This window comes from Pollicipes pollicipes, unplaced genomic scaffold, assembly GCF_011947565.3.
Source record: "Pollicipes pollicipes isolate AB1234 unplaced genomic scaffold, Ppol_2.1 Scaffold_3447;HRSCAF=4054_pilon_pilon_pilon, whole genome shotgun sequence".
NCBI lineage: Eukaryota > Metazoa > Arthropoda > Thecostraca > Pollicipedomorpha > Pollicipedidae > Pollicipes > Pollicipes pollicipes.
Genome location: NW_023596297.1, coordinates 8,497,539 through 8,554,410, shown reverse-complemented (window position 1 = coordinate 8,554,410; position 56,872 = coordinate 8,497,539). Strand labels below are relative to the sequence as shown.

General features: G+C 50.6%; 4 protein-coding genes across 4 annotated transcripts; 3 read left to right on the top strand and 1 right to left on the bottom strand.

Annotated features, from left to right (window-relative positions):
• Positions 1-16,837: 16,837 nt before the first annotated feature.
• Positions 16,838-22,887, bottom strand: LOC119091761 (transmembrane protein 272). Its single transcript, XM_037214632.1, has 6 exons — positions 22,848-22,887; positions 20,892-21,190; positions 20,363-20,479; positions 19,900-20,028; positions 19,496-19,627; positions 16,838-19,098 (listed from the first exon to the last, which is right to left on the bottom strand). The coding sequence occupies exons 2-6, from the start codon at positions 21,154-21,156 to the stop codon at positions 18,908-18,910; spliced, it is 834 nt and encodes a 277-aa protein (XP_037070527.1). The 5' UTR covers positions 21,157-21,190; positions 22,848-22,887; the 3' UTR covers positions 16,838-18,907.
• A 9,790-nt stretch (positions 22,888-32,677) lies between these two features.
• LOC119091574 (nuclear pore complex protein Nup50) lies at positions 32,678-38,664 on the top strand. Its single transcript, XM_037214383.1, has 7 exons — positions 32,678-32,900; positions 35,231-35,404; positions 35,811-36,185; positions 36,246-36,673; positions 37,106-37,222; positions 37,706-37,858; positions 38,429-38,664. Exons 2-7 carry the CDS (start codon positions 35,243-35,245, stop codon positions 38,598-38,600), a joined length of 1,407 nt encoding a protein of 468 aa, XP_037070278.1. The 5' UTR covers positions 32,678-32,900; positions 35,231-35,242; the 3' UTR covers positions 38,601-38,664.
• Positions 38,665-39,901: 1,237 nt separating this feature from the next.
• On the top strand, positions 39,902-45,688 carry LOC119092034 (protein lin-7 homolog C). Its single transcript, XM_037214990.1, has 6 exons — positions 39,902-39,950; positions 41,265-41,330; positions 41,613-41,654; positions 42,164-42,312; positions 43,481-43,849; positions 44,345-45,688. Exons 2-5 carry the CDS (start codon positions 41,294-41,296, stop codon positions 43,844-43,846), a joined length of 594 nt encoding a protein of 197 aa, XP_037070885.1. The 5' UTR covers positions 39,902-39,950; positions 41,265-41,293; the 3' UTR covers positions 43,847-43,849; positions 44,345-45,688.
• Positions 45,689-49,533: 3,845 nt separating this feature from the next.
• On the top strand, positions 49,534-49,933 carry LOC119091573 (cyclin-dependent kinase inhibitor 1B-like). The gene is made up of 2 exons (XM_037214382.1): positions 49,534-49,835; positions 49,873-49,933. The coding sequence occupies exons 1-2, from the start codon at positions 49,534-49,536 to the stop codon at positions 49,931-49,933; spliced, it is 363 nt and encodes a 120-aa protein (XP_037070277.1).
• The last annotated feature ends 6,939 nt before the right edge of the window (positions 49,934-56,872 follow it).

The window sequence follows — 56,872 nt, the reverse complement described above, 5'->3', positions numbered from 1 at the left end:
TGCTATGACTGCATGTCACATGTCATGTATCCTGCAACCCCGAAAGATGTGCGTTATTTAAACTTCCCTAACCCCTGCATGGTCCCATCGGAAGGTAAGGTCTTGCTGCAGCTCAACCACAGCATAGCATGTATATCGCGTCAAAGCACATAGACGCCCGCTTCATGTTTCGCAAACCAGAATCGGCCGGAACTCTTAGTAAGTTATTATGCAACGTCCATTACTTAGGTATTACTTATTATTATGTAACGGTGAAGGAATGTAAAAACAGCACCGCTTTATTTTGAGTTGGTTGATACTGAGCCCAAAATTCACAGTTGTTTTGTCGCTGCCAAGTTCATCGCTGCACCTAATGATGTTCTGACAAACATTTTCACTCTCTTTTCGGTTTTCCATTAGGATTTTGTTTGAGGCTGACGAGCCTTCCCCAAAATATAATGTTTGAACGGAACACCGGGTAGTTAAAAACAGCCAAGCTTGATTCTATGGCTGAGAGAATGAGGCTTTACACAGCAATCCATCTCTCAAACGCAGCTTTCAGGTGACATCGGCGGGGTGGCGCGAGTAATTTCATAACGGGGTGATATATTTTTCTGAAACGTCCCCGTAGCAGTGCTCTGCATGCAAACAATCGATGCTGCATCGTTTGATTGGAGCTTTTTATACGCGTGTTTTTGTCAACCGATGTTTGTGTTACCAGCACTGGCGTGACTAAGATTGTTTGAAATAAGTGTTGTACTTAATTTCATGCATGCAGACTCTTTTTCAAGAAGCTTCTGCCTCCCCTTCAGCCTTTTGCCGCCACAAATGTTTTGCAGACCTTCTTTAACTATGCAAACATTTCCTTGCAAGGTCTGGTAATAACTTTTGCTCGAGTTCTTTTACCATACGAACTTCATTCACATCACGCGTGTTACGCACATTTGTCGGCTGAGAATTGTGTATGAATCTGCTTAATGCGCAGCCCTTTTCCAAGCGAATTTTTGTCCCAAAATCTTTGTCTTGGTGGTGCTTGGTCAAAGGTTTCGGGGGTTGCCTACAACAGCAGCACACGACCGGCAATCAATGCCTGCTAGTTCATACTATTATGGCTTAATTCGAAAGTACTGTAAACAAGCTGTGATTTCAACCTGGAGCTGAGTGGCAATGCCCTATGTGTACATACTATTGAGCGTGAGTATTTCCTCATAAACAAAGGAAGTTCTTTGCGCCGAACCACAGGAGCGGCGGACGGTGCCGATCGCTGACAACACACCGGCGACGCCGGCGACGCCGGCAGTCCCCTGTCCAAACCCGGCCTCCCTTCCATTGCGCCCCGCTGCGCCTGACTCCGCCGGGACCTTGGGCCTTGGTTCTGCCGGCGCTGACCCACCCCGTGCCCTTCTTACTCGCATAAGTAAGGGAAGTTGCCAAGAATTGGAGGGAGGGGATCGTGGGCATTTTAGGCGTTTCTTTTCCATGTGCCGCCGCAAGCTCAGCTGTTGGGAGGATGACTTGCTCCCCAAAAGCCCTCCCCAAATAACGCGATCGTCCCCTCGCCCATGCTTGGTCACATGGTTCCGCCCCGTCGTCTGTGTGTTATGCTGGCGGTTGCCGCCCGGGGGCTTTAGGCCGTTCCGGTGCGCGGCTCTGGAAGGATGGCTGCATACCCCAGACGGGTTTGGCGTTTGTAGGGAGGACGGCTCCTGGAAGAGTTCAAGTTGGCGTGCTGGGTACGTCGATGAGTGTGCGTTGTGTGATATGTTTTCCGTTTCGTGCGTCGTGCTTTCGTGCGGCAGTATTCCTTTTAATTAATTTGGTGTTTGATGCGACCAGTGCACGCGCAGGGTCGTGCCATGCCCAATACATAACCGGGAGTTCTTCCAGTAACAAGCTCCGCTTAGCTGGATGGACTCCCTGGACATCCAGCTCAAAACCCAGCACGAAAATGACCAGGTAATTGCCCGTCCGACTTGTGTGACTGTACAACCCTTACTAACACTGTGAGTGAGTGGTTGTAGCTTATTGAGCGGTTATAGCGGGCTGTCATTAGCTGACTTTGGCTAATGACTACTTTAAGCCTTCTCATGTATGATTTGTGCTTGCCTATTACATAACACAGTTCCTGCCGGGTCTGCACCATCTCTTCGCCTGCTTCTTTACGTTTGTTTCCTCTTCCTAGCTGGGAGTGCCGCGACTTGATTTTAGGTTTTCTGGCGTTAACGTAAGATCTATTGCGTCGCTGGGATTGAGGAAGGGGCATCCCCGGTTACCTGTTCTTGGGTAACGGCATAGAAAAAAGTACAGCGTGCCGTGTACCCGTGTTAAAGAGGGCAGAAACCCCTCCAGTGTTGCGCATCCCTCCTCACCCAGTGACGTGGAAACCCCCTTCCCTAGTCAAATGAACCTCAATTAAATGAAGTCGGTTCCCGTCATTACGTAGAGCATCATATGAGGCTAACTACGTATGGGTAAGAAATATCTCCCCCCTCCCTTACTGAAAAGGTCTTAGACAAGACCCTGGACCTCCATGACTTTTTACACCTGCGACAATCTATTTGTGGCATGTCATCACCTGCTTATCATGATGGGCTTGCTTGCAATGCGTGAGCGATGCGCTATTGGCCTTTTCAGTTTACTCCCTTTTTTGGCAGCTTTTCCGCAGGATGAGGTTCGCTGCTGTGGATTTCGATGAGGGAAGGATGGACATCGATTCCAGCCCTTGGTTAGCTGGAGAAATGTTCTGCTGTTGAACTGCTGAGGCGCTGATGAGAACTGCGGCTGCTCTGCTTTAGAGGACTGCTTGGCCACCCGGAAGCGTTATGGTGCTGATGAGAACTGAGGCTGCTCCGCTTTGGAGAACTGCTTGGTCGCCCGGAAGCGTTATGGTGCTGATGGGAACTGCGGCTGCTCTGCTGTGGAGGACTGATTGGTCACCCAGAGGCGTTATGGTGCTGATGAGAACTGCGGATGCTCTGCTTTGGAGGACTGCTTGGCCGCTCGGAAGCGTTATGTCTGCCAGCAAGCTGGCACAACAATTGGAGGCTTTCGTCGAACACAACTGGTGCTGCTCTAGAATCACCATGCTCGGGAAAGCAGGCACTGCACTTCATGGGGTTCGTACTATTCAGCTCGTATTTCACGTACAATTCTTCCAAAACTTACAGCGAGGATTTTTTAAACTGGGTCTGGCAGTGCTTGCCCAGAGTTTGTTGCTTTATTCTATATTTCAGACATTTTCAATAAGTGCACCTATTAATCACTGCCAACTGCTTTTGTTGCCATCAGCCGCAGGCCATTCATTGCACGGGCAAAGTGCAGGTGTCTAAACCGACCCAAACTTACCCTTTAATGGGTAAGTGGATCGAAAAGCAGCCGCTAAAAAAAATTATGGAAACAATATCGCATTCCCGTGTAGGCACTTTGCAGCTACCATGCCCAAGTCCTTCTAATAATGACAGTGATACGCTTGCCAGCATCGTCGTCGCAAAATAAAATGCAGCACTCCACTTCATTCTAATAAAATATAAACGTTTCGCTTGATTACTCTCATAAAAGACACCACTGATAGTTTGATGTCGTTGTTATTGTGACCGCAGGAAGACATAACTCGAGTCGCCTTTTATGCGAGTGCTCCATGTAAGTGGCCTCACATAAAGTTTTTTCATGCAAGTGTTCCGATAGAGTGCTGGTATAGTGCATTTCTGCACTGCTATTCGTCGTAGCTGCGCTTGTTATTATCAACCTCAGTAAACGACCCAGCATGAAATTATCTCTTTCAGTAGCAAGATATGTCTACATGAATAAGCATCCACACTCAGGTCGTCGGGCAGTATTCTGAGGTACTGAATATCGCCATTTTCAGGCGCCATCCTGTGCAACACGCCGCGCTACGGTGTCTCCCACAACGAGGTGGAATAGGTACCAGGAAGATGGTTTTGGCGGGAGAGACTGCGACGACGGCGGGAAATGCCGCGCTAACAACGGCAGCAACAACGCATGGCATCCGTTGAATGGTGTAACGATTATCGCACGGGGTACATGATAATATACATCGCATATCGCATATCGCTTATCGCATGCCTGAGAACAGAACAGGGTGTGTTTTGTGCTGCGATGCTGTTACCGAGGTAATTTCGGACAAATAAATGGTGAATAAACATTGACCCGGCTTATTATTGATGATTTAAAGCAGTCTGCCTGGAAATGCGGTGGCCCATCAATTACATGGAATTCGAAATGGCAGATCGGTGAAGTCTAACTGAGGCCCAACATAATTGGTTAAAAACGTCCCATCTGGGCTAGTTATATCGGTTAATCTGGGCTGGTTCTATGGGTCCCAGCTGGACATACCCATGTGGGCCTCAGCTGAAGATGGCCACGTGGGGCCCAACTGGGTAGCCCAGGTGGGCCCCCTGTGGGTCGCAGTAAGGCCCCACGTGGGCCCCGCGTGGGTTTTCCATGTGGGACCCAGTTGGCCATGCCTACATGGGCCCTGAATGGGCAGTCGAGGTGGGACCCATGTGAGTTCCAGTTTGGCTCCATATGGGCCTTAGGTGGGATGCCCATGTGGGACCTAGTTGGTTGCCTATGACATGCTGACATGGGACCGACGTGGACAGCTCTGATGAGCCCATATGACTGACCATCTCGGACACACATGGGTTCCAGTTAGATATACTGGCTGGGATGCTTGCTTGATTGAGTTGTGTGCTATTATGAGGGCAAATTTCGTCACGATGCGCACAATTACACCTGAATTACCAAAATGTATTGGTGGAATGCATGCTTACTTTCAAGTGATAAAACAGGCTGCAAAGTTGCATGTTACGTTGCAGAAATTTGCGGCACCTGTTGGTTTCTTTGCCATTTTTCCAATTCTTCGCACTTGTCGTTACAATAAGGCTGCAAACTTTCCTTCCCACATGAACTAGTGGGTCAGCTCATCCTGCACGGTGCACCACCATAATATTCGCAGTCCATCGAAGCCAAAGCCCTGCAAGCACGTTGCGAATGAGGGAGCAAACGGCTCGCAAAAAGAAAGATACCGCAAGAATCAGGCGTTGCCGCGGCTTTTAATCTGCGGCAAATGCCATTTAAACATCGTTTCTTCTCCGGCAAGCCCTTATCTTAGAAAATTGCACCTCGCTGGACTGTGAATCATGATGAAGGCGGATATCTCATAAAACTTAACTCTTGGTGGCGGCAGTATAAAGTTTGGCTGAGGCACGATCAGACGCTCCGACGGGGGCGTAATTTAGGGCGCTCGTAAAGCAGCTTTCTGGCCGCGAGGCAAAGTTGAATCACAGCCGATTTTGCTTTGGAATAGACTCAGGCAATGGTACGGCCATGTGGGATCGTATGATTTACGATATCTTGTAGTCATGTGGTATACGATAGTTAATCACAGATGGGAACATCGCGGCAGAGCAGACGTGTTTTTAAATATGCCGGATGCACACTTTTAGAGGACATGTGGATCTTTTACATGTAGGTCTTTCACGTAGATTTAGGTCTAGATTTCGATCTGGGGAGGTTGCCCAAATCCAAGGATTTCACAACAGCGAAGAGCTCACACTGGCGTGGATAGCAAGTGTGAGAGAAAGGGAAGCGCACGCACCGCCATGCGCAGGTATTAGCCACAAAGTTATCATTTAACTCCATTCTACACCACCTGAGTCTACATCACCTCAAAACGGTCCAGCGTCTTATCTCCAGAGGATGCAAAGCGATAAGTGGTTCAAACATCCTGCGCCGTCTTCAGCTCCTCCTGGCCGTCTCGCCCCACCCGTCCGGAGCGTCAGGTCCCACCCAATATCGAGCTGCAGCTGGCCGAAGGCTCAGCCAGCGGCGCGCGCTGACCGATGGGCCGTCCTCTGGGTGTCAGGAAGTCCGCTCTCACAGAGACGAATCCATCAGAGGGCCTGCCGATTCCTCAGCTGGCATTGGGGCGACCTCCCCCCCCCCCCCCCCCCCCCCCATCCCCTCGGCAACTGCCCTTGGCATCTATCTCGCCCAATCACGGGCAATGTGACATGCGGGCGTCGGTGGCACGTTGGCCTGCACGACTGCGTGCATGTCCAATGAATGGTCAGTTGGATCTGACTTGGGGCATTTACTGGCCGTCGTCCGTAAATGTGAAAATGTGTGCCAAAGCGGTCCGGTTAATACGATGTCTGCTCAGTGACGTCACTAAGATTGCCAGCTGTCACAAATGTCTCCCATCGGTTCTTCCATTGCGCTTGCTACGGAAATCGTCGGGCGACCCCGACCGTTCTCCGCCCGCCACGTCTTCTGCGGTGCGTGCCGCCTGGCACCGTGCCAGGACCGGCAGCGGCGCGGAACTCGGCCCGTGGAGATCATCGATGGCCAGTCAATGGTGAGTCACGCTAATGCGACGGCGAGCCACGCGAGACTACGCCATCCACATGGCCTACCTATGTGTGACGTCCGTTTAGCACACAGTGCCGTGACACGCGCGGCTCACGGCGCCTGCTCGCTCGAGCGGGACGCTGAGCGCCTGGCAGGCGGTGTCTAGGTTGATGTGGTTACCTGGGGGTCGTAGTTTAACGTTGTAGCGCATTTGAGCGGCAGCGCTGGATCTTGGCGTGTAAAAAAGCGAACCAAGCCGACTCTCTGTGTGGGATGGCATTACGCTTGTGCTGAAACGCTGGGTAGAAATATGGCTGTGTGGCTGTCTTTTATCGTACGCCAGTGCCTAGCCTAGCGGCAAACGAGGGTGTTGGTGCCTGCGCTATCCGGAAACACGCGGTTGGTTCGTTTGCCCTCACGAATCTGAACATTAAATTCCGGTGCAATAAATTCTACTTTTTCAGGGGGCGGAGTGTTTAAGGCTTCTTGTCCAGCGGTATACCCTAGCCAAGCTGCATGCTTGCTCTGTTCTCCACTTCTATTTCCCATTTAGGGGCGTCAATTAAACTTCCGGCGTGTCGAACATAGCGTCGTCCTGTGTTGCCCGTCGTATTGTCGGCCATAGCGTCGTCCTGTATTGCCCGTCGTATTGTTTTTATAGTCTTGGTGTCGTCCAGCGACATTAATCAGTGCAGCTTTCTGGCTGATTGGATGGCTATGTTAGCCGGAGAACTGAAAACCCGGAAGTATGCGAGCTGCTGAAGGAATCTGCAAACTACCTGACAAGCCAGGTAGTTTTCGAAGTCCCTAGGGAGTTGTGGGAGTCCCTAGGGAGTCCCCATCTGACCCTACAATAATCATTATTCATCCTTGAAAGTATTGACTTAGGTCAACACTAACACAGACTGAAAGGTCACGACGAGAGATCGACTCAATGCATCGATGCTGGCGTAGTACGCACTCCTTTGTCATTTGGAGGCTTGCGTGAAGATCAAGCGCAGTCCAGCTGGTTATGACGTGTTGAACAGATGCAGAAAAACATAAGTATTGCGCTTGGACCCCCCCTTATGCCGTGTGAGAACGATCAAAGCAGTTATAAACCCTGGAGGAACTGTAATATTTTGTGGAAAGTCTCTTCTTCCAGATGTGAGTTGCAGTGGAACGCAGTTTAAGTCTCGTACCAGGCTTGTACGTGCAATGGCCGTTGAGGAGCAGCGGTCATTGAAAACTCCGATGCAGGAACCTGGGTTTCTGTGGCTTATTTCGTTTGGGAGTCATGTTAGGGGCCGTACATCTGTTTCCAACCGGTTTGTAGGACATTTGGCTGACCAGTCCCGTCGCCGCAGAGCTGAGGAATGTTATCGGGCTCCTCACCGTAGAACAGTCTTGTTCTGTCTGTCGTAGTGAACGAAAACATCATTAACGCTATTATTCTGTTGTCTGAAGGGAGGCCAGAATAAAGTTAAGTGTTTGCGATTAAGCCAATTATTTTTCACATCTGCTATTCACAGATTCATTGCAATACATCCTCACCGAACACACCGTATGGCTGTTATGCCAGACCAAAGCCGGAGCACAGGATCCCAATGCTGATCCAAGCATTGCATGGGTCGTTTTTCGACGAGAACTGAGGTGGCAAGTGAAAACGCCGGTGATGAGCAGTCTACAGCGATTTGTGGTCCGGTGAACCAGCTGTCATGTCCTGGTGATTGGCTGATATTAGCGGAACGTCTCGTCTCCTCGTGGTTAGCGGAGAGTTCGTCGCCAGGTTCCGTAAGCTATCGAATACAATGTGGGTGTTTGGCTTTCTGGTAAAAGGAGGAATAATGTTCGGTTTCTCTCTGACGCGAATTATGAGGAAGTCGTAGTTTCTCTCAAAGACGCATGCAACTGGAGTGTGGGTCACTGTGCCTGGGCATTACCGTTGGTTGACAACTCTGGCGTTGGTTGATTATGGCATCACCTAAAAGGTAAGTAGACAGAACACGAGGGCTGGAAATCCAGCAGGAGTCAAATATTTTCGGCGTTGCTAATAAGTGCCATATAGATATGGTACTTCCTTACCGGTACAAGCCGATGGCTGAGCTACGTAAGAAAGCTTTTAATGTATGTCAGCATTATCGAGATTCCTCTCTCAACGCACCAGACATGTGATGAGAACAGAAATCGTCCGAGAAAAGGGCTTTCAATGAGGCTCCTTCTTTCCGAAGGCCTAAATGCGAGGGCTCAAGTTAATCTAATCCGGAATCAGCCACAACAGGCCGCGTCAGCGGTTGAATCTAAGCCACTGGACGCCATCACCGACATGTTCGTGGGTCCTTGTAAGACAGGTGATGCGGCGCCCGCACAACTCTTTATCTCATGACGTACGCCACGGCTCTGTCGGGCTCCGAACCAGGCAGTCGGTAGCGCTGCAGGTGAGTGTCCACGGCCCTGCAGGGCTCCGAACCAGGCAGGCGGTACCGCTGCAAGTGAGCGTCCACGGCTCTGTGGGGCTCCGAACCAGGCAGGCGGTAGCGCTGCAGGTGAGCGTCCACGGCTCTGTCGAGCTCCGAACTAGGCAGGCGGTAGCGCTGTAGGTGAGAGCTTAGTTTTGCTTTATGAAGCCGAGCACTGATGAGGACCAGCCCTTTAACGACAGTTGCTGATTTCGCAACGGAGAGACAGATGTCTATAAAGGTTTTCGACAGTTGGTATCGACGCTCTGAAACAAAGACTTCAAACATGAAGTAGGTACGCGATGAGGCCATGCCCGGATCCAATTATTTATAGCTTGATTGACGATATATGCTTAATAGAATCATGTGACCAGCGCTTTCACAGACAAATTATGAATTCGCGACGAGTACCCAACTAAATTGTACCATACCATCTCTCTATACCATCTCTACCATCTCTTATACAATTTGGCGGGACTTATGAGATTTGCGCTAGAGGACTTAATTAATTCACGTGCTTCCACAGACATCCAGCCATGGCTAGTGTCCTTAAATGTTCCGCTCCAGCTGAAACATAATGCCCGTGCTCATAGTGGAGGCGCTGCGTGCCAGGGCCGGGATGTTCGCTCAATAAACATTCCACAGTGAGCCCTAATTCTCATTTTAACTGCTGTTTCCGCAGTCGCATTACTTAGAATAGAGATATGTAGAAGACTGCAGATCATCCCTGCTAATTCTTTCCCTTGTCCTCATTTGGCGGCTCACTGCGCATGGTCGTAAAAGCCCGTCCTACATAGAGCTGCAGTTTTGGAAAACAGATTGGGGAGGGAGCTGAGCAGGCAAAGGGACGAACACCCACCTCAAAAAACATCAGGACGTGTTTTCTCTGGATTTGGTCCACTTTCCTGTCAATCCTTCCTTCCTGTGTGTAGGGGGGGGGGGGGGGGTGATCAACTCACCAGCTCAATAGCAAACTTTGCCTTTGTCTTGCTTACTACCCATGTGCATCAGGGTTGGAACTACAAGCCCCGTCTGAGAAACACACAAGACCCTGGTACTCTCCCGTTAATTCTACGGCTAATGTTGAGCTAGTTTAAGCAAAAATAGTTCTAGCACGCCAGCCAAAAACCGTGCGGTCTGGTGACACGCTGATAAGAACGGCTGTTTGTGCCGGCTGTCCAGATCTGAAGGCGTCATCCATTCAAGTGCCAAATAGAACGCACTGGTTTAATACTTTGAAATAGTGAGCTCTTTATTTGTGGCGATGCTATTTGCCCGCTTTTCATCTCGGCTGAGCCTTGATCCGCTTTGCCAGATGCAATTGCAGAATTCTACGAGCCAAACGTCACATGTCGGACTTCAACGCCGAGAGGCCATGTCGGCGAATGCGAACAGGTGTGTGTATGTACGCCCAAACTTGGCACAGCTGGTGATCTTATGTATATATATATATATATATATATATATATATATATAACATCATCCGTGATACTTTGCCACTGCGCAGATAACATCCCCGTTGGTGAAATCAGCTCAGCTTGAAGCAGAAGACACCGGCTCGATCTCTTGCATGAGTTTGCTTGCGAACTGTTGACATAAGACAATTTTCTGCCAAAAAAATCGTTATAACTCAGAACAATTGGTAGATTACGTTCAGGCCTGTTGGTGGATCGACCCTATCTTACCACAGTGATTGATAGGAAAGTCGTGTCTAAAATTCATATGGCCATATACCAATTATTTCCAAACATCACGGGACATCACGTACCGGTACCGCCAGGATCGATGACCACACTGATGACTGACACAGGTTTCCAAGGCCGGTGTAGGACGTACTCAGTAAATATTTAATTTTGCTCGCAGGACTGAGACGTGCATTGCCAGAAGGGGCGTATGATGGCCAGCTATCCTATGCAACGATGCCAAACCCGACACGGCCCCCTACCCTCGCCCTGATTCGAGATTTTTCATCTCAGCTCCTCAAAAACCACCGCTGCTCCGAAACTAGACAGCTAGAAAGCGTTTTGAAGTCGAAATATGTGTAATGGATGCCCCATTGGCTGCTAAAAATTTGGGCGCGATTGCACAACATGTCGGAGAGGCATCTTCAAAAAAAAGAACTTAAGGGTCGCATCGAGGCCCCTCACCCTCAGGGCGAGGGTTAACGCGCGTTTTCATCGCAGAGGCTTGTCCGAAAATTTCATTGCAATGAAGGGGACCAGCAATCGTTGGTAGTATTATCAAAATGCGATATTGAATGAGAATAATGAGATATTGACACATAACTGCTTGCATTACCCACTCAATGAAGCTTGGTCACAGCTGTGGTTACTCTAACACCAATCGACAATAGTAGCTATAACGGTTCGAAAGTATTCGCCATTAGCTGCCGTTTTCATTGTCTGCAAAATTTAAAGCGTCTCAAAGGCTTTTATCTTAGGCTGCACGCATTTGCGTACCCTGTCAAATGTTTTCGCAACAGACATGGCCGGCCCGGTAGTCTCTCTCACAAGAAAAGCCGGAATTCCAAGCGCGGAAATATAGTGACTCGCAACGTGCACCTTCATAAGGGCGTTAATCTCCAATACACAAGGACTCACACAACACACAAGTCACTCGTCAGTGGCTGCGACGGTGTAGGGTGCCACAAAGATGGTTCAGAGCAGCTTGTTTGACGCAGTTAAGCTATTACAGACTATCATGTTGTTCATGAATATGGCGGCCTTGAAACCAAGCTGATAAAGGATAGCAATTTAGTGGAACGTGATTCAAACCCGTGTGGCTTAACTAAACATTTCCCATACGATGATCATAAGTGGAATCCGCTTATGTAGGAAAAATGTTAAGACGAACGCTCTGGCGTATCTAAATTTTGACCCGTACTTGCAGCTGGTAGTGCTATACCACCGCTATCGAATCCACTGTCGCACCCTTTGCTCGCAATTGTATTTTTGCGGGTCACCGTATTCTGGCCATCATGCAACCGACGCACTGACAGCATTTACCAATGCGTCTTAAAGGGCTGATTCGAACAAAGACGGTCCTGTCGTCCGAAAGCCCATTACATTTCCAGCCGATAGTGCTCCCGACATGACATCGCTCGTACATGGTCGCACCCACTGCGCATGACAAAAATAGTTCAAATTCGACGCTGTAGCATGTTGAATTGCAGCTGCTGCCATACTGCCAGAATTGAGTGAGACACTGACTTTCAGCACTCAGAGCTCAGACTTTCACGCCACGGCGTGCCGGCCTCAGTAAGGAATGCACAGTCAAGGGGTAATTCTATCAAAAAGCGCATGTCCGCGAAGGAGCGATTTACATCGTTGGTCATGTACATTGTCAGGTCGACTTGCAGTGCTCCGATGATCACATTTTGTGCGCATGGTCGCGCCCGCCATGCATGAATGGAAACATTTTTTTAAAGTAAAAGCTGTAACTTGGCAAATGGCCGGTCCGACTGATCGCTGGCATTTAGCAAGACGCTGCCGGAAGGACGACCGAATAAAACGGAAACCAGAATCATGCAAGTGTGCTGTACTGGCAGCTGGCAGCCCTTTACCAGCGCTATTGAATGCACAACATCGCACTCCTTGCGTGCGGTTATGAGTATTTTTACCGTGCCTCCGTATTCTGGCCCATTATTTGTTATTTACGTTCCGGGCAGGCTGGCCGCAGTCAGCTGCGCGCCTTAAGGGGTGAGTCAAACAAAGCAGGATATGTTGTCTGAAGAAGTGCAATTTGCATTGCCGGCCGATGGTGCTCCCACAATGGTATTGTTTGCTCATGGTCGCACCAGCTGCGCACGACTAAAACTACCTTAAATTGGACATGGTCTTTTTGGAAATTGCTTTTTCGGGCTGCTGTCCAGCACACTGTGAGACACTGTCGGGGTGTTGAGCAGATAAAACGATCTCCTGATCGGACGAGTGTGCTGTACTGGCAGCTTATACCCCTGCCCAAGGCTTTCAAATGCAAGGAGTCGCACTCTTCGCGGGCAGTTACAAGTACTAGGCATGGACCACCACAGTCCGGCCATACGTCATGGGCAGGCCGAGCGAAATAAAGAATGTGCATTCGAAGGACGATTTGAGCAAAAAAGATCATGCCGGTCGATGAGCGATTTACACTCCCAGTCAATGTTGTCCCCGCGATGACATCGTATGCGCGCGGTCGCGCCCGCAGCGCGCGACTGAAAGCACTTAAGTTGGACGCCGTAATTTTGCCAATCACAACTGCAGCTAACCCGGCAACTGTCAGTGTGACACCTTCCCGTGGCCGACCGAACAAAACGGATATCTTAATCCGGCATGTGTACTGTGCTTACGGATGAGAGCCTTACTACAGTGCTGTTGAACGTACATAGCAACACACTTCGATGGAGATTAAGTGTTTTTCGGGCCTCCGCATGCGGGTCATCAGGCTTTTGGAAGACCGGTGGCAGTGATCAATGCGACGTCAATGGCTGATTCTGAAAAGGTTATGCAGGCCTACGAACTTTAAACATTGCCAGCGGATGGCGTCCCCACAATGGCATGGTGTGCACATGGTGGCATCCACCGCGCATGAATAGAAGTATCGTGAATGGGCTGTTGTAACTTTGGAAACCGCATCTGCGGCTGGGTCTCTAGCATTAAGTGAGGCACTGTCGGGCGGCCCACCATATAAAATGAATGACGTAATCGCACGGGTGTGTTGTCACAGCTCGCCGCCCTGTACTAGCGCTGTTGAATGCGCAGTCACGCCTCTCGCGCGCGATCTTAAGTATTTTTCTTACCGCCGCATTACGACTATCACGTTATTGGCAGGTCAGTGGCACTCGACAATGCAAATGGTGATTTGAACAAAAAAGGCCGTGTCGTCCGGGGAACGATTTACATAGCCAGCCGACACTGTTGCCATAATGACATCGTTGCATGTGCACGCCGCGCACGACTAAAAATATGCTTAATTGGGCACCGTAACTTGACAAATTGCCGCTATGGCCGTCCTTTCAGCATGGAGCGAAGACATTGCTGGGGAGCCGACCAAATGAAATGGAGGCTGTAATCGGGTAGGTGTCTTGTACTCAGAGCTGAAAGCCTTATAGCAGCGGTTTCAAATGCACGCAGTCGCACTCTTCGCGAATGATTGCTATTTTCCCCGGGCCGCCGTATTCTGGCTATTACGGTACGGGTAGGGCGCGTGCAAGTCTCGCAGTGTCGGGGTGATTTGAATAAGAATGGTCATTTCGACCAATAAACTATTTACAATGTAGTAGTTCTGCTACGTGGACATTGTGAGCACAAGGTAGCAGCTGCGCATCAATAAAATAATTTAAATTGGGCGGAATTTGACACCGCCTCTTTGCAAATCGCCACTTTGGCCAGCCGTGCCACAAGAATTAAGTGAGACACTGTCGGGGGTCGACGTCGACGGAATAAAATAGATTCCCTAATAGGAGAAGTGTGCTGCACTGGAAATCGATCGCTCTTTACCACCGCTATGCAATGCAACAGTCGAACTCTTGGGGTGCGATTACAAATTATTTGTAATTTGCTGCCGTAACTTTGCAAATTCCCGCTGCAGTGAGACACTGAGACCCCTGAGTGAGACACTCAGGGGTCGATCAAATAAAACAAATTCCCTAACCGCAATCGCGATGGCAGCTGACAGCCATCCAGCGCTATACCAACGCTATCGAATGCACAGTCGCACTCTCCTGTCAATGAAGTCAGCGCACAGTCGCACTCTCCTGTCAATGTAGTCAGCGCACAGTCGCACTCTCCTGTCAATGAAGTCAGCGCACAGTCGCATCAGGCGCGATTGTAAGGATTTTCCCGGGCTGCCGCATTCTGGTCACCACACTGATCATGCTGCGGGGAGGCCGTCTGCAGATAGCGATGCACAATCACGGGGTGATTTAAACACAGAAAGGTCGTGATGGCCGATGAGTAATCGTAGTAATCGATGAGTAATAAAATAAAATAAAGAAATCAAAGTAAAAAAGTAAAAAGTAATGGCACGATTGCACTCACCGCGCACACTAGGCGTCTTAAATATCATATTGCAATCACGCAAAGCGCCGCTATGGCAGTCCCGACAGCATTGAGACACTGCCGGGGAGGGGAAGACCGGATAAAATGAATTCCGCAATCGGACAAGTGTGTTGTACTGGCAGCTGATAGTCCTATACCAGTGTTATGAAATGCACACAGTCGCACTCATCGAGTATTATTACACCGTCGTATTCTAAGTACGTATTCCTGCCATTACGCAGCGGCAGGCCGGCTGCAGCTAGCAGTTCGACGTGAAGGAGTGATTTGAACAAAGAGCGTCATGTCGGCCGATGAGCGATTTACATTGCTGGCGAACAGTCTTTCTGCAATGGCATTGTGTGCGCTCGGTCCTAGCCGCGGCGGACGACTAGAAACATTTCAAATTAGACGCCGTATCTTTGGAAATTGCCGAGCTAGCTAGCCTCCGGGCATTGAGCGCAACCTCGTCCGGGAGGCGACCAAATGCATTATATATCTTAATCCAGATCAAGGCATCCTTCTTATTTGCATGGCCCTTTATATAAGATAGCACTATCTCAGCCGAGCGCAAAAGGTAAGGCCTGGGTCGTCTCTGGCCGCGTGGTTGCGATCACATTTCAACAACCTTGGAGTCGGTCGTCTGGCGCGGCATGAGTGACCCTGTCACGCGCCGTGACCACACTGGCGTTCGCAGGGCTTTAAGTGACCCTTGCTTCCCGTTGGCGGTCCGGTCGCTGCCCCATCTTTAGCACCGCTGTTAGCGCGTCACGAGGTCGTTGGTGGCAGCCGCTTTGGTGTTGCCTGCTTCCCGGCTCAGACAACCGGATGTGAGAGGCCATTAGATTGTCGTGCAAGACGTTGTACCGTATAGCCTCGTCCTGGAAGCGCCTGTCACCGGCCGTTCTCACCTCCCGGAGTTGCTGTGTTCATGTCACCACAGCACGCGTGCAGATTTTGTGACCAAGTCTGTTTTGCTTTGGGCAGTAGCATCTGGTACTCGCCATCCGTCCCGTTCCAGAGATGGTGGCGCTATTCTCTCTCCGGTCGATCACTGGCAAATCTCAGGAGCAAATTTGGGATTCATTAGCGAAGAGGAGCCGATACATTCCCCAACGCCACGCAGGTTCACATTTCCGTCTGCTCTGGTTGCTGAGATCCGTCATCAGCTCTTAAAAATGACTCAAAACAGGTGGATCCATGGATTGAACACGCGAGGCTGTTGGCCGCCAGCACACAACTTATCCTTTTTTGCGATCGTCCCCTTTCTCTTCCGTCAGTATATGGTAAGGTCGTCTCGCTACGACGCCGGGTTGCTAAGATCTGGTCTCGGCTTTCCCCAGTACTATATCAAACTAATAAGAAAATTCTTCTTTTTTGCTTTCAAATAAGACATTTGCATGCTTCCTTTTCAGTCAATCGCGAATCTTTGGGAGGCTTTTTGGGGCGAGCTCCACAAAATTTGGACTGTGTTTACTTAATGGAGACTCGTTGAAGTGTGAGATATGTCGGAACAGTGGCGTAGCTAGGTTCCCGCCCAAGGGGCACTAAGCCGGGCCCTGAAGAGCCCTTTCAGCCAAGGGAGCTCTCTTCGTTGCCATAGGGGTCCTGTTTTTTATCAGGATACTTGCCATGATCGGGACTTTGTTTAGATGCCTGTGAGGTCTGTTTTGGACCGTTGTAAGCGTCTTTGACTGCCAAAAGATGACTGGGCCGTCGGCCCCGGAGACCCCCTGCCGCGTCCAGGGGGTGAGAATACCCCGACTCCACTACAGCACCGTACCGTAAGCGATGCGTAGTTCATACAGCTCAACAGCGTCTATAATTTGCCTTCGTTGCTCTTGGCCGCAGGCACTCTTGTTTTGGTTTTTGCCTCGCACTTATTCTGGCTATTATGTATTATGCATTATATCCGACCAGACCATGTAGTTTTATATCATCATGGGATTGTACAACATCTGTGGCATTTGCAGTCGCCGGGTAGACAAATAAGCCAAACACAACTTTGATTCACAGATCCTAATAAAATAGTCATGCTGTTTAACAAATTATATTTCAATACCGAATGGCCGGCATACCTTGTGGAAAAACGTTTATGGACAGATATATTTGTACGCTCTCGGCTGGTTTTCACACATGCACGTCAGGCGTCCGACACTGTTTCACGGCAGAACCCACTGCATTTGAGCGAACCTGGCGATTTTGTTGAGCAGGCTTTTGGGTACAAGTCAGTTCGCCAGTTCGAACTCGAATGGTGCAAAGTACGAGAGCACTTATAGATACTTGACACAACAGTAATGTGTTACTGTTAACCACATGCATTGGTGCAATGTTTGGAAGCACAATAACCCTGAAAATTGAGATCTTGCGCGCTCTAGTTTCACTGCGATGATTTACAATGTAGACTTTGGAACCCGCAGAATGATTCGCACCAAAATCGGGAAAGGCATACAGATAGCAGCATTAAGCACAAACAGACCTTACAGTACGACACAAACCTTACACTACCACTCCACGCCCACTACGGTACGCCGTCGAGCGCCTTACCCTAATACCCGTTTCACAACTACCGTCTAAACGCGGCGGCGGAGCGGCGCGCCGGCCGCACAGCTCCGTATCGAGCGGTGGCTGGCGTTCTGGCCTCCGGGCGGACTCTCCGCCGAGCCGAGCCGAGCGGGGCCGGGCCGAGCGGGGCCGCCGCCGCCGGTCCCCGGGCCGCCCGCGGCTCCCCTGATCATCGGCGGTCTGCCGCGCGGCGGCCGGCCCCCGGACGGCGCCAGCACCCGCATGGCTTCCGCACGAGAGGTGCTGGTGTGCGTGCGGCGCGCGAGGCTTGACGCGCCGAGTTTGTCACTTATACATACGCTTAGTACTAACCCTGAGATATCTTAGCACGGCAAAACACGAGGTACAAAATCTGGCTGCTTTCTATGCGCGAACACTAGTGGTGGACTGCTTTGAACTCTCTTGGTACTTGTAAAAATCCAAAAACTGTAGTGCAGGACACCACACTATTGATACAATCACACCAATCAAAATTCTGGAAGTATTCTTGCTTTGAACTTTGTCGATACTTCCAAGAATGCAAAAAAGCTTGAGCGAAAGACATTACGTTACTGACAGACCACATAAACCAGTCTACAAATTATTCTCACGGACAGAAAGATCCGCGTTCTTGTTCGCAATGGCATGTAATTGTACTTGGAAGTTCAATGCTCCACGAACATCTCAGAGGACGTTCAGCACTGTAGTTCTTATTTTTCATCACATCCTTTTAGTCGAAATTCCTGAGTAATTGACAGTTGGCAGAAAGTCCAGCAAAAAAGTAACTGGAATTACAACGATATACAGGATTACAAAGAAAAAAGACAAGCACGCTAAACACAGCTGGTTACAGTAACTTGTCGCATGCCTATGTACATCTTCCGTGGCTGTGTGGTGCATGCCACAAATGTTGAATTCAGAGGTGGTGATTTCCTGTCACCTCCCAGAGCACGCGTTAATGACCTGAAGACTGAGATCCTGGGCCTGAGCTGATGAAATATGTATGAAATGTGTCACCACAGCACACAAAAAAATGTTACATTAATAGCGATACCGAAATGGCAAAAATAAACGTGATGCTCTGAAGTGTGAATCACTTTGTCTGAACAATTGCATACAATGCAAATCACGTTCAAAATTTTGCCAAAAATTCACTGCAGAAGAATAAGATGTGATCGGGGTGAGAGCTCCATCACGAGCTCCCAACAAGGCTCCTTTTCCTCCAAACATTGGCCCCTTTGTTCAACCTCGAATGGAAAGCGTAATATGAACAGGACATTGCTGCTTGTGGAATGGCATTGTACCCAGCAATAGACGTACTGCCATAGATGAAAGTAATCAGGAACAGTTCACAGCTACATTTGTGATGATGGCATAGCGGCATGTCCACCAACTTATGCTTCACCCCATTTTGGTATAAAAGTACAAAAAGGAAGGAAAATAAAGGCAAAAGTAGAAATGTTGGTCCAATAGGCACAGTCTGCCGGCCGTTTGCTGGCGCGCGCTGACCGGCCTAAAGGCGGTTCTGCATGGGCAGGAGTCTCCTCAGCGCCGGCGGGGCTACAGCCCCTCCAGGGTGTAGCCGCAGATGCCGTACACGCCGAACAACACGACGAACGTCACCCCGGCGATCAGGTAGACCAGGTGCAGGGCGACGAGGGAGGTCATGTACAGCGTGTAGTCGCAGTAGCTGCTCTGGTCGCCGTCCAGCGAGAACTCGGGAAGGTATATCTGGTACAGCCAGATGGTGCCTGTGGACGCGTCAGTGGTGACACCGCATGTACACGCGCGGCAGGCGAATCTGTCCCGGTCCGCTGGAGGCCAGGGAGAGGGCGGCACACTGACCAAATGGCGCGGTAATGCCACCTGGCACCAGCTGTCCTGGGGTCACGACGCAGAGCAGTCCCGGGTCACGACGCAGATCAGTCCTGGGGTCACGACGCAAAGCAGTCCCGGGGTCACGACGCGGACCAGGACACATCACTGAGCCCGCGCGCAGCTCCCGGCCTCGCGCAGGGCGAACTGGCGTCACGGAGTCGCCCGGCGACCTGTTCAGCGCAACTCGCGCACGGCGACTTACACCGGTATCTAGCACACGCTGCCCTCGGCCACACCGGGCGCCCGCGGGCGGGGCGGCTGACAACTCACCGAGCACGAGCCAGGCCACGTGGGCGACGATGGCGGCGCAGTTGGCGTACGCGGCGTTCTCGTCCTCGTCGTCCATGGTGCTGCGCGCGCGAAACAGGGTCCCCTGCACGCTGCGCACGAGAGACAGCGCCCCTGGCGACAGGCAGACGGCGGTGAGTCGGCGCCCGGCGGGCGGGCACCGCGCCACAGCCGGCCCTCGAGGAAAGGGGGGAGGGGGTTGACTGGCTGCTCCCACCGGCTCACGGGCACCGCAGCCGGACACGTCCCGGTCTGAGCACGCCCCCCCCCCCCGCAGGGCTGACGTGACACTAGACGAAACAGGCGAGAGCACAAACGTGGTCTGTACAGCGGCACCTTCAGCACTGACCACGCATACGCTCCGGAGCGGCCGCGGAGGTCATTACCTCCGAAGCAGAGCCAGATGGCGAGGCGGGGCTGGGCCGGGCACGTCTCCTCGCCCCAGCTGGTGGCGGCGACGGCCACCATGGTCACCGGCAAGGCGAACCAGATGCTCAGCCCCATCACGACCACCACTGCCGACAGGGCTGGCGTCAGGTGCAGCAGGGACGAGATACAGGCACACACTGTTGTGTCATTGTGTTCTAATGCTCTGGGTACAGGGATGCTGCCAGCATGGTAAGGGGGGGGGGGGGGGTTCAAAGAAGACAGATTAGATTGCAAGCACTCTCTGTTTTTGTGTCAGAATAACACCTCCTCCCCCACCCCCACCCCCACCACCAAGAATGTCATTCAGTCACAATCAACTCCCTGTCAAGAAGCAGTGGTGCATGTCCATGTACATTTCCTCAATCATGTCACAGCTTAGATCTCCTTTGGTGAAGCATGTGCTACAAACAATCTTCATACCTGCTGCCCCAATGCCATTCAGCAATGGTGAATTCTTCAGAGATTCCCAGACTCTTGGAGAATCCTGTTTGCCCTTGCACATACCACCAAACAGGGTCTCATATAAAGGTGGTGGTGCTGGGGGAAATATGAGGCATTTCAGTCACAGCCAGGCAACAAGAGCATAGCACCAGAACATGTGAGATGGTTTGTACAAGGAGAATACTTATGGCACATGTAAAAGTGTTGGTACAATAGGTGCAGTTGACCAGCCATTTATTAGTATGTGCTGACTGGCCTGAGGGCAGTCCTGCAGGGGAAAGCATCCTCTCAGTTCTCACAAGAGAGGGATGGCTCCTTCAGGCTGTTTAATTCCTTACATCAATATTTATCCAATCTCTAAAGCAATACAGCAATGTTTTGAGAATGTTCATACAGTCAGGCCCATGCAGACAATCAACTCCTGTCACAAACATAGCTTGTCGAGCATTATTAGCCTAGAACCATGATAAAAATTGCTGCAGTTATCAGGCACCACAGCTTTCCTTACCTTCAGTACTTGTGACTTGAGCATAAGTTGGAGGTGGCATACTGGCAACTGTCCTGCCTTCAGTGACAAGAGGTAAGCCAACCATCTTGGGCCCTTCATCAGAGAACATTGGAGACTCCTCTGGCATTGGGACAGAAAGATGAGCTGGCATGCTTGATGTTGAGCTCTGGCTGACCAGCAATGGCACATGACCTTGGCTACCTGCATTTGCAGTGTCAAGTGTGACAGATGCTGACATAGCCTCCATATTGTTCTCAGTTGTCATATCTCCTGCCTTGATGGTGTGTTGGAATAGATCGCTGCAAAAAAGTGCAAACCACACTCAATACAGTGCTGGAAAGTGACTCCTTAAAAGAACTCTTGTGCTGTACCCAGGCTGCAAATACAACCTTAGCAAAGTTGAACCTTTATATGAAGCATATACTTTTTGTGAGATTGTTGAGGATGATGGACTCTAAAACTACTCAGAACTTTTTTGGGTGACATGCTTTTCCTCTACAAAGCAGAAACACCATTTCCGCGGTCCTTCGCCTTCAGGTCGCATCTTAAGCTATTGGCATCCATACCCACTGGAACTTCTGAACCAGGCACAGAGAATCACACAACCATAAGCTGAAAACATAGTAGGATACACATGGGCGAGACGGGCAACAGTCAGAAATGGGAGTGAAAATACCTACGGGTAACATTAGGATTCATCTTTTTATGAGAATAAGGTGCTTTACCTACTTTGATTGCTATTTATGTTGAAAGACCAATGTACAGCTTTCCAGTTTTTTTTTATAAAATGGAGCATCACACATGATTTATTACCTCTGCTGATTCTACCAATTCCAATGCTGGTATCAATGCCATGTCATGTCATTAGGGCTGTAAGATGCTGTTACAGTTAGATGGTATTGCCTGCCTCTCACTGTGGCAGGAGCAACTGCTGGAAATTAAAGAAAAACATCTTCCCCTTGTTGTTATTTAGGGTTTTTGGAATCACCTTCTGCAGAGGCAACCTACCACAACAAAAGCATCTATTTTGACTGCTATTCAAGTTGAGAATCCAAAGTACAGGTTATAATTTTTTCACAAAATGTGGCATCATACATGATGCAATTATCTTTGCTGATTCTACCATTTCCAATGTTGGCACTTTGTGTCATGTGATACCACAAGGGCTGTAAGATACTGTTGACATTAACTTATATTGCCTGCCTCTCATGGTAGCAGGAAGAACTCCTAGAAATTTAAGAAATAATCTTTTCACCTATAATTGTTAATCAGATTTTTGGGAATCACATACTGCAGAGGCCATATTGTACCCAGAATCCCTTTCCTCTGGTTTCCCAAATGTGCAGCTTCACCATTGCACCAATGATGGCATCCCTTCCACAGAATTTCACATCAGGAACAACACAGCGCATACTGCATGATCAACAGTGCCACTCAGCACCATTATTCAACTTGGTGTTGCCACTTCATGCAAAGCAAACTAATGGCATAGAAAAATGCTTAAATCTACTCAAAGCCAACCTTAACTTGATGGGAAACAATCCCCATCATAAATAAATGAATTTTAGGGACTACAGGAAAGGGAATTCCCTTCTGCAAGCCACAAATATTGCTGCTCCCTTCACGGCCCCCAGCTTTCCTTCGGTCAATGGTTACTTTCCTCGCATTGACAACAGACAGTGCAAGCTTCTCTGTGTGCTAGAAAACATAGAAATTTATCAATGGTATTCTAAACCCTACAATGTTATTCTGAACATATATTTTGGTGCGCGTGAACGCGCGCTGGCACCCATCAAAGAACATCATGTGTGTTGTTGCAAGTCACCCACACTATCAACAAACATGTATCTTTCTAGCCCAAACGGTCAAAGGTAAAACTGGACCGCCGGCATGCAAGAGATGGGGATTGAACACAAACACACTTAGTAATTACTACATTAGCAATAACAATCTCACCCGCCAAAACTTGACAATCACGGATACCCAGAGTCGCTTAAAAACAAAAGGTTGTCCGGCAACTTTCCCTTCATTTTCGTGCAACGTTATCATGACGTCATTGGTATTACGAATACGATGCGCGGTTTGCCGCTGGAGGTCAGCCGCGATGCTGATGGGCAACTAATATACTGAAATCCTCGTTAAGACAATGAAAGCAGAATGTGGGTGGAAGGCCGCGTATGACCAGCGAGCTGACTGCACAAAACATAGTGGTAAACATGATGTGCTCTGCAAGCCCATTTGGTAAACCATTAAGATGCAGCGGCATGAAAAGTGAAAACGCAAACACAAGACTTATTCGCAATTGGACGGCAAGGGCATTGGGCTGTTTTCGTACCCATAACCAACAAACTGTTACTGATAGGCGCATGTGGCCAGCGAACCGATCGCGCATAATTTCACGACTAGCATGATAACGCACCTGGACAGCGATTGCAATGCATTTCGACCTTACACGGCCTCGCACCGCCTGGTCGAACCGCCGCTGGTGTTGTTAGTGAATGGCGAGCGTGGCGAGTCTGTTTCTCCTGCAGTGGACTTTTTGCGCTGAATGCGCCAGATGCGCGCGAGATGCACCATGCTCAGTCCGTGCCTATCTACACTCCGCCGTTCTCGGTATGTACCTGTCTGGAGATAGTGCTCGGTCCCTTCCTGCCCGCATGGTCACGGAGGGTGACGAGCCACGTATGTTGCGCTCTCGGGACGTCGGGACGTTCATGTGCGTTTCAATGTTCGGTCCGTACCTGCTCCCATGGTCACCGAGGATGACGAGTCACGTATGTTGCACTCTCGGGACGTCGGGACGTTTAGGTGCGTTTCTATTCTTAACGCCAAAGCTGCGTGCGAATATGATTACAGATAGCCAAACCAGGGTGCAGGGCACTACATGTATCTGCGATAAGGTCAGGCGTGGATACACAGAGCAGGCCCTGTGAGCACGTGTCGCCCACCTCATCCCCAACCCCAGTCAAAAAGGATATGTGTGGCGCGCGGCCTGTCTATCCTTCGCGGGCCACATGGTGTTTCTAGTGCAAGTAGGTTATTTTTGAGGCGTGTTTTATTTTTGTAATCCCGGACGCGGCATTGAAAATGCTAGCTTCAGATGTAGCGCGGGGCGTATGTATCCGCCGTTGGCCACATGCTGTTTTTTAATGTGCGAGTACGGTTTTGTTTGTTATGTTTGGCCCGGGTGTTCGTTCCGGACATGCGCGCTAGGACCATTAATAGGCGGCGTCCCTTTAAAAGCGCCGACCTTGTCGGAGTATAAACAAGTTCAAACGGTACGTGGGTACGTTCAGACAGTACCGTAACGGGGTCGGCTGTCGGAAGCACGTTGACACGGACGGGGTGATGGGAAACCATATGGGCCTGGTGCGCCGACGGCCGGGCGCTAGGGGTCTACACCTCGGCAAAATGTAATCCCGGTGGAACAATCGCCGAAGAATCGGCGATTCTCTGAGACCCCCGGTCCTTTTTCCTCTTTTGAGACAACTAAGAATGCACGATCTAGAGGTCGTTTTGAGATAACGCGCTCGCACATCAATTCTGATCTGTTATAAGTCATGCACCCTTTTCGTGCTTACATCGTATCGCAGTAATAAGCATATCTAATATGCAAATAGGTCGCTAACGTTTGCTGTTAAATTGCGTGCCAACCGTGCCTGGTATTTATATATGCGTTTCAATGAACAGTCTGTGGGAAGACAGCAAGTCAATTAATACGGTGCGGCTTGAACTTTGTATCATAAGACAGGACGTGTCGTGGTCAGGTTCATGCCTTTGACGTTAATATCTGTATCTTGCATAGCTCACATACTTCGTACAGCTTACGGCGGCTGTGAATTTTCCACGAGGGCAATGAAGGGATTTTTGTTACTGCGGTCAAGTGCGTCACACATGCCTTGCGTTACGACTAGTCGCGAAGAGCGATGGAGAAAGTCTTACGCGGAACGTAGGCAATTGTCTAACCGTGAGTTGAAAGGTCCCACTCCTTACAAGAAATTAGGGAGTTTGCTATTGGTTGATCTCTCCGCGACTCACAAATAAGGTGAGACACATTTTTGCACGTCGCTGGCCGCTAGTGAAGTGGCAGTAGCACGCGAAAGACGCCGTTGATGGATTCGCGGCTCGCAGAACGTAAGATTTGCTTTTTAGCGGCCTTCTTGCGACTCCCAGAAAACAGAAGTCAAAAAAGGGCGTTGGGTTGTCGAAAAAGTTTTTTGATTTTTCCCCATGGTGGATTGGCTTGTGGCCACAGAAGGGGTTTCTTAAGATGACCCTAAGTAATTGACACTTAGCACCGGCAGTGAATTCGGCCACTGAGGGTACTTTTGCTAGAATTGTTCCAGCGACTCCAGAAGGCGATTTTCGCACATGAGAGCCGATGGAGGATTCTGGCGTGCCTATGTGTGATTCCGGCGATAAAGCGTCATGAGCCGATGTGGGATTCCGGCAATCCGGCAACAAAGTATTACGAGCCTATGTGGTATTCCAGAATCCGGAAGCAAAGTATTATGAACCGATGTGGGATTCCATCCTGCCGATGAGGGATTGCGGCATTATTCAGTAACGATAGAAGTTGGGGGCTACGTGGTTATGCCGCGGTTACCCTTGTATGGATATGTGGTTCCACTCATAATTGAGGGGGTCTGGTCGCTGCACATAACCTGCAGACTATGTGCAGCGAGCAAACTATTGACCTTTAATGTGACTGGCGACAAGCATGCACGAGACGGTGTGAACGTATGGGTGCTTGCTGCGGAATCCCAGCAAAGTGGCGCTTGCTGTCCATGTTAGGACAAAAACATCTTTTTCGTAAAAACCCATGTAATGTCGGTGAGCAGTGCTTTCGCCACTATTTGCAGTCGCCCCTGTTAGTCGGTTTATGACAGAGACTTGCCTCGACGGAAATTACCTGCAGATCGATACGGTGAGCCAACTAGCCAACAGCCGCACTTAACAATGGCATGTAAAATTAATCGAAGCAAAATATGGTTATTGCTGGTATACGTATTACTCCCAAGTAGCTTTTTTCGCGAGGTTGATTATTAGAACAGTACAGTACAGTAAGTACAGTACAGTACAGTACGGTACAGTGCAGTACAGTAAGTACAGTCACTTTCCCTAGGAAGGTTAACATTATGTATTACACCACATCATGTGCGAGTACGTAGCTTCAAAAACAATACAGAAACTTTATCTAATGAGCCAGTCACGGCGCTTGCTGCATTTATGCAAGTTTGGCTTTGGGAATCTCGTGATTGCTGTTTGGTGTCGGTGAGAAATCTGTCGGGTGAGCATGGCAATATTGTGAGAAAAGAATGAGGTGCCTGTGCCTCGAGTTACGCGGATGGCAAAGCCAAGTTGGAGGGAACAACGATATAACATGAAAATCGCGCGTAACATGGTCGTGGCCGGCATGGGGGATGCCGCCTAGGAGAGAAGCGAGAAAAATAAATACGTGGGAGGATGAAACTTCCGTCTGTATGCTGCCTGCCCTTCACCACCGTCGCGTACCACGCCCATGCAACGGTTCGCTCCCACGTGTCGCGCTCAGTCCGGCGTTCCGGTAGTTGGGTGGTAGAGATTCCGCCCCACTGCCGCGCTATCATGTGTCCTGGGTCTAAAATGGCACCTTCGCAATACAGCGGGCCATCTCTCCGTGTAATCTTTGCACGTCAAAATTAAAAAATAGTGGCAATATCTTTTTAGAACTTCACCCACCACCTCTACCACATAGGTATTTACGCCCCAGAAACTGGTGGCGCCCCCTGTCACGGGAAGGCATTACATATTAATGAATGAGACCCTGACGTCATGCAACTAAACTGAAATGCCACAGTGCTAGTCCGTCTCAAACCCGTCTCATGAAAGGCGATCGTGAGGAACGGGGGCTGGGATGACCGCCCGGCAGCGCAAGGCGAGTGGTCGTTATGGCTGTCAGCCCTTATTACGTGATAAGCTAGCGAATAAAAGCGTATTGGGTGGCTCCTGCGCGCTGGCGCTCGTCGTCAGGCGACAGTCGCCGGGGGTGGTGGTACACGACACGACAAAGAGGCGCTAAGCAGATCACCACTTCACAAGTAGGATTCAGAGCACGGCGGGTAATTCGATTTCAAGTCAAGATTCTTTAACTTAGTGGGACATGCCTGTACACCACAGGTATCTTTGTTTAAATATTAAGTTGCCTAGGGTTGTCTGTTCATTGGTGTAGCAGCCCGTAAAAATCCAGCCGCAGATGTCATGGTACTTTGTATTAAAGCTACTGAACTTCTCCGGTGCTGGCGAACATTTTCCTGGCACCAGCTTGCTACTCAAAACGAGATACTTGGCCGCGCCGTCACCTGCATCACAGATTACATCAGACGAACAGCGAGAGATAGCTTCTCCAATGTACTGGTGGGTGAGACGACGGACCGAGCTGTACGCGCACAGATGGCAATTGTTCTTCCGAACGCGTCCTAACAGGATGAAGTGAGGGATAGTCACAAGGATCCTGTTCGCATCGTGGATCTACTGGAAGAGATTGGCACTGGGTATTCCAAACACGATACCCACGCCAAGGGGGAGGAGGAAGAGGAAGAGAACGACGACACGTACGAGGTAAAGATAAGTGGAGTCAACATAGCCAGTGTCATTCTGAAGAAAAAAATTGAGACCTCCAACTAGTGGACAGCGCGGAGAAGATAGTTGTCTGCGGGTTAGACGAAGCTCCAGCAATGGCCAGTGCGAATGTGTGGGCAGCAGCCAGAATCAAAACGTTTGATTGGGTTGGACGTTCGGGAGACTGCAGAACACATCGACATCTGCATCAGGCTCCTGCAGGGATAAGGGGAGAATTCAGAGAAGTCTTGGTTCGCGATGGACAAGGCGGGTGAGGCAGCTCGGGTGCTTTGGATGGATATCGCTCCTCCCCGTTGTGAGCCAAATCGGTGCGCTGGTCCAACGCAGGCGATTACCAGGATGCTGGGGAGTACCTAAGGGTGAACTGCTTCATTGACCTGCTAGACAGTGTCCTCATCCAGCTTGACGCCCGCTTCTGACAGCCGCAGCAGCAGTTACTCAAACTGTGACTTGCTTTCGGCAACTATCAGGAGCTGGACAGTGATGAAGCCGACCGTGACGCGGTATGCACGGCCTCTGGATCCCGTATCAGCCGTTGAGGCTGAGCACGACACTTAGCTGGAGATGTGGAAAGGAAAGAAGAAGTTGCCAAAATATGTGATACAGACACTAGACAAGTACCCGGACCTTCTGCTTCCCAACATTCACAAGCTCATTCGGGGGGGGGGGGGGGTTCGCCGCACTGCCGGTGTCAACGGCCAAGCCGGAGCGGCCCCCCAGGCTCTGAAACCTCCTGGCGATGTCGATCAGGTACACGGTGACCACAGAGCGTCTGGAGGTTTTCTGCCCTCTGCAAGCCTACCGGCAGCCACTCGGTAACAATATGACTGCCATTCTCCAGGAGTTCTGCTCACGGCCTCGAAAACGGGATCTTGGTCTTTCACAAGGGACCGCAAAGCATTTGCTCATGATGACTGCGTTGTACGTATGATTTTTGTGTTGTTTTTCCAAAACACCAAAGCAAAGCAAATCAGCACACTAGCTGACAGAAGGAGATGTTCGTCTTTGAATGTTAGAGATGGCTCACACTGCCAGTGGATTGTTCTGAGAGCATCTCAAGCTATAGAATGCAATAATTCTAGTTCCACAAGCTCATTATCCGAGCATGCATTTCTTCAAGTTAATGCTAGCAACCGGCTAAAAGCAAAACAAAAACTGGTTTCATTTTTAACCCAACAGTTTTCTCTGCAAGCTCAATGACATAAAATATGAGTTCCTGTTTCATATACTGTACACGTGATCTGTACATCCAAGACACCAAAGTAAAACCAATAAGATTACTTTGTGTTGCAATGTCATCACAGCCTTGCAGGGCCGACCGTGCGAGTCAACACTGCTAAATTAGCATTCTTTTGGTGTAGAGTTGGTGCCCTCTTGATTACAATTGGCGCCCCTGGAGAGGGTGCCCCTCCGATCGAAATTACAGGATCCGCCCCCTGAATACCGTTCTTTTTAGTCCAAATAACGCTAACTGTACACCTCAGCAGTCTCCGTTTGCTTGACGACAACCACCCCAAAGCCGGGATGATGTGGACCCACAGACTGCCATGCATACAAAGCTCATGGACAGCATGTGCAGCCGCGTGGATTTGGTTCATGGCTGGCCTTATTTTGGCCTCTGGCATTACTTGTTCAGTATTTGTGGCAATATCTGTGTACAGTAACAGTAGGTGAACTTTACTTACTTGCTCTAGCTCCCCGTAACACTGCGTTACCCAACCTCGCCAAAAGCAAGATTACACGAGGGTCGGTAGAAAATTTTGATTATTTTTCAGTCAGCTCCCATGGAAACTGCTAAATTTCGAAAAATGGGTGCTCCCTCCCCTTCTTAAGCGACCGCGCTACTACGTAGTTGCATTCTCTTCCCACGCCGATTGAACATTAAGGACGGGAAATGTTGACTTACCATTAAATGCCTCAGATACCTCCACCTCCGGAAGCCGGTATGTTTTCTTTTTCCGGGACCACTTACAGCCTGTTAAATATCTTAGCGACTTGGCGGAGGCGACCGCCGGACAGAAGAAATATAGACATTTCAGAACATATTTATAGAACATAGTAAACAGATGAAGCATCGAATATAATAAGACAAATGAGTATTTCACCAAAAAAGGTCGCAGTTATGCAAAGACAAAAAGCAAAGCGAATAATGCCAGATGGAATTGCCACACGACCAACAAGAAATAGCACGACCGTGACGCGGAACCAGTGGCAACCAAGTGGCAACCAAGGCGAGGGTTCGGCGCAGGAGCCGCCCGGTCCGGCAGTGCGACAGAGCCGGCTCCTCACATGGTGCGTGCTTAGCGAATAGGTCCCTCCGTTCATCCCCCCCCCTTTAACTCAGGCTGCAGTTTATATAGTCCTGTGCAGGGTCACCGTGGGACGTCAGGGTTGAACAGGCGCGCCATTTGTATAGAATGTTCTATGTAATTCTACACGTGGTGTCTATAAATGCTATTCTTATGTCGTCTCTAAAACGCTCAGGTACAAAAACACCCGCAAACAATCATGCATAGGACAATTTCACTTGCATCGCACAATCGTATCTAAGATCACTGACAGCGGAGAGTCTTAAAGTCTCCGTAAGAGGGCCGTCCCTCCCCATAGTCTCCTGAAGTGACAAACTGGTCTCAGATGAGACCATGTAGCACAAGATATCATCGTGGAGACCGTGCAGCATCCTTCCAAGAGTACTCGCGGTGTGAGTTCTTAAAAGCGGTTTTTAGTGCAGAATGGCAGCCGGAAGACATTCCGTGGTAGAATGGAATGGTCATTCGGCTCCTGAACGGAGACAAAAATGAGCCCCTAGTGTTCCACTCAATGGACCTCACAGCCTGGAAAAAGGGGTCTTATTAGTGTTGAAAAGAGTGTGTCGGAACTACTTTAGAAACGAACGAGACCATCCCATGTTTGTCCCAAAATGTTCATTCTTTTGCAGAATCGGTCAGTGAAACAAATAACATCAAGACGTTTGAACCAGCGCGCCCGCAATTTCGGGAACAGGGACAGCGATGCTCTGCGTTACAGTTTCCGTAAAACCAAACAGCGTTCGTCACTGAAAGTAACACCACGTACTCAGCACAGCAGCAGCACGAAAATGGAGATTACACTTTAACCCTTCCAGTTCTACCACCAGATTCTAGCCAGCACCATTTCGCGGTGCTGTAAATGCCAATTTTTTCCTTTCAACCTACAAATCGCATCAGTGAGACATACGCTCCAACTACCTTTTAAATATATGATTCGATGTCCTAAAGCGTTCAAAAGGTACTTCTTTCAAATGCGTCATCATTTTTGTCCACCCGTTGGCCATGACTTAGTGTAGCTACAGGACCGACGCTGAACTGCTTGCGGAGACTGTAACGCCTGACGTCGAGGTTTTTATTACTAAACGTTGCGAGCGCGTACGCTCTTAACTACGAACATTACTTGCATCGCTAATGGACTCTGACCTAATGTTCGAGCATTTCCAGACAAACCTAGCTTGGCTCAATTAATACAAAGTCCTGACCCGTTTTATCTACAGCCTACATTTGCGGGGTCCCAGCTAACATTTCTGTAGAACCCAGATAGAAATTATAACAAAGCTTCTGAGTTCTATCGGTGCAGAAAGGGTCCACTGGACTATTGTAAAATGGAGGGCGGCAGTGATATATTTCATGCAATCGTTTAGCGCATGATTTTGTCGGATAATTGACAGTTCGGTCGGAATTTATGTAGAGACCTCGCGTTGATGGCCAGCGCTTCGCGGCAGCCCTCACCTTGAAATACCACATGACACTTAGTGGCTACATCCATGCATAGTGGTTCAGTTTTACGCACACTTGCTCCGCCTGCCACACGGTATGGGTGTGCGGACCGGAAGTGTTCGTTTAGCGTTCACCGCGGGGCATTTCCGGTACAGCGCACCAGGAAGGGAAAAACATGTTCTCTGCACATTTATATTATATCAATAGCCGTAATCAAAGTCCAAAGCTTCTCGAACTTAATCCGTAACTCCCCAGACCCAGACACAGTCTTTCGCTTTGGCAGTAGCCTGCACAATGAATAAAGATCGATCGCACATTTTATACAAGTCATGTTTCTGCGTGCAGTCATTTACCAGCACATCAAGGAACCCCCGTAAAGGTCGCAGAGTCTCGCCCTCTTTGGCCCGTCCCCAGGAACCTATTCCACCTATTCCAGAGTGGCCGCGGTACAGAGCGCTTCGATTGGCCGAGGTCCACGACTTGCATAGGGTGAGCACCGGACTGATACAAGCCTTTCCATCGCGCATGCGCACCACCCCGCTTTGGCACCTGTAACACCTGATTCGGAGCTCTTTCCATCGCTCGGCGACCTGTCTCGGCTTTCCGAGCCACCGCGGCCGCCACCTGCCATTTAGCGCGAGTTCTCCGAATCACCTGAACCTTGATACCGTTTACAGCCGAGACTCGCGCCATGCACAAAGGACGGTGCCCGTCTACCGTTCGAAGCGCCCGCACGCGACGACCGCGGAACGGCACGCGAGCGTCGCGCCGCCGCGGGTGCAAATGTTTACATTTATCTTGCGGTAGCTTCTGGCTTCTAATCCAATGATGGAAGAGAGAAATACAAAAATAAGCATGCCCTCACTAACAGATGAGTAATATCTGTCGATGTAGGGACCTTTTACTATCAGGGAGCCCTTCGTTAATCATGTACGCCACGCCCCCCCCCCCCCCCCGCCCTGCCAAGGCTATGGCTGCGCGGCTGGATGGAAAAGTTGAGCGCACGCGCCACGTATAATGTTTTTTGCAAATGATTGCACGCACCTGGGGTCACGTGGTTGACGGCACATATCCATCGACCACAAAATCACGCGTCCTCTAATGGGACCCATGCTGCAACTCAGCTTGTGGCCATTCGAACACTCCGTTTGATCTGCCTTAAATGTGAATCATTCAGAGGTCCATTTGGTGGCCACGTGACAGATATCTCCCACAGCGCATCAGCTCTATGATGGTGTGTAATTGATGAATTTTATTTTTTTGCTAGATTGTGTTTCAAATCGCTAGGCTGGCCTTTAGTGTAGCAAATGTGGAAAATATTTTCTAAGCAGAGTTTTAGACATTCTTGTCCATCACTACACAATCAGCTAAAGAATACTGCTACCCTTGGTTGTTGAGCATGTGGGCGGACACAGCAGTCAAAGCTGGAAAAATACCGTTGGGTTTGCGCCTGGGATCGCGTGGTATCCTCCACGTTATATTACGTGAGCATCGTGCATTTTGGTCTGAAGAAAACTTTTAAGGTTTTTGGCAGTGTTTCTTATTGAGTGAGCTGCTGGAATCCAGCAAGCAAGTGTGCAATATAAGATAATATTAAAGGCTTTCTTAGCCGGGTGATAAAAAGTGACATCATTTTACGGTAAGCTCGAGATTGTTGGATTATGCTATCAAAACTTCATGTGGCTTAAAAGACTAGATTAGGATATGTGCTCAAAAGAAGGTGGGATTTGAAAATATGTTTGCCGGGCTCAATTGATGTGTTACACTGAACAGGACTGGCGAGGTGGTGGAACTGCGCCCATCATTTCAGCACATGAATAACCAATATTCCAAAGAATTAGGGTGCTTTGCTGATTTGAGTTCAAAGTACTCCTAGAAAATCCCAAGAAATTATTAATTTAATACAGAGATCATATCTGGCCTAGCTTCAGGGACACATTAAAAATTTTTAACATAGTTTTGTCAGGATGAATCCTTTTATTCCCCTTTGATCTGATAGGAAAGTGTATCATCAAAATGTAGTCAGGTGCATCCCCCCCCCCCCACATAAAGCTATCCTCATTAAAATTGTCAATCCCAGCCTGGTTGTGCAGTGTGTACAGCTTAGGAATATCATATCATAAAATTTGTGGTTACATAAGTAGCATAATCCACCTAAAATCCTCATTCACCATGAGGCATAGGTTTTGTTTCAAGGAAATGTTCCACAATTGAAGATATCAGAGCAGGCATCAGATGACATGAAATAAGCTAGCTTGTAATGCTAAGCATACTTTTGAGTGCTGCTGTTTAATGTCAAGAACATGTAGTTTGAACATGTAGTTAGAACATTATCATAATGGTCAAGGAGAGGGTTTTTGTGTTATTATGGTGTCATGGTTATTGATAAGGAGCAAGCAGAATGAAAGACAAAACAATTCTCTATCTAGCAATATAAAATTTAAATAACTGGAAATAACTGGTCTTCACCACTGAGGATGTCTTTTGACATGGAAAGAAAGTATTGAAACCAAACAGTAGTGAAAGATTAAAAAGGTTATCTGGGCAAACACATGTTTTGTCAATTGTACAAAGAGGCCCAGCAAGGTTTTGTATCTGGGCCAAAACAAGTATTTGTGCAGTTACTCATTTTTTCATGCAGTTGCTAAGCATTTCAAAGGTGATCCAACAGGTTTATGAAACCAGGAAGGGATGTCATCATGCCTCTTTCATAACCAATTCAGGGCCAGGGAATGTCTCTGCAAAAGTTAACCACCTGCTGGATGTACTGTCAGACATGGTGTCAGGCATACCTGTTGTGCAAAGCTGGATGAGAGTAGGTTCTTAGTGGTAAGTAGCCATGGTTAAGACCCATGGTATAAACACATCCAAGCTGTAATCCTTCAATGGTTGAAAAGACTGCAATGCACTTGTATGACCTAACACTTCTGCTCTGAAAATGTGTATTTGCATGAATTTGGGAACAGATTAAAGAAAAAAAAACATTTTCCAATGTTTGAAACATGAAGCTGTTCAGTTTACCATAGTTCCCAATGAGGAAAACATGTAACTTCACCCACTGGCACTTTTGACACAGTACTTACACTGATGGCAGGCCACAAAATGGTGTAGGTAAGGCTATGAATGTTTTGACCCTGGAAACAGAATGCCTGGGAACAGGTGAGGCTCACATTTTACTGATGTGTGTCAGTTACTTGTTTCTGTCATTGGAAAAGCTTACAGGCACTCCCTATATGTGAATTGCAATAATATACAACATCTACCAACTTGAATTCCTTAAAATTATTTTTTTTTAAATCATGAGCATGCACTTTTTACTTGGTCAAAATATGCTGGTTATCAAGATGAATCTAATGATACCAATAGCTTAATTTAAGGAAACTATTAGTCAGGTGTTTCTGACTTTGGATGACAGAGTGGAATCAGCATAATTTCTTTGTTAAGAACTGGTGATGTTAGGTATAAACCAGAGTGCATTTTTCATGGCCTGACAACTGCATAGCCAACAGCAGAATTTTAATGTTTTTGTGTTATGGATGTCTGGGTGACCTTGCAATAGTCCTGAGATATTCTGTACATCTTTGCAGTGTATAGCTTGGAAACTAAATGGTTTTAGGTCTTCAAAGGGGCAGGACTGTGAACTGCACTTAATGATTTTCATGATGGCCATTTCACTTGAAAAACCCTTGTGAATGTAGAACACCCCCTTCCTATATGTTTTCTTCCTTCCATAATGTGTTGGTTAAGCAACACTTGCCTTTTTGATACACATCAGGATTTAATATTTGAAAACCTATATATAGATCAGGGCAGTTTTGTGCTAACATTTGGGCCCCAGAGCTTCAACTTTTTGTTGCCACACTTATATCTTCATTTTTGAAGTGCACTGTGGCATTACTGCCCTAGAATCTGTATAAACTTTATAGTACATGTTGTGTTGATTCCGGTTAATAGTGTTTTGTTTGACAGTGTTGAAGTGAGATGTCCAAGAGAGGTGCTGACAAGCAGCTGACGCATGACAACTGGGACGAGGAGGACAGCGAGACCGACGGCCAGGGCCAGTTCCAGTCGGCCTCAGAGGAAGTACTCAAGAAACGTGTGATCAAGAGGGCCCGTCGCAGGGTCAACCACTCCGACAGCTCGGTATGGGTGATTGCAGATGAATCAGTTTGGTCATTGGTTCAGCCAATTGATTGTGTTCAACAGGCATGAGCAGCTAGGTCATTACAGGGTATAGGGAGCTTTCGCATGTGGGAAGAAGGGCTTCTAAAAAGCAATTTGTCTTGAAATGGACATCAGCTCGGTCCTAATGTTCAAGAATCTACAGTTGAATCTGGACATTTTCCAATACAAATACAATGCAAAATTGCATGTGTACTTAATATTAGGCACTACAACTGGGTGCTAGGTGATTGGACGGGACGATACGTAAGCAGACTGTAGCATCAAGTGCATATACAATAGATGCTTGCATCATTAATTGCTGACTGATGCCTGTCTGTTTCGCATTTCGTCTTGTGCACTGACCTCCTCCCGTTTATCGTGGCAGGGAGCGACAGCCAGTCCGTTCGCCGCTTTCTCCGGGTTCGGCACCGCCTCAAAAACGGCCGACTCAAGCAACCCGTTCGGCTTCTTGGCAGCAGCCAAGGAGCCGCCGTCGTCGCCGGTGGCGTCGGCGGGACTGTGTCGGCCGCCGCTGCGCTCGGCCGGAAGCAGCCCGGCGTCGGAGCCGTCCCGGCCGTCCGAGTACCACCGCCAGCTGCAGGCGCTCAACCGCAGCCTGCTCAGCTGGCTGCAGACGCACGTCGAGAAGAACCCGCTGTGCATCCTGACGCCCGTCTTCCGCGACTACGAGACGCACCTGCAGTCGATCGAGCGTCGGTTCGGGCCGAGTCATGCCGGCGGCGCCTCACCGGCCGCCTCGCCGGCCGCCGCTCCGGTGCCGCGCGCCTCGGCCGCCGCGACTCCGGTGAGCGCTGTCAAGCCGGCCGCCGGCTCTGGCTTCAGCTTCGGCCTGGGCGCCGGGAAGGCGGAGGGTGCGACGACTTCGCCGTCGGCCAGCTCCGGCTTTGGCCTAGAGAAGGCTGGCGACGCTAAGGCGATTTCATCGCCGGCGAGCTCTGGCTTTAGCTTTGGGAAAGCGCCAGATGCCGGCGCCAAGCCGACGGCCGGCTCTGGCTTCAGTTTCGGCCTGAACGCCGGGAAGGCGGCGAATGCGGCGACGAGTTCGCCTTCGACCGGCTCTGGTTTCAGCTTTGGTCTGCCGACGGGCAAGGCGGCGCTCACCACTTCCAGTTCGCCTCCCGCCAGCTCTGGCTTCAGCTTCGGCCTGAACGCCGGAAAGACAACCGGTGCGGCCTCTGACTCGGTTCCGGCTGCCGCAGGCACTGGAGGCTTCTCCTTTGGATTCCAGTGAGTGTGATGGACAAGCGTCGTGTCAGGCGATATTCTGAGCAGCAGGGAGCCGTATGACATTGGGTAGCGATCTAGAACACTCCGCGCCGTGCGCGGTCTGTTCCAGCCTCATTGTCAGGCGTCGTCAGGTGCTAGTCTGTAATGACTCACGTCTCTCGATAGTTAAGTGCGGGTGCCCCGCCTCGGATCCGAGGCTCCAGCGACCAACCGCCGGCGCTGAGACTGGCGCTAAGTTCACTGCATCGGTGGCACGCATGTGGCTCCCGAGAGAAATCGTTGCGTGAGTCGTCTCTGCCGCGAGCCTCCACTGCGCATGTGTGCGCACACTGCGCGGTCGTGTGGTCCGGTTGCCAGCGCTGTCGTGCCGTGCCGTGCCGTGTCGTGCTGGTGCGGGCGGGTGCTCTGACCCGCCGCGTCGGCCGTCCCCAGATCGGGCGGCCAGGGCGGCGCTGCGGCCCCGAGCGCTGAAGCCGAGGAGGAGACGGAAGAGCCGCCCGTGCCCGTCGTCTCCACAGTCAAGGAGGACGACGCCGTTTACTCAAAGCGGTACGCGTCCGGCGGCCAGCGACGGCCCGCTCCTCGTTCACCCGTCACTAAGCTATGTGCTCAGTCAGACAGGCATCCTTTCCTACGTAGGCACAACACGACGTTCAGTTCGGTGTACGTGCTGGTCCCTATTTGGTCAGGTGATGGGTATGTAACGTCAGGCAATGTTGAGGCTGCCGCCATCTTGCTTTCATAAGATTTCTGACGCCTTATGGTTGCTTCATTGTCTTATATTGGTTCCTGTGGGTGTGTAAACATATGCGCATTTCGGGCATTTTTTGTGTTGCCTTTGTTTGCTTGTCCGAAACAAGGTTTCTCGCGGGCGCAATAAGACCATCTCAGTCGCCGCGCCCAAGAACCCCAGTCGCCATCGAAGTAGGCTTTTATAGGCGACTGATGCACTCGGAGAAGGTGTGTCACCCGCATTTAAACGCGTTGATTTTGAACTAAGCCGTGTTCTGTACATACTTCGTGCGTTGTCAGGTGCAAGCTGTTTTACAAAAAGGACGGGTCTTTCGTGGAGAAGGGAGTCGGCATGCTGTACCTGAAGCCATGCTCCGATGGGAAGACGTTCCAGTGTTTGATCCGTGCCGACACCAACCTGGGAAACATTCTTCTCAACATTAAACTTAACAAGTGCGTGAGAACGACTGTAATGCGGCTTCGGTATTTTTGAGATGCTCGGTTGGTTCCAACCCGGTTTGGCCGCTCGCGCTTTCGAGTGGTGTTTTCACTGTAGGTGGTTAATGAGCTGTGTTCAAAGAAACGAGAGTAGGGTAACATTTTCAGCCCAGTTATGTCGACAAGTATTGTCATCAAAGCAATATTCGTTTCCCTGCCCTTACGGTTGCGAAGATGCTTGCCCGCTCCATTTCAAATGCAAGTCTGCTATGCCATCACTGGGCGTTTGTTTATTTTTTTCCACCACATTCTTCAAGTTAGCTCTTTGTCATGGGCCTCATGAGTCATAGAAGTAAGGGATCCTCCGCATTGTTGGGATATATTGAAACAAGGGTGTGGCACAGCCGATGTGTGGTCTCCAGATGGCATTTGGGGGGGGGGGGGGGAGCGTGGAGTGCGCCGATGTAGGACGGGTCCGTGACCTGACATGATCCGACCGGAACTGACCTGATCCGACCGGAACTGACCTGATCCGACCGGAACTGACCTGATCCGACCGGAACTGACCTGACCCGACCCTGCCAGGTCGATCCCGACGCAGCGCATGGGCAAGAACAACGTGATGATGGCGTGCGTGCCGAACCCGCCGCTGGACCCGAAGGTGACCAGCTCGGCGCCGGTGCCGATGCTGGTCCGGGTCAAGACCGCCGACGACGCCGACGAGCTGCTCGCCCAGCTGGAGCAGCACAAAGCATAGCTGCGCGTCGCCACCCGCTCGCTCGCTTGGTCGACCGTTTTATCAATACATTTCACCACATTGCCCCGCTGTCTCTCCGCGGACCGTGGTTGGCGCGACCTCGGTTGGTTGAGCTGGAAGTCGGCAGAACACGTGCCATTGTCGGGGTTGGCAAGGTGTCGCTGCCACGTCATTTGACTTTATTTTTATCGTAGCGCTTCAATAAAGTTAATGACACGCGAAAGTGAGAATCGGTGACTACGGCAACGAAATACAGTGCAATCGCATGTATGATTGGGGCGCGCGTGATGAACGTGTGTTTGGTTTCCCTTCCTGTCTTCGGTTTGCTGCTGTGTTGTGATTGCAAAACATTCTACTCTTCCTCTTTAGTGGGGATCTGGTTGGGGCCGAGCTCTATTCCGTTTGCGAGAAAATTTAGTGTACGACTGAGGGCTCGTTTATGGACGCATAGCTAGCACACTTGGTCTTTCCAAAATCGTTGAAGTTCATATATATATATATATATATATATATATATATATATATATATATATATATATATATACATATATATATATATATATATATATATATATATATATATACATTTGTACAGACTGCCCTAGTGCTCCAAGTAAGACACTCAAAAAAGCATGATCAAGCTGGCACCTAATGTAAATTTGCAAAAGGGCGTGCCTACAATAGGCCATATTCTGCTGGTTGGGGGGGGGGGGGGGTCAGAGCCCCTTAGAGCAAGAATAGGCCCTGCGATGAGTACCGTCACAGGTTCGCCTGCGTTGGGTTCATATAGCAAACTAGCAGTTTAATTTCTCCTCGATAAATTGTTTATTGTCATATGCCGCCGTAACGGCATAATATGGCGCCTTGTTTACGGCATCATGAAATTAGTTTGCTAATAACTGCATCGAGTATAAGGTAACAAGTTGGCTTCTCCCACATCTCTCGTCTGCGGGCAGCACTCATTTCCAAGCTCTTGCTATGCCAAATACGCAAATGTTTTTGTTATCTTTCACGCTTGCCTTCAAAAGCATTGTTGTTTCGGCGCGCTATAAGTGCACATCAAATCATTTGATGATCTCGCGCATTGGTTTCTCTGAGTTATCAGCTTCTTCTTCGCCTCGCCCAATATCTCGAAGGAATGTGTGCGTGTTCATAAAGCTGTGATAGCATCATTTCCAATTATTGTTTGAGTTGTTTTCCCACTCACGAAGGATATGGTAGCCGCTTCTGGTAGCACTATGCTGCGTTCGTGGTGTTTTCGTCGGTTGAAGCGCATCATGTTTTGTGTGCGGTACTACTGCATGAAACTGACCGTACTCGGTGGGAGGGGAGGGGCGGAAGGATAACGAGGTAATATACTTCTATGTTTAGCGCTATCATGCGGCAAAGAATCCAGGTATCTGATAATTGAATGCTTAACCACATTATTTAGCGGTATGGGACAGACATTCATTTTTATGGCTTCTGGGAATGTTTCAGCAGTCTTCTCCATCTGCTTAGTCATATTCGTGACAAAGTATGACATCACTGATGTACCTAAAACCATTTAGGCCATCGTGAAATTATGAGACTCAAAATATTGAGCATGCTGATTTTGCACGAAGACATGTTATGTGGCATGCAGTATGGGCATCTGACATAGTTAATATGACATTGGAGTGTTCTACATTTATATGGGGTTTTGAACTGAAATAGTTCTATCTTGAGGATCAGTTTGTGCAGTTCACAGGCTTGCTCTTCTTGTCTAGCCCACCTAATTAAGTTTTTTAGTAGATCTAAACCAATCTAGTTTTGGAGCTATTTGTCTGTGAAGATGCACAGGCTGTTTTGGGAAGACTTAAGGCCACCCAGCCCCCTATGTCATAATAACATTGTTCAGATCCTGTTATGCCATTGGCCATGCTGCAGTCAATGCCAAGAAAATATAATAATTAAGTTGTTTATGTCTGGCATTCATGAGCACCATATGCCCATGTAAAACACAACTTAATTGGCTGTTAATCAGTATTGTGTGTGGCATGATGGCATCATCAGACAATGACATATTGAGGAGCATATTTACTAGGCAGATAAGATGTGTTGTCTAGAGCAGTCTCTTGCACTTAAAAGTGTATCAAAAGGTATAAGTGAGCTTATTTCATCATATCTGATGCTTGCTGCAAACCTTTAATTATGGAACACTCCCTTTAACCATGTCAGATGTTAAGTGTGGTTGTGTCCCCAGTGGTACCAACATGACACCTCACTGGTGCTGACATCACACATCAGTGGTGCCAACATCACACATCAGTGGTGCCAACATCACACAGCCCTGACTTGAAGTGCTTCCAGGATCCAGGGCTGTGTTGAAGGTTATTGTGCCTGCCCACAAGGATGCAATGATATGTCCATGTGCATCAACCAGTATGTTCCCTTTGAGGCCAGCAATGGTGTACTTTTACTTGTAGCTGTTGTTCAGCCTGCATGCAAATAAAAGACAGGCAGTTTAGATGATGATTATAGTGTCATGTGCCATGGTTTTTAGAAACTTTGCTGGAACAGTTTATTTTTCTTTAGCAATTGTGTACTTTTGGTGTAGCTTTTTAGTATTTATACATGATGCAGCCACCCTGGAATTGAATGGCAGTGGCAGGGTTTACCATGGCTCAAAACCTTCCTTTTCAGAAACATTAAATCTTGAAAATATATTTGGGATGGCTGCTGTCACAGAGCCACTTACATTACAAAGGGGTAAGTCATCTGGACATACTAAAAGTGGTTATGGATGGTGGAGCAGGTGCTTCTGATGACTGATTCTAGTCATTTTGGATGCATTTAATTGTGATAATCAGTTTTTGGAATTCCATGCTGTTAATGATACAAAAACATTATTTCTGTGAAATGCTGTTGACAGTCATTTTCTACAGCTCAAGATATGGCTATGCAATTTTCATGTACACATGTAATTTGGCATTTTATCTATGCATTCTAATGAGTTATTGTTGATAACAGTGATGTATTGGTCCATTTCAGATGTCAAGAGGGCGGTAGAATTGCTGGATAAACTTCAGAAAAGTAAGCAGTGCAGGGAAAAGTGCCATTTTTCTGGTATTTATCATTTTCCATGGTACCACACAGCTCTTTACTACAAACGCAAAAAATGTACATCTTTAACTACACACAGTTTTTACCTCACTGAAAGTTGCTGTGCACCATTGCTGTTCTGCAGCTTTTTCCATGTCGAGCCCTACACATTGTAAGGTGAATTTGAGCCCTGTTTTAAGATGCTGCTCAGGTTAAAGCATATTCAGATATGCTCAGGCACTATTTCATCATTCATACAACAATTATCTACTCTAAGCTGAAGGTGTGCTCAGAAACAAAATGAAAAGGTGATGTTTCTGCCCAAATCCCCTCAAAGATTCTCTTTAAAACATTATCTTTATTGAAATTCAGTACCAGGACCCAAAATTTGCTTCAATGGCATTTCATGTTGTGGTTCATTTTTTTCTTTTTATCATGTGGCTGCAGTGCTCTTCTGCAGTTTTTGAGTGCATGTTCACATAAACTCTGTGTTCTTACAGCGGGTGAGGTGCCCACGGCCAAGCTGGCGGCACTGCAGAAAGTGCTGCAGTCAGACTTTTTCAATGCTGTCAGGGATGTGTATGAGCACGTGTATGAGACAGTGGACTTGGCCGGATCGCCTGATGTCCGCGCCTCTGCCACGGCCAAGGTAACTTGGGATGCTGGAAGCTCCCCAACATCTCCCTCATCAAATGTTTTAATGTCAACTGGTTCTTATCCTGTGACAGGAGACCTATACTGTGTGGAGCTCTGCTATTGGTACCTCATTGATGTGGCATTGCATAGGTTTTTGCGTTGAACGTGACCGCATTTTACGGAGATTAAGTTTAGCCATCCTTCTGCTGTTTTAGGATTTAGTCGTCATATTGAAGAAACTTAAGTGACTTCAAGCTAGGCCGAAAATTCGTTAAATGACTGGACACTCTCCCTTAAAAGATAGATGCACCAAATGTCTCTTGACTGATGACATTACAGGTTTCATGTAATGCCTAAACAGGCCGGAAAGTCGGCAAAGAACTTTGGCACTGTGCAATATGTATGCCCATAGTTTCTTGAACAACTGAACAGCATGTTTGGGCATGGCATCTATAAGATGGCCCGGCATGGCACATCATGATGTGATGACAATTTGAACCAGACTAGTGCATTACGTCAAAGCAATCCAGAGAAATAAAGACTCTTCAATGTTGTCTGTAGAACGGTAGCCATTTCCCCAAGCATTAACAAGGGAGAAGAATAGAACTCAGCCGGTGATCTCTGACCATCGAAATATTTGAAACCAAAGTGTATTGCGGTGGGGGCTGCTTTTGACCGCTTTAGTATCCGTGGGTAAAAGGCGCGTTTAACCGGAGTCGGAGTCACGATAGTGTGGATCTCAGAGGCCCATTAATTATACAAATCGGGCGACCTCTCGCGAGTGGGGAGTCAGGTGACGTGCTCCGGGCTTGCTTCGTCTGCGAGTGTGACCATGATGGCAAGTTGAAGTTTCATCGCTGACGTTACCGTTGTCAACCTAGAAGTGATCCTGACAGTCGATGAAACGTAAAGCCCAATCAGTGTTATTATTAGACATTGCCAGCCCTTCGATTTGTCGTCGGCACCTTCATAAATCAGCAGCACGGCAAACTGCGGTACAAAATATGAAACATTCTTTAGACCTCGTGTCCCATTGTAACATGTGTCAGGTTCTATCGTAGTGTCGGCGACGAGTCGAAGAGAAAAACAGCAGTCAGTGCCATTTCCTGAACACATAGCATGTCGTCGTCTTTCCCGGCTGAGTTGTGTGGACTTGGTATGCCAACCGGCGCGTGCCGCAGGCGACGGTGGCCGCGTTCGCTGCCTCCGAGGGCCACGCGCACCCGCGCGTCATCCAGCTGCCCAAGACGGACGAGGGTCTCGGCTTCAACGTGATGGGCGGCAAGGAGCAGAACTCGCCGATCTACATCAGCCGCATCATCCCGGGCGGCGTGGCTGACCGGCACGGCGGCCTCAAGCGCGGCGACCAGCTGCTCTCCGTCAACGGCGTGTCGGTGGAGGGCGAGCACCACGAGAAGGCCGTCGAGCTGCTCAAAGCCGCCCAGCACGCCGTCAAGCTGGTGGTGCGCTACACGCCGCGTGTGCTCGAGGAGATGGAGATGCGCTTCGACAAGCAGCGCTCTGCCCGCAGGCGGCAGCAGTATTGAACGGTTAGTCGGGCAAGAGGGGGGGGGGGGGGGGGGGGGCAGACGCAGGTGTGCCGCGCCGCAGGTCCGGGCCTAAACGAGCTAGTCGGCCGAAGGTGGTGACATGCATCACGCAGAGTTACACTCGTGCCGGCATGGTGGCGCTGGCTTTTTCAACATGGCTAAGTGTGGCATGTGATCGTGGAGACTGATACAGTCGGTAACAAATATGTGGTGATGTAGTAAAAATCTTGCAAGCAGTTGGGGGAGGTGCCGAAGCCCCGCTTAACCTTGTATGTGGTCGCCCTAGGGGTGTTGATTCAAGCATACCAAATCCCTGCCTCAAGCCAATCATGAAGCTGTGCTTTGTCTCGTTCGCCCGCCCGCCTCTCTCAACGAATTCGGAAAAGTGGACACATAGCTAACCCCTGATGTACACAACTTTGGTGACGCGGTCGGCTTTCAGCCATATGTGAGCTGCCGTCGCCGCCGCTCACGGTCGGTCCGTGCCTGCCGCAGGTGGTGCAAGGAAGACCCATCGTCGGCACAGCGAGTGCGACGGCTGCCCATGGTCACGACAGTCAGCGGTAGAGGAGAGCTCCGCCGTCGGTAGCGGGGTCACGCGCCCGGCCTCACAAGATTGTCCCCGATAGCCGTCTGCGCCACTCCAGCGGCGGCGATCCTGGCGGTGGCGGCGTGACGGTTATTCCACGTGGTAGAGCGGCGTGTTGCGGTGTGTGGTGTCCGTGTTGGTTTTCGGCCGGCTTGGCGCGAGTTCTGGGTTCAGTGCAGGAGGTGGTCGTGGTACGGGTTTTGTTGCGGAGCACCTGGCGGCAACTAGTCGCACATTCGTAATGTTTCGGCCGCTACCAGTGTCGGCCGTTCTGTTCATTCTCCCGCCGCACGCACGTGAGGTCGTGTGTGTTGAGACTAGAGGCGCCATTTAGAAGTTCCCTGTATCCAGCAGGTTAGAGGTGTAGTTCAGATCCAATTCACGTTGTCTGATCACAGGACTGTGTATAATAGGCACCACTCGGTGCACACTGTTGTGCAATCACTGTCGGCCCTGTGGTGTAGGTGGGCCGCCGCCAGCGGAGCGGTCACGTGACGGCCGGCGAGCCGTACGGCAGTCAGCCCTCCCCCCAACCTCCGCCTTGGGGTACAGCAGGTCCACATCTTCCCCCGGGGTGACGCTGGTGTGTCGGTGATCGCTACCAGACGCCGCCGCCGCCCGTCAGCAGTGCCGCAGACGGTCCGTGTGATGGCGGCGACGCAGCTCGTCCTGCTTCACTTCTCAGCACGTCAGATGCTGCATTCAGTTCCGATCATTTTCTAATTTTGTACTGCACTGCTGCGTGTTTAGCGTTGGGTTGCCCCTCGTTCGGGAGTACACACTTCCCTACCGCCGTCCGGTCACCAGGGGTCTGCGCGAGCCAGTGTTCAGTTCTGCTGTGATGCGGGTGTCGGTGTTCAGTTGACATTCGCAAAGGTCTTTTCATTGTTTATGGGCAAACGGATCCTGTTCAGAATCCCGTTCACACGGTTTCTCTGAGCATTCAGTTGTGTGGTCACAAAGTCCCGTCAGCTTTCAGTTACGCATTCACAAAGATCGAGCCTGTGCTCCGTTCCCGTGCACGCGGATCATGTCGGTGATTCTATGTCGTACGAGTTCCATAAGTGTTCATTAGCTCGGAGTCATGGCTCCTCTCAGTGCTGTCGGGTGCAGCTCAGCCGAACCCGGTCGGGGTGTGCTGGCCGGGTCACCGTCATCGGGGCATTGCGACAACATCATGGCTTGCAGCAGGTCCAGTGGTAGTTGACCCTCTTCCGGTGGCCGAATACAATTTGCTGTTCCATCGGCGAGCTCGGTGTTCTCTCGTTGGTACGGTGCTGATAGTTGACGGTGAATTGCTGGGGTGGCGGCGATACTTCTGTCAATGTGCCCACATGGGGCCCACATGTGAAGCATGCGGGACGGATGGGCATGTGTGTGCATGGGGCTGCAAGTGGGCTCCGGCGTATGGTCCCATATGAGCCACCCATATTCGTATATTTTCGCATGTGCTCGAAACGGTGTACTGTGTTGCATCGTTGAGGCTCGTCACATTAAGTGCCGTGATCTGCGAGGGAATGGTTAATACGCTGGGATCCATATGAGACAAATCGTTTCTACGAGCCCGGGCAAGATTACGAATAATTGCGACGGATATGTCTTTCATCAAGTTGTGACAAGTTATGTCTTGTCAAGTTATGGTCATTGAATGCTGCTAGCCTAAACTCCGGCAGCCGCCGCTAGGTTTTTACTCGCATTTCTGCACTTGTATCTGACAAAGCTGCTCTCACGACGTTATGTTTCTGTTCGAACTCGGATTTCTGCCTTGATAATCGGCATAACTGCTTTTGTTACGCAGGTGTGTTTTTTAACTCGCCTTTCTGCACTAGAAGCCGGCGTAGTTGCTCTCATGATCATACGCGATACAGGACTGAAAACTAGATCAGTTTTCCTATTACTGAAAATTGTTCAAGAATTCTCACCTACACCCGGAACGTGTAGTATCGATCCGGCGCGGTGAATATCACTTCGCGGGTCATCCAGCGCAACACATCTAGCCGCAGTGTCTTCCGCAACGGGGTGGAGAGGGTGTTAGCTGCTGGGAAAATGGCTTCGGCGGTAGGGGCTGCGAAAGCGCAGGGAGCACCACAATGGCAACGGCAGCAACGGCAATACAAAGAGTGGGCGTTCAATCCTTTGGTGATCGTCGCATCGGACATGAAAACAAAATTGTACATTTTGTACATTGGTGCTGTTAACTAGGTAATTTCGCACAAATACTTTGTGAATAAATCTTGATCTGGCTTTTACTTGATCATACGAAGCAGTCTCTGGAATTTGGGTGTTCCATCAATCAGATGGGCTGTACAAGGGAGAGCGGTGGTGTCTAACTGGAGCTATCTGAGTTGTTGGTATGGGTCTCATCTGGGATCTTGTATGGGTGCCATCTGGGTTGATTATTTGGGTCCCAGCTAGATATGCCCATGTGGGTTCCAATTGAAAGCCCAGAAAGGGTGCGTGTGGGTCCCAGTTAGGCCTCACGTGGGCCCCAGGCGGGCTGCCCATGTGGAACCCAGTTGGTTGCCCATGGCATGCCTACATGGAACCGAAATGGGCAGCCCAGGTGGTCCCATGTGGCTGCCCATCTCAGACCCTCATCGCTTCCAGTGGGACATGTCGGCTGGGTGGTAAGAGGTAACTCTCATGATTTATAATTTGTGGATCATTTTAAAGCTGTCATATGGTGTATATTCCGTGTTATTGCATGATGCCTCCGCTTACGGATATCAAACACCATATAAGGACCTACGTCTGGTTCTTGAGTACGGGCTATGACCATTCGCTTCAATGCTTGCTGGACAGCCAACTCAGCCCAGCAGGTCACACGTCACTTGTTCCGCGCGATACTAGCGCCACCTATGCTGACGAGGCTGGGCGACCGGGCGCCAATCGGCAGTCGTGCTAAATTTTGCTGAAGGGAGGGGTGGGGATGAAGTCGATGGACGACCCCTTCACAAGTTTTACGACGCAAATGCGTGAAATAAGGTTCGAAACACACCGTGTTGCCAAGATGATTGCATCAAAGTCATTGCAGATGTTGGGCGACAAACGGTCGACCAGTCTCTCGGAGTTAGAAAATGACTGTGGAACGCATGGCAACAGATCATCCCTTTTCTCGTTTATAGAACCGGGTTGCTTCATTACTTTCATACGAAGAGAAGAAAAAAACTATGCATCGGGCAAAAACGTTGGACATTCACTCGGTCTTGAACCAGAAGTAAAGCTTGTTAAAAATGCGACTTAATGCGCTTTTAATGTAAACATGTTCCGTGACGAAGCACATAAACATCGGGATATTTATCACACGTCTCAGCGGCGCCAATTTGGATTCAGGGAGATTTCGAGCCGGATGTACTGTCACCGCAGGGGCAATCCCCGGCTGACGTCACGTGACTTCACCGCCGTCTGAGCAGCAGACACTGCCTCCCTGGGGACAGCCGCGGCCGGGCGAGGCCGGTGTGGGGTGGTGCATGTCCTGGTCCGAGCCCCACACTGTTAATGGATCAACATCCGCAATGTAGCGTTGTAATGGGAGCCTACGTTGTTTGCCACATTGGGTGAAGATTTTACATCGCTCCTGAATCAACATTTACAGGTCATTTTGGAAGTCCTGAGGAACGTTGGACTCCGCTCCTGTTTATCCTAATTTTCGTACGCTTCAGATCTTGGTACCTGATCAGGCATAGGCGGATCCTGCGGGGGGGAGGGCACGGGGCCATGCCCCCCCCCAAAAACAGAGTATGTTTTGCCCCCCCCCCCAAACATTCCCAGAACTTCATAAAAGTTTCGTCTACTTACCTCAAAAGATGTACCTCAAAATAATAGCTTACATAATAGCAAATACATAATAGCAAAATAATACCTCATAGTGAGGGTTACGAGTTTTGTAAATATGCATGCTGCATATAAAAGATTCAAAAGCATTTCGGTGCTTGAATGGTGTCCCTACTGGGTACTCGCGAGAGGCGCCATGCACTGGACCTCGGACCTCACACCAGCCAGCTGGCGACGAACGGTTGCCCTCTCCCCCCAAACAAAAAATTTCAGGCTAGATCCGGCCCTGAGATCGGGCCGCTGTTTTCTTAATACTAGTGCGAAGGAGCTTGTCTTTTTGTGATACCAACTCCTCCATATGCTGCGCCAGTCTGCTTATGACAGTAGACTCGCATACATAACACTTCGATCGGACAGCGAATGGAGTGCAACATCCCGTAGTTTTTAAAGTCGTAGAAAGAAAGGCAGGTACAAGAAAAAATACGCTCAGCATCATAGCATGGGGTACCCCGGAAAGCCGATTGTTGAGCTGGGCTGGGCATTTGCTGGTCAAGGTCACTGTCTGGCAAGTCTGACCACTTGACATACACCCTCGTTCTTATGGTAATTATGGTTATTCAACCATGCCGACCGCGCGAGTTCTACAGCACCGCCGGTTGCCGTCCACCGCCCGTACCGGCCGCAGATCGCCGTGCAGTGCCCCCCCCCCCCCCCTCCAAAACCACCGCTGCTCCGAAACCACAACAGCAGGGACACCTTTTTTGGTGTCAAACAGGTTCAAAGTGTGCCCCATAAGCTATTGAACATTTGGGTGCGATTGCACAGCATACCGCAAAGGTATCCCCCAAAACCTTAGAGGTTGCATCGACCCTCCCCCCTCCTATCAGTAAGCTGTTGCACCAAATTCTGCCGTTCACCTGTAACTGTACGTTTGGATGTTGCGAATGAGGGTACTGCTTAGCACTGCTTACCAGCACTGCTTAGCGTATGCTCTGATTCCAGAAATTCGTCCATTAAAAATATTCGCATATAACCGTCATAAGAAGTTTTCCGGGCTCCTGCGATGCCTCGAGTTTTGACACCTTGAATTTCACTGGGCTTCATATCTGTCCCGGTTCTACCCTCCTACCATATCACACCAAAAGTATGTCCGCTCATCGCTGAGTTTCCCGCCACAATTAGTACCGTACCGGCCGCGTGGTGGCGCTGGTGTCTTCGCTTCGACTGCAGCAGCGGGCAGCGATCAATAGCAGAAGCGCAGTCGCGTGGTGCACACGGGTGGGGGGAGGCGTCCGCCGGCCGCGGTCGTGACCTGTGCGCCATGCTGGTGATGGAGGAGATCGTGCCGGAAGGAGGGGTGCGGGGGGAGGTCGTAGCCCACCCGGCGCTGGGCCAGGCAGCACGGCCGCCGCCCTCGTGTCGTCGACGCCTCTTCGCGGCGACGTGCCCAGACTCCGACAGCCGACTGTTGCGGGATGAGCTGCAGGCCATCTACGAGCGCCAGCGGCTGCGCTGGAACTTTGACTTTGAGCGGGAGGAGCCGCTGCCGGGCCGCTATCAGTGGGAGTACGTGGGCGGCGACCGGCAGCGGGCATTCCCGACAGGACGGAAGGCCGGCAGAGGGCCAGTCAGTGACCTGACCCCCGCCGCTGCCGACCAGACCTCTCCAGCCGCTGACCTCGCCTCGTCGGCTGCTTCTCCGTCCGCCGTGGCCGATCTGACCTCTCCCGCTGTCGACGTCACCTGTCCAGTCGCTGACCTGTCCTCCCCGGCTGCTGACCTTCCCTGTCCGGCCGCAGACCGGACCTCTCCGGCTGCTGACGTCACCTGTCCGGCTGCTGGCCTGACCTCTCCAGCTGCTGGCCGGCGCCACCCACCAGCTGATGCACCGGCTTCAGATAGGACGCTGCGTCAGCAACACATCACAGGTCAGTGACCCGGCTTATTCAAAGGTCATCAGGTCACAGGTCGGTGGGCTGGTGGGGCACTGTTCTTCAAGCACGAGGCAACCTGGGGGGTTGGCAGGGCCTAGATGCGGAGCTTTTTACCTATGTCGTCAGTGGCCAGCATCAGCAGAGGCCAGATGGGTCGGCGGTCGGAAAGTCACGTCAGACCGGTTAAGGTACCAGTGGGCGGGCTTTTGATCCATGCTCTGGTGCATAGGCAGGTCTCTGCGTAGCGACATGGCGAGAAATAGGCAATGCTTCATAAACCCGCATCATCCGGCTTGAATTGCACTGGCCGTTGCCCTTAGCCTTACCCTTCGCGCTGTGCCTCTGCGGCTTTTTGACCGGGCCAGATTAAACGATGACAGATGTGCGTCACAGCAGACACCGCCATGCCCATGTCCTAACCCATTCGTCGGTTTCTTGCACAAGGGTACGGAGGTTTTTCCGTGGCTGCGCTTATGTGCTCCCCCCCCCCCCAAAAAAGGGGTTGAGTGGAAGCCAAAAACCACACCCAACATGGGCACCCTGCTCGCGCGCCCGTTTGTTTGTCTGGCTTCCAGATCCGTCCCAAACGCCTGATCCTTCCGTCACAACTGTCTATGCCCGATTTGGCGCTCGGCTCACGCATCCGGCACCATGACATCATGCATGACGGAGTCTGCCCCCCGATCTGGGAGCCCTCCTCGCAGCGGCTGCTGACAAGAAAACCGCGGCGCCGGGGCACGCGCGGCCGCACCATGATTCAGGCTCGAACAAGCGCTAGTGGGGCGTTTGGCGAGCCCGGGCCGCCGCGGGCGTTGTCCGGCGGCGGGCGGCGCGGCCTCGACGGCGGCGGAGTCGGCGCACTGGTCCCTTGACCGTGCGCTCATAGGGCCGGGTGCGGCGGCCACGAGGCACCCCTCCGCGCAAAACTCGTGTCAACGACGTTTTTTGCAGAGCCAACGTCGAAGCTGGCTTGCGCCTTTTAAACGCGCCTGTTATTTTGGGTTGGTTAGTAGACGGTTAACCAAATCCAGCCGTGTCTGTATGCACCTTTGCCGTCCTGCTTTACTCGCCCTTCCGCTTCACTTGTTTAATGTTTGTGACTGACCTTATTCGTTTGGTTGCGTTTTGGCAGCTTTTCGCCATGCGCTCAGCCCTGCATAGCCGTGTGTGTGCCAGTGATGTTACGACGGACCGGGGTCTGTGCCGATCCGGAGGGTCAGGGTGTGCTGACCTCACACCGATCTCCTCCGCTGCAGATTGTCTGAGGACCAGGAGGGCAGCGTCAGGCGGGGTCACCGCAGCCGGCTCCATCTGCCAAGAGAGCCACGTCTGAGACCCCACTGCCGACGAAGAAGCAGTGTTTCGAGGTCCCCGCGAGTGCTAACGGGGCTGAGGAGCCTCAGTAGCGTGCGCAGGCGGCGGACAGCGGCCTGGTTCCGGGAGGGTTGCGTGGACCCCAGGACCACGGCGCCATGGCGGTCTGCTGAGGTCTGCGGGACCGCCGGCATCTGTGACGTCACTGGTGTTGGACAGCCTGCGTCCTCCGGCTGATGAGTGGGACGTCGCTGGCGAGCGTCAGTCCAGCTAGACGCCGGGAAGCTCCCGTGTGTTGCGTCTCTCGGCACCGGACAGTGTTGTTGGTTGGGTGGGTCGGTGCGAGCTTCAGGGCGTATCGCTGCCCCCAGAGTCCGGGTCACCATTATCCCACCCGCTGCTGGGCGGGTTTCTCCGGCTCCGAACTGTGCGGAGGTGGCGACGAGAGTCTTGGTCTGACGCATACTGTCCATCGCCAGAGACCCGCTTCAAGCTGGTGAATAGTGACACTGCTGGACGAAAACACCGGCGTGGAGTGGTGATTGGTGCATGCCCTTGGACAGTGCAAGGAGTACAGAGAAACGTGCGAAATTGTACTATGCGGCCCATTGCTCTTAAGCCCTTGTGTGTACGCTGTGGTTTTTCGTATTCAGCACGCAGATAAACGCGCAGCACTTTTGATTGTGATAATGAGACTATGGCTTCCCAAAACAGCATTAATACACCGCAGGGTCATGCGTATCATCAAACTAGCAATTATATTGGTATCGGTGGTTTGTCGGTTTCCGTGTACGATTGTCTAGTCGACTGATCTCATGTGCGAGCGCTGCGATTTATTTACTTGTTGTGAATGTTGTGGTTTGATTGTTGCGACATAATTATATTCCTGGAAATATTTAAGATATGTTTATGTAATGCGCTGTACGCTCATTTATGGCAGATACTCTGTTATTATGCAAGGACTTGTCTGAGTGGCTGCATGGGGCGTTGTATTGGCGAATCCTCTGTTTCTTTATGAACACGTGCGTTTACCGACTGCAGCTGATACATGACATTTTCCAAGCACTGTTAACGCGTTTGGTTATTTTGCCCCTTGTACGAATAAATCTGATGACTCGTCGAAACGCAATTTTCGTAGGGAAACTTGGAAGGTTAGCTTGCTTACTAAGTAAAGTTAGCATTTGAGGTCTCTTTTCAGCATGGGATCAGCCGAATGAGTTACCTGCAGGTCACTTACTAGGTATCGCAGTAGTTAAAAGGGATTTTGCATTGTTTGCTATAGGACCTCATTACGATGGCTAGGCAACGCAAATACCGCGGCCGGAGAAGCGTATCGTTGAGAAGTATCGTTCTTACCCCTTTGTTTTTGTTCTTCCCCTAACCCGTTCTGAGCACATGACGTGTTCCAGCGCCGTGCCCTGCACTCTCAGCGCCTCAACGGCCATGGCTGCAGATCAGAGACGTCGGTAGATGCCGGATCATTTGTGGTAGCGGCTGGGAACGAACGAGTGGAAGAAGGCAGAATACAGTCGTACAGAGCGCAGCCTGTCCAACAAAGAACTACGTTGTATAGTCGCAAACCTTTTTGCGCAATGGTTACCAACGAATCTGCCTGTTTGATGCTTGCTAAAATCTGCAGGCCGTCTTATTGCATTACCCGTTCATTAAGACTCATCTGCAAAACCTTCTCTTTTAGTTGTGATTTGGACAGGGCATTCCAACATTAATCTAAGACCTTTGTTTTCAACCGTCCTGCCGGGCCTATATTTGAACGCAGACAAAAGTATGATAGTGTTTCCTCTGTTGCGGATAAAGCTACAATCAATAAGGGGAGCCGAACGAATTGACCCGACCCCTCCGCTGATAAGCAGGTCAAATTGGCCGTCTTTGCTGAGCAGGTCAGAGGCCCACAGTGAGCGCTGACGCAGGGCGGCAGGCCGACACAGCAGGGCAGGCCGGCCAGCAGTCTGCTGCAAAGCCGCCGACCGGCTGGAGCGACGTGTTCGGGCTTGCCCGCCGCTGTCGGCGGCACCCGTGCACTTCGCACCCGTGTCTCGGCGCTATCACGAGCCCCTGCACTCGGCCGAGCCGAGCGTGCAGCCGATTTTGCGGCCGCTGCAGACGTCGCCAGTGTTGCTTGGAAAGTGGGTTACAGTCGTCTCAGTTTTACGCTCAGCTTCGTTCCGCGGCCTTTCATCGCCCCGGTCTGTGCTCTGCGCACGACTAAGCTCGAGTCCCATAATAGAAATACATTCGGGCTAGTTTGCGACTGCAGCCGTCGGCTCGGACCCATTGCGTCATCTCATGCAACTGCATCCCCGCTTGGCTGCGAGCGCGCGTACTGCGCGTGGATGTGAACGTTCTACGCGCAATCCACAGTCGCCGCCGACTCCGGGTGGGTGATCATCGCTAGTGGCAGCAGGCCGCGCTACTGTCGCCAGGACTGTGATGGGCAGCGGGATCGGACAGTGCCTTCAAATCAGCGTGGGAGTGAGGACGGCCGGCCGGCACACTTCCGGTCAGGGCCGTGGCAGCCGGCGCCGACTTCGAAGCGGAGCAAGTGACGGAGCGGGCTGCTGCCGTCTCTCGTCGCCAGAGGCCCGTCACCGTCCACAGAGGTATGCCATTGTGTCATTGTGTCCAGGAAACAGCCGTCCTGCTCGTAAACCTGCAGCTGTCTCCAGATGCCCTGGTCCACCGGTCTCCCCATGGTCCTGCCACCGTCTCCAGGGATGTTCTACGGTCTCCCAGCGATTGTCACCGGCTCCAGGGCCTTGGCACCGAGGTATAGAGATTTCCCCCTGTCTCCAGGCTTCCTGAAAAGTCCCACCGTCCAGCGTTGTTTCCGAAGGTCTGCCCATGTCTTCAGAAGACTGGCAGTCGACGGAGACCTGTCATTGCCTCCAGATGACTACCGGCCTCTTCGGAAGCCGCCAACGTCTGCGGAGATCCACCACCGAATGTATGTCACTGTCTCAAAACATCCGCGGTCCCTGTCTCAACACGTCCCCCCCCCCCCCTCCGTCGCCGTCACCGCAGATTCCGGGGCGTACATGCGACCGTTGCCGCGTGCTCATGCATGTCCACCAGCGCACACGGTGACTCAGTTGCCACCCAGCCGCAGGACGCGGGGAGGGGCTGTCGTGGCGGCCGATAGCGGGACGAAGGTCGCGCCGAAAGCTGCACAGGTGTGTACTCCCTGTTCGGACATGCACCGGGAGCGGACCGGTCCGGGGCCTCGGCCACAGCCACCGCCCGTGAATCATGTTCGGGGAACTCTCCGGCGGACGGGACGTCGGGGCGGGCTGGGCCCCAGTCCTCCGGCCGGAGGCGGACCCGTGGGCGTGTTGTCTGCACCCGCAGCGGAAATGGTCACGTTTATGCATGGCAGGGAGCAGCACAGCCTTTGACCTATTTCATTTATGAAACAGTACCTATGTTAGAGTCTACCAAATGTTTATGTCTATGTGGTGTCTATGTAGTGTCTGTTAAATATCTATCAGTATGTGTCTATGTGTGTCTTGAGAGGGGAGACGAATGTGAAACATCAAAGCAAGGTGAACAAAAAAATAAGAATTTGCATTTAGCAGCCCCGACTAGGGCCTGCTAAATGGAAGAACCTGGCGCCAACCAGCAATTTTTTCAAGATATTGTTGTTGGTACATGACGGAAAACAACTACCGCCATGCAGTTGCAATCAAGGCCTCCATGCCTGATGTGCCTTCAGACACATGGCACCGGATGCATCTTGCGCCCCGGCAACGATTAGTGTAACAACCATTTCCATTTTTGTTCAGCGTTGGTTCATGCCTCTACATGCTGTGCGGAGGCGAAAACGCGCCTTTTGCTGATGATATGCTTGGCTTCAATATCATTAGGCTTGCACGGCCGAATCTCACCACCAGGAGAAAGTTTACGGTATGCCTGGGTATGGGCATGACATTTGCTAGAAGATACGCAACTGATCGACGGCGGCATACCACGGTAACGCTAGTCATTACGATAATCGTGCGTGTCCAGGTATGGCTCCTTTGAACTGCCCATTAGCAGGGTGGGCTAGGCTGAATAGTTAACTGCTCATTTTCGCCAGATTTGTCGTCCTTCATTGCCACAAAAACTAGACGCGTCGGCTGGTCACATATTTGGGCTGTGACTCACCACACTTGAGTGAACAAAGCCCGAGCCATGGCGTGGGTTTGTCGTCAGTGCCAGTCCGGTCATGTTTCTGCAGATTCACGGTCGAAATGGTCACTTCTGAGCGAAAACTGATCAGCGGATTGTGTCAAGTGTAGATGTCTGATGTTTAGGAATGTATACGCTCAGAAATGCACATCGTTGTTGACCGCAAATGTGTAAACCCACACTTTTGTTTATCATGCATTGATAATGAACATTATTTACATATTGCTTGTGCTGCAGGCGACGTTATACTTATTCAAATCGTTGCCGTATATACATCTTATACTTACTGTTACTTGTATACGTTCATGCTTACCAAGCTGTTTTGCCGTACCCATACATCTACGTTATGTGTTTGCAATGACTAGTGTTACCGTGGTACGCCGTCGTCGTTCAGCTGCATATCTTCCAGCGAGTGCTTGTTGAAACGGAATTCCTGGAGTTCTACGGTCGTCAGCACAACGCAAGATGGCAGCTTTAACAGGGACCGGTGACAATGAACCTAATGATACACAAGCGTGAACATAGATGAGAAATCACAGACCAAGTGCAGTCATTCAGCATCGCTGCGTGGACACAGGCCACCATCGGAGGTCGCGTTGCTGGGCTGATGGCTAAATATCTACAGGTCGAGCTAAGTTCCGAGAGTCAATATCTACAGGTCGAGCTAAGTTCCGAGAGTCATTGAGCCAGCTAAGTCTTGCATACTTTCCCATGCCACTGGAGCAGGCCAGGGTGGTCTCCCACGGCCTCTGACCTGTGCCTGTCCGGCTGCTGACCGCGAACGGGTTGTCCCGCGCTCCGGCCGTCGGCCTCACATGGCCTAAACCGGGGGCGGGCTTTCCCGCGCTCTGGCCGTCAGCCTCACACGGCCCGGACCGGGGGCGGGCTGTCCCGCGCTCTGTCCGTCGGTCTCACACGGTCCGGACCGGGTGCGGGCTGTCCCGCGCTCTGGACGTCAGCCTCACACGGCCCGGACCGGGTGCGAACTGTCCCGCGCTCCTTCCGTGGATTGCACATGGCCCAAACCGGGGGTGGGTTATCCCGCGCTCTGACCGTCGGCCCCACACGGCTCGGACCGGGTGCGAGCTGTCCCGCGTTCCGTCCATCGGCTTCACGGCTAGGACCGGGGGCGGGCTTCCACGCGCTCCGTCCATCGGCTTTACGGCTAGGACCAGGGGCGGGCTTCACCGCGCTCCGTCCATCGGCTTCACGGCTAGGACCGGGGGCGGG

Bases quoted from the DNA above. Each gene is read 5' to 3' on its own strand.
- LOC119091573 (XM_037214382.1), top strand. From the start codon at position 49,534: ATGCTGGTGATGGAGGAGATCGTGCCGGAAGGAGGGGTGCGGGGGGAG. The intron at 49,836-49,872 runs GCCAGTCAGTGA...GCTGCCGACCAG, and splicing joins GGACGGAAGGCCGGCAGAGG to ACCTCTCCAGCCGCTGACCT.
- LOC119092034 (XM_037214990.1), top strand. From the start codon at position 41,294: ATGGCTGCTGTCACAGAGCCACTTACATTACAAAGGG. The intron at 41,331-41,612 runs GTAAGTCATCTG...GGTCCATTTCAG, and splicing joins GCCACTTACATTACAAAGGG to ATGTCAAGAGGGCGGTAGAA. The intron at 42,313-43,480 runs GTAACTTGGGAT...CGCGTGCCGCAG, and splicing joins GCGCCTCTGCCACGGCCAAG to GCGACGGTGGCCGCGTTCGC.
- LOC119091761 (XM_037214632.1), bottom strand. From the start codon at position 21,156: ATGACAACTGAGAACAATATGGAGGCTATGTCAGCATCTGTCACACTT. The intron at 20,029-20,362 runs GTATGAAGATTG...CCCTGTCGGCAG, and splicing joins GAATGGCATTGGGGCAGCAG to TGGTGGTCGTGATGGGGCTG. The intron at 19,628-19,899 runs GTAATGACCTCC...GCCTGTCGCCAG, and splicing joins CATCTGGCTCTGCTTCGGAG to GGGCGCTGTCTCTCGTGCGC.
- LOC119091574 (XM_037214383.1), top strand. From the start codon at position 35,243: ATGTCCAAGAGAGGTGCTGACAAGCAGCTGACGCATGACAACTGGGAC. The intron at 35,405-35,810 runs GTATGGGTGATT...TTATCGTGGCAG, and splicing joins TCAACCACTCCGACAGCTCG to GGAGCGACAGCCAGTCCGTT. The intron at 36,674-37,105 runs GTGAGTGTGATG...GGCCGTCCCCAG, and splicing joins GGCTTCTCCTTTGGATTCCA to ATCGGGCGGCCAGGGCGGCG.